At 34.0% G+C, this 72,089-nt stretch overlaps 2 protein-coding genes and 2 long non-coding RNA genes across 4 annotated transcripts; 1 reads left to right on the top strand and 3 right to left on the bottom strand.

The window, feature by feature from the left end:
- Positions 1 to 22,277: 22,277 nt before the first annotated feature.
- Positions 22,278 to 23,708, bottom strand: LOC109119164 (uncharacterized). The gene is made up of 2 exons (XR_002026376.3): positions 23,572 to 23,708; positions 22,278 to 22,898 (listed from the first exon to the last, which is right to left on the bottom strand). It is a non-coding gene; the product is annotated as an uncharacterized lncRNA (long non-coding RNA).
- Positions 23,709 to 25,209: 1,501 nt separating this feature from the next.
- LOC101244353 (probable glycosyltransferase At5g03795) lies at positions 25,210 to 32,107 on the bottom strand. The gene is made up of 3 exons (XM_026028740.2): positions 31,574 to 32,107; positions 26,300 to 26,870; positions 25,210 to 25,797 (listed from the first exon to the last, which is right to left on the bottom strand). The coding sequence occupies exons 1-3, from the start codon at positions 31,875 to 31,877 to the stop codon at positions 25,314 to 25,316; spliced, it is 1,359 nt and encodes a 452-aa protein (XP_025884525.1). The 5' UTR covers positions 31,878 to 32,107; the 3' UTR covers positions 25,210 to 25,313.
- A 6,488-nt stretch (positions 32,108 to 38,595) lies between these two features.
- Positions 38,596 to 39,330, bottom strand: LOC138340612 (uncharacterized). The gene is made up of 3 exons (XR_011213294.1): positions 39,159 to 39,330; positions 39,037 to 39,064; positions 38,596 to 38,927 (listed from the first exon to the last, which is right to left on the bottom strand). It is a non-coding gene; the product is annotated as an uncharacterized lncRNA (long non-coding RNA).
- A 28,372-nt stretch (positions 39,331 to 67,702) lies between these two features.
- Positions 67,703 to 68,511, top strand: LOC104645144 (classical arabinogalactan protein 6-like). The gene has a single exon (XM_010316224.4). It carries the CDS (start codon positions 67,816 to 67,818, stop codon positions 68,278 to 68,280), a length of 465 nt encoding a protein of 154 aa, XP_010314526.1. The 5' UTR covers positions 67,703 to 67,815; the 3' UTR covers positions 68,281 to 68,511.
- Positions 68,512 to 72,089: the final 3,578 nt, after the last annotated feature.

The following is a 72,089-nucleotide window of genomic DNA, read 5'->3' as shown; positions in this document are numbered from 1 at the left end:
CAATCTAGTTCTTGTTATTTTGTTTATCTAAAGACAATGTTCTATTTCTTATCTTTTTAGACTATGTTGTTCTACTTATGAGATATTGTAATAGTGTAAGGTTTATGTCCGGAAGCTTGTACTCTTATGTTAGATTATTGTGTTTGAAATAATGTAGGCTATTTTCAATATATGAGAAGTAAACTTGAATTTCAAATATAAAGAGTTAATTTTACCGTATTTTTTACCTATGAAATTCAATTAAGCATGCTAAGGGCTTGTCTAAGGCCTCTAAGACGACGAAGACGACGAGTAAGACTAGAGTGTGCTCCCTAGTCATGAAAAAATTGGTATTAGATCACGAGGTTTAATAACATTAGGAACGATGTCTCATAAAACCACATCCATGTAGAGTCTTGTTCATAATTGTGAAGCGCGCCATAATTATGAATGAGAAGCTATGTGATGCTTAGGAAATTATGACATTTTTTATATTTATAAGTCGTTTCTCAAGAGTCTTAGCTTTATTTTTCCTTCTTTTATAATCATTTTGTTGTGAATATAGTCTATGACTACTTGAGGGGATGCCATGATATACCGTGGTTTCACGGTATTATTAATACTTTTTCCTTAAATTTAGTGTGTCCAAAAGCCTTTTTGTGCTAATTTTTATATAAGTTTCTTTTTATTCTGCAAGAAATCTGTCCAAAGCTGAATGCGGAGATTTTGAGCGAAAAAATGCAGAAGAGACCACCTACGGAGCTTATGACGTTCCGTCGTGCTTGTGATAGTCCGTAGGTGGCAGTATAGTGTTGCTGCTAAAGGAAGATGGGGAAGTCTGACCAAGTGTGGGGTTACGAAGCTTGTGACGGTCCGTCGTGTCAATGACGGTCCGTCCTGCAGGTTCGTCATTAAGTTCAGAGAAGCAATCCCAGTACCCATATTCCAAGAGTTGAAGTGTTTTGAAACAAAGACCCTCGACGGACCGTTGTGCCTATGACGGTCCGTCATACTTGCCGTCAAGGGTAATGAAGAAGAGCAGCAGAAGAAATTGCATAAGTATGGGATGACGGAGTCCATGACGGTTCGTCGTGACCTTGAAGATCCATTGCGAGATCCGTCGACCTAGCTGTTAAGTTTTTCTTTCAACTTAGGTAGTTATTTTCATTCATTTAGAAATAGAAACCCCCCTTTTATTGTTTTTTACTTTCCAAGTAAGTCATTGACCAAACAACAGTAATAACAGGTTGAAGTTAAGTCTAGACTATTTTTCTCGTGGGAACGATCCCAACCTCACTAGTTAGGTTATTTACTTGACACGACTGCTTTCCTTCTTATTTGAGAAGTATGTTTGAGCGTATCAAATTTTGGCGGCGCTACAAGGGATTATAGCTTTTAGATTAACTTGAACTTATTACTATAGTTTAGTTGATATTTTCTTGATTTTACTTTGTTTTATTGTTTTTGATTTTTTTTAGAACTATCCTCCTTGTATGCCAAATACACGAAGAGGAGAGAACCCTTGTTTCCCTACGATCACGAGTTACAGCGTACACTATGCAATATGAATCGATACTTGGGAATAAATGATGATGATCCGAACCAGAATATCCCAGCTCCGGTTGATGTTCATGGTCAGATGTTACCCGATGCTCTGGGTGAACACCAACAGAGGGGACAAAATCCCGTTCCACAGCCCCAAGCATACTACAGAGGTTATGATAACATAGCAGACTCGGATGGGCCACTTGTCTTGCCTCCTCTACCCACAGGCCACACCTTTGTGGTAACTAGTAGCCTGATGCAAATGCTAACTGTCATAGTTTGTTTTCAGGGCTACCTTCAGAGGATCCACAAGCCCATATAGCTAAGGTAAGGGCCAAGTGTAAAAGTTGTGTAGGGAGGCCTGATTTGGATTTAGATGTAATAGAGCTCAGAGTGTTTCCTCTCTCACTGACGGGAGAAGCTGATATATGGTTCACTGAGCTCCCATACAACTCAATCTTCACTTGGAACCAACTAAGGGATGTTTTCTTAGCACGCTTCTATCCGGTCTCCAAGAAACTAAACCACAAAGACAGAGTGAATAACTTTGTGGCACTACCGGGAGAGTCAGTTAGTAGTTCTTGTGATAGATTCACCTCGTTCTTGAGAAGTATCCCAAATCACTGTATAGATGATGAGTCACTGAAGTAATACTTCTATCGGGGACATGATGATACTAATAAAGCAGTGTTGGACACTATAGCAGGTGGATCTTATGGGGAGTGTCCTTATGCTGAGATTGCTGAAAAATTAGAGAAAATCTCCCAGAATAACAAAGTTTGGAGTACTAGGAAGTCTTATACAGGGAGAAACACCTTCGCACTGTAGTCCACTAACAACCCAGCCACATATGAGATTCGTGAAGAAATGGCTCAGATGAGAACTGAGCTTGGGTTGGTACTAAAACATGTCACTGGGGGTGCAGAAAAGATAAATGCAGTCAACTACTTGGCTAAACCACCACCTCCTACTAATGAATGCTATTATGCGGAGGACACTTATGCAGTAAATGAGCAGATGGGGAGTTTCCGACCAAGCGCCCAATGCTCAAATCAGGATAGTTGGCGCCAAGGTCAAGGGAACCAAGGTCGGAACAATGGTAACTACAATCGTGAGGGTCATTATGCCTGAGATGAAAATTACAACCGCGATAACAACTTTAACAGGGGTAACTATGCTAATAGAAACGACAGGAATGGGCCCTATGTCCCTCCTCAAAATCGTGAAGTTACTCCTAGGGATAGTGGAGATAGTATGGGGCGAGTTGAGGATATGTTGCACAAAATGATGAGGAGTTTCGATGCTAATGATGAGCACATTAAAGAGTTAACTGGTGATTTAGCTAGTATTGGGCAAAAATTTGATACACATGCAATTTCGATTAAACAGATCGAATTGCAAATGTCCCAATTATCTGCGATAGTGAACACACGGAAAAGAATGATGCACACTGTATGGCAATCACTACTCGGGTGGTAAGCAAACCATTGACCCACATATGCCGTCTAGTGAAGAAAATGTGAGAAAGGATAATGATAATGCGGTAAAAGGTAGTGGTGAAGAAGAGGAAAGTAATGGAAAAGATGCAGAAGCACCTATCAGTGTAATTCCCATGCCTAGGCCACCACCACCCTTCCTTCAGAGATTAGTGAAAAAGACAGAGGGTGGTAAATATCGGCGTTTCATAACAATGTTGAAGAAGCTTTCTATAAATGTCCCTTTGGTAGAAGCTCTAGAACAAATGCCCGGTTATGCCAAATTTATGAAAGATCTGGTCACCAAGAAAAGATCGGTCACTTTCGAGGATGATGATAGACTGCAGCATTCTAGTTCTATTGCTACAAGATCCCTCGTACAAAAGAAAGATGATCCTGGTGCGTTCACTTTTGCGAAAGCATTATGTGATCTGGGGGCAAGCATAAATCTCATGCCCCTCTCGATTTACAAGAAGTTGGGTTTGGGGGATCCAAAACCCACTGCGATGCGGCTACTAATGGCTTATCGGACAGTGAAACGGCCTATAGGGATACTTCATGATGTGCTAATAGAAGTGGAGTCATTCATCTTTCAGGCTAATTTTGTTATTCTTGATTGTGAGGTCGCTTTTTAAGTGCCTATTATTCTTGGCAGGTCATTCCTTGCTACAGGTAGAGCCTTAGTTGATATGGAGAAGGGACAGATGACATTTCGGTTGAATAATGAAGAAGCGACCTTCAACATTTGTAGGACCATGAGGCAGAGTGGTGAGATCCAATCGGTATCTGCCATATCCCACAAAGAAAAGATGAAGTAGGAGAATGAACAAAAAATTGCAAAACAAGAGCTTATGGTTGGGGATTTTGTGCTTGTAGACAGTTCTGGGTCGCCTTGCCTTCCGGGCAAGCTCAAGTTCAAATGGACTGGCCCTTACTTGATTACCCAAGTATTTCCTCATGGAGCAGTTGAGTTAAAAGCCAAGGAGGGAGTGCGGTTTAAGATGAATAGAGATAGAATAAAACTCTATTTTAGGCATAAAGCATCGGGGAATGAAGGGATAGAGGCATACCATCTTGATTAAGTCTGAGTAATCAAGTGTCCCCAGTCGTGCCATGACATAAATCAGGGACTTCTTGGGAGGCAACCCAATACTTATAGTCTTTTTAGTAATGGTAGCATTTTTTTACTAATGGTTTTTAAATTTGCAGGCACATTACCATGAAATTTTGTAGAAAATTACTCTGCAACAGTCACTGACGGATACATCGACGGACCATTGCTACTGCGACGGACCATCATATGCCTCCGTCGTACCAGGTACGTCTTTCTGTTATTTTCAAACTAGGGCACACACGATGAAACCAACGACGGGTCGTCACAACTGAGACGGACCGTCGTCATGGAATCGTCGCGTGATTAATGAGTCGTACCCGACCCGACCCGGCTGGATTCCTTTTCAAAATCAGACTGTTTAAAACGCCCCAACCCCTCATTTCACCCCATTCCTTCATTTTACCTCCCATTTCCCTCTCTTTTCAACTTCCACATTCTCTCCCTCGATCATTGTTCCCCCAAAATTATCCAAAGCCCTAGAAGTTATCATCTACTAGTCGGAGTTGCTGTTGTGAGTGTCTTCTTGGTCACTGGGTACTCGCCCATCTTGTTTTTCTCCTATTCTAAGGTATGTGTCTCTAATTTCTACTCATTTATCTTGCATTTTTGTTTATTAATTAGTATTAGCTTAGTTCTTCGTCATATGTTCATTTCTTTTATAAGATTCTATCTAACCTAGGTTAAAATTGTTCGATATTGCCGTGTTTACAACCCTAGACATAGGTGCTTTTGGATTGCTAGTTTCCTAGGTAGTTGGGTTAGACAAATGTAGGTCCAAAACACTACAAGTTTGACCAGGGTTCATCGAGGATGCATAGGGTACCCCAGTTCTATCACTAATATACAGAACGAGACCCTGATGACGGACCGTCGTAGGGTTCGTTCCAAAAGCCCTAGCACCCTGTTCCAACGGACACATGTGACGGATCGTCGTCTTCACGATGGTCTGTCCTGCACAACCGTTCTGGTTGTCAGAGACCCTGTTTCTAAGGGTCTCTCATTTTTTTTCTAAGTGTCCCCCAATGGACATATGTGACGGACCGTCATACCCACGACGGTCCATCCTGCACAACCGTTCTAGTTGTCAGAGACCCTGTTTATAAGGGTCTCTCACTTTTTCTGAGTGTCCTTCAACAGACACATATGACGGACTATCATACCCACGACGGTCCGTCCGGCATGACCGTCATGACGGTCAGAGACCCCCCTCCTACGGGTCTCCATAGTTTTTTCAAGTGTCCTACGATGGACCGTCGTACTTGGACGGTTCGTCCTGTGCATACCTTCATGCTAGTCAGAGACTCTCCTTCAGGGTTCTCCATGTATACGTAGTTTAAGTAAAACACAACCGACCCCATGACGGTCCGTCATAGTCACGACGATCCGTCACCAAGCCCGTCGTGTGTCCGTGTTACCATAGTAATGACATACAATTTTAATTGTTTTTTGGTTTTTCTTGTCGTGTTTTCCACTTCTCATACTAATATTGATCCTACACAGGTACTATCTACTATGGCACCCAAGCAAAACCGAATCTACGCACGCGGGCGATCAAATTCTGTCGCCCCGTCTGCCCGCATGGTCATTGGCTGGGATGATGAGTGTGACCCCGAGTATGTTCCCCCAGGCACTTCCACCCCTTCCTGTGTCGCATGTGCTCCCAGAGCCACACCCAAAAAGGTGGCGTCTGGCGTAGTCACTGCCTCCGAGTTTGATGAGGAGCGCACACTGACCGGCAAACCCTCTGGGTCAGCCACAAATGAATAAGGAGTGCCGAGAGATGGAGGCTGCGAGGAGAGCCTCACTTGCTGAGGAGGAGGGGCACCAGATGAAAGCATCAGAGTTAGCGGTTGGGGCATCAAGCTCCCGCACTGTGGAAATAGCAGGAGGCACTACTGATGGTGCGGTTGTTGTTGAGGACACCACTGAGGGTGCCAAGATTGCAGAGGACGTGGGTTCCGAGGAACCGGACCCACCATCTTGCTGATCGACGGCGCTTTGCGCCACAGGTTTGCTTCACCTACCACTCTAGTATTTAAATTTTTATGCATTGGGGACAATTGCATGTTTTTTTGTTGAGGGTGGGGTAAATGGAAACTGAGTGTTAGGGTGAAGTCTGAGTAGCCCAATTCACTATCCTCTTTTGGGGTTTTCTTGCCTGTGTTCTTTTTCCCCAAAAGACTGATTACTTTTTCTGTTGAACGGGCATGTTTATATCTTTTGTACATAGTTTAATTCTGGAGAATGATGGCTAAAATGATATCCTGATAAACTGGAAAATGATGCATGACTAGGCATAGTAACTGATAATTGTGTGGACCTAAGCATGACATAGAGGTACACCATTGCATTACCCTAAGTCTAAAATTCGAATTAGGTGTCTGATAATCTGGTATAGTGATTAGATGTCAAGTGAGTGTGAGGAAAATTTGAATAGTCCACTATTGATACTGAGCTAGAACTTGCCTGGTTAGACCTGCTAAAAGTGTGTTGTAATAAACAATTAGGAAAGGGTCATAGGCTCTTATTCAATATAGCTCATTTCTAGCCTAAATAAAAGAAACCAAATGAAAGTTATCCTTCTTTGATCCAAATGATCTGAGCTTAAATATGACCTTTCTTTTTCACCCCAACTGATCTTTTCTGGGAACAATGTGGTTGTCCTGGTCCCTCCTTGGACATGTGCACCTCAGCTTATGCCAAAAGCATAAGTTGAGGATGGATAATGCAGTAAACAACCTTCGTTATGGCCCTGACCCAACTTTGGGTATTGTGTACCTTGACTCATGGCAAAGCCATGAGTTGAGGGTGTCTATTATGAAGAATGCTCTGGAAAGTGGGGTTGAAAGAACAAAGAGAGAGAAAGAACAAAAGTAAAGTGACTCAAGAATTAATCGAAAGAAAAGTAAAGAAAAAGAAAAATAAACAAGAAATACAAGCAAGAAAAGAAGAGAGTCACTTACACAAATGAAGAAAGAAGAGAAAATAGCAAGGTGAAAGAATATGAGAAACTGGGCGATATAAAATGATAGAAAGTGGAAGGTTTAGCCGATATGTCAAGGAGGGCAAAAAGTCACTAAAGTATACCTAAATATACCCTACCTGACCCTGAGCCTATGTTACTAGGTAAAAAAAGTCCTATCGTTATCCTAATGGTTGTATAGTGAACTTAAGGCGGTGAAAATAAGGGCAAGCTTATGGCAATAGGTATGAATGAGTGTGACTTTGTTCCGAGAGCGAGTGTTGTAAAGTAATCCTTATACTCAAACTGAAATCATTGTGTGAAAAATGAGGATTTTGTTTTAAAGTGAGGACACTAGTTGCAATACCGGAATTGTTAGCATCTCGGTGAGAAATTGAAGAGGATAGGTGTTAGTGCATGGTGAGTCTGTGTCATGTTCTGATCCCACATAATTCAAGCCTTATAGTGATTGCTAAGGATAAAATATGGATACTATTGTACAAATATTTTGTATTGAGTCATAGTGCGTCGCTTGAGGACAAACAACGAATTTAAGTTGAGGGTATACCGTGGTTTCACGGTATTATTAATACTTTTTCCTTAAGTTTAGTGTGTCCAAAAGCCTTTTTGTGCTAATTTTTATATAAGTTTCTTTTTATTTTGCAGGAAATCTGTCCAAAGCTGAATGCGGAGATTTTGAGCAAAAAAATGCAGAAGAGACCACCTACGGTGCTTATGACGGTCCGTCGTGCTTGTGATGGTCCGTAGGTGGCAGCGTAGTGCAGCTGCTGAAAGAAGATGGGAAAGTCAGACCAAGTGTGGGGTTACGAAGCTTGTGACGGTCCGTCGTTTCTATGACGGTCCGTCCTGCAGGTTCGTCATGAAGTTCAGAGAAGTAATCCCAGTACCCATATTACAAGAGTTGAAGTGTTTTGGAACGAAGACCCTCGAGGGACCGTTGTGCCTATGACGGTCCTTCATAATTGCCGTCGAGGGTAATGAAGAAGAGCAGCAGAAGGAATTGCATAAGTATGGGACGACGGAGTCCATGACGGTCCATCGTGACCATGACGATCCGTCGCGAGGTTCGTTGACCCAGCCACGTTTTGAAAGATTTCCAACAAATAGAGTCCTTGTTTAATTAGGTTTTTATTTTTTATAAATAGTTCGAGAAACCTCATTTTTGAGGTTAGACTCTGGATCATTGTTAGACTCTGGATCATTGTTAGACTCCGTATTGTTAGACACCGTATTAGTAAACATTGTATTGATAGACTTTTGATTATCATTGATTGTTGGTGATTTTTGGTGATTAATCAAGCAAACTCTCGGATTTTCATCTTTCTCATTGAAGTATATACATGAATTCTTATTTAATATATTTGAATATTGTGATTATGACTATGAGTAACTAAACTCCATAACTAGGGTTGTGGGAACCATAGGAAAATAATGAGATAAAACCTAACTAAAATAACAATTCTAGAATTGTGTCTTGCATGTATTAATAATTATTTCGCTTTGAAGTCTTTTTAACGGATGGACAACATTAGAACTCACCTTAATGCTACTTGCCGGACCAAGAAGGTAGATAATAGGAAAAGAATTATCAACATAGATTAAGTATATACTATCTAATAGGCTAGTATTGATTGGTACGAGGTAATAACTTAGTCAAATATCGAATATGATGCTTAATATGAAAAGAATTATCAACATAGACTTAGTATATACTATCTAATAGGCTAGTATTGATTGGTACGAGGTAATAACTTAGTCAAATATCGAATATGATGCTTAATATAAGGTAAAGATAAGGGTTAGGAAAGCAACACACGTAGCCGGACCAAGGTGCGGAGTGAGATTTTCTAGATGCCAGACAAAGGATTTAGAAATACATAACTTATCACTTTGCATTCAAGATACTAGGAAAGAATTGTTATATTTAGAATTATCAAGTTATGAACCTGTGGGGAACACGTAAACCCTAGTTACATTGATTAATTGATTAAAATCCAACATTCACAGCTGTTAAGAGTTTCTCTCAACTTAGGCGGTTATTTTCATTCATTTAGAAATACAAAACCCCCTGTTATTGTTTTTTACTTTCCGACGAAGTCATTGACAAAACAATAGTAATAACAGGTTGAAGTTAAGTCTAGACTATTTTACTCATGGGAACGATCCCAACCTTACTAGTTTGGTTATTTACTTGACACGACCGCTTTACTTCTTATTTGAGAAGTAAGTTTGAGTGTATCATGCCACAAGAAGGGTGGAAGAGATTGCAAATGCGGGAGTTCCACTCCAAGACAATCAAGCTCCTCCTCAAGATTAAGTTCCTCTAGGTGTCCGAGTTTTGGTAAATCCTCCAGTCATTTCCGATGAAGAAATAAGGAAGGCTTCCTTAAACATGACTTACATCACGACTACCCAATCTAAATCTGTAACTACTCAATCACAAGTTATGAAGTCCCAAGTTAATCGAGAAGTTCCACCCCATGTGAATTAAAATGCCAGTACCATGGTGTCACGTTTGAGCGACTTCACTAGAATTAATACTCTTATGTTCTATGGGTCTAATACAAATGAATATCCTCAATACTTTCTTTATTAGGTTTATAAGATTTTGTATGCTATAGGGGTTAGTTCAAATGAGAAGGATAAGATAGCCGCTTACCAACCCAAAGATGTGGCTCGAACTTGGTACACTCAATGGAAGGAAAGTGGGGCTTTGAGAGGGGGTACCATATGTTGGGAAGTATTTAGGAAGACATTTCTTGATTGGTTTTTCCCAAGGGAAAAAAGAGAGGCAAAAGTGGAAGAGTTCATCAACCTTCCTCAAGGGTGTATGTGTCTTCAAGAATACTCTTTGAAATTTATCAAGTTATCCAAGTATGATTCGTCTTTCGTGTCTAATCCTAGAGATGAAATGATCCATTTTGTGATGGGTATGTACGATTATCTTGTGGAAGAGTATCGCGTTGTAATGATTCATGATAATGTAGATTTTTCTCGTTTGATGGTGCATACTCAAAAAGTTGAGGCGAGAAGGCTTAAGAGGAAATATAGGGATACTAAGAGGGCAAGGCCCTATGATGGAGTTACTTCAATGGGTAAGTTTGAAATTCAAGAAAAACCAAAGATCAAGAAGAGATTATCCAACCAAGTTTCTTCTAATTTGCCAAAGGCTAACAAGTATAGATAGTCTAACCCTAAGCCTCAAAGGGGGGAAAGGTGGGGGTTCTCAAATTGAGAGACCAAATTGTGACAAATGTAGCACGAAGCATGCGGGTAAATGTCTAATGTGTATGAATACTTGTTTTGGTTGTAGAAAGAGTGGAAATTGGTGAGAGACAAGCAAGTGGTTCAAATTTGGATGCTCTTAAGAAGAATCTCTTCTATACTCTCAAATCTAGGGGTGATCAAGAGGATTCTCCCGTTGTTTTAACCCAATATGTTGAAAGTATTTTCAATTAATGTTTATACATTTCTAGATCTCGATGACATTTGTCTTTTGTAATTCCTTTAGTGGCTATGAAGTTTAACTTGCTCCCCGATGTCTTAGTTGAACCTTTTACGGTCAGCACCCTGGTGGGTGACTCTGCTTTTACGGAAAAACATTTATGCAAGTTTTCCCAAATTATTGTCCAATATAGTTACATTGGCTGATCTAGTAGAACTTGATATGTTGGACTTGTCATATTAGAGATTGATTCGTTACATGCTTGATTTGCTTCAATTGATTGTAGAACAAGGGTAGTTAAATTCCAATTTCCTAATGAACCTGTTTTAGAATGGAAGGGGGGAAACTCAATCCCTAAAGGTTAAATTATTTCATGTATAAAATCTTGTAAGATATTTCTAAGGGATGTATCTACCATGTTGTGAGGGTAAAAGAACCTTGATTCTGAGGCTCCTCCTTTAGAGTTGGTCCCCGTAGTAAAGGAATTATTGGGAGTCTTCCCCAATGATATCCCAAAATTCCTCCCGAATGAGAAATAGATTACAGCATAGATTTGATTCCAAATACTCAACTAATATCAATTCATACTTATCGGATGGCTCCGGCTTGGTTAAAAGAATTGAAAGATTAACTCAAGGATTTGCTAGACAAGGGTTTTATACAACCAAGCATATCTCTATGGGGTTCTCCAATATTATTTATGAAAAAGAATGATGGGTCTCTCAGTATGTGTATTGACTATGGACAATTGAACAAGGTCACTATAAAGAATAATTATCCTCTCCCTAGAATTGATGATTTGTTTGATCAACTCTAAGGTGTGAGTTATTTTTAAAAAACTAACTTGAGGTAGGGTTATCATCAACTTAGAGTGAGAAGTGTTGATATCAAAAAACATCCCCAAGAAAGATATGGGCATTACGATTTCTTAGTCATGTTTTTGGGTCTAACTAATGCCCGAATGACTATTAGAGACCTTATGAATAATGTGTATCAGAATTATCTTGATTCATTTATAATCTTCTTTATTGATGATATCATGGTATATTCCAAGAGTGAGGATGAACACATGGGTATTTTGAGGGTAGTATTGGAAGTCCTCAAGGAACATCAACTCTTTGCTTAATATTGTAAGTGTGTATTTTTGTTGAGATCGGTTGTTTTTCGTGGTCACGTTGTTTCAAGTGAGGGTATAGAGGTCGGTCCTAAGAATATAGAGGTGGTTAAGAATCGGCCTAGACCTTTAACTCCCACCGAAATTTGATGATTCTTGGGTTAAGACAGGTATTATAGGGTATTTATAGACGGGTTTGCATCCATTGATTCTCCCTTGAAAACCCTAACCCAAAATAAAATTAAGTTTGGGTGGTCAGAAGCTTGTGAGAAAGGCTTCAACAATTTGAAAGAAAAGCTTACCTCCGCTCCAGTGTTGACATTATTGGAGGGTACCAAAGGGTTTGTTGTAAATTATGACGCTTGTCGAGTAGGTTTGGTTGTTTCCTCATGCTACCTTGTAAAGTAATAGCATATACCTGTAACAACCTGTTTAGTTGGTTCGAGCAGTAGAATTATTTTTGATAAAATCTAATTGGGTCGACGGATCACGCGATGGACCGTCATGGTCACGACTGACCGTGATGGACTGCGTCATCCCATACTTGTGTAATTTCTTCTATTGCTCTCCTCAGTACCCTCGACGACAGGTAGGACGAACAGTCATAGGCACGACGGTCCGTCGAGGGTCTTCGTTCCAAAACACTTCAACTCTGAAATCTGGGTACTGGGATCAACTCTCTGAACTTCACGACGGAACTGCAGCACGGACCGTCGTAGATACGACGGACCGTCACAAACCTCATTACTGAATTTAACTCTCTGAACTTTGTGACGGACCTTCATAGATAAGATGGACCATCACAAGTTGCGTAACCCCGACTTGGTCAGACTTCCGCTAAAAGTTTTAAAGGGGTGTTTTTGACTATTCATGATTATTATTATGAAATTAGTGGGGTAAGTTTAATAATTTATTACTTGGGGTTAAAGAAGATAATAGAGAAAAAATAGTGGGTTACTTTTATCATAACGGATTATATGATAATTAGGGTAAAAGAAAAAGAATTTGGGGAGGAAAAATAAAAAGAACAGAGGGGAACAAACGAGCGAGAGAGAGAGAACGAAGAGGACAACAAAGGCATTGGGGAAGTAGCTTGCTTGATCACGATTATTCGGTGGAGGTAGGTTATGGTTTATTTCTATGTGATAGATAAACTCTAAATAGCGATTGATATGTATTGGGTGGTATTTTAAAGTCTTCTATGTGCTTGATTGAGTGTTTGTATGTTTTTGATTGTGTAATTGTGGTAGGATTGAATGATGAGACTGTTGAAATCTTAAATCCTCTCTATTAAGACAACGCCTTGATGTAAGGAAGACTTGATGAAATAAAATAATGAGACAAATGGATCGGAGTGTCACGTTCCGACACGGTAGTAATATTGGATTGATATGTCACGTTCTGACACGGTGGTAATATTGGATCGGAGTGTCACATTCCGACACGGTAGTAATATGGGATCGGAGTGTCACGTTCCGACACGGTATATGGGGTCGGAGTGTCACGTTCTAACACGATAATAATGAACAGAAGTAATCTTGAATTATGTTAATATACTCAAATTTGAAGAACCTATTTCCCAAATGAGTATAGTGTGGAGGCTTGAGTCCTCATAGGTGTGCTTGGGGTTATTGCCAATGGTTCTTGTACTTGTTGATTGTCACCTTTTAAGTATTGTGGTCGATTTTATATTATTATTCAGTATATATTGCTTTCTATTTTGAGTTGGTCGATGATACCTACTCAGTACGTGCTCCTTGTACTGACCCCTACTTGAAATTTTCTTCTTTGTTATTTGTGGAGTGCAGTAGGCGTGCCATCGACTTCGACTCGCCCTCAACTCTAGCCAGTCTCCAGCATATCAGATTTCAGGGTGAGCTATTATTCCTAGCTCGGACTGGATTCTCTCATTCACGTCTTGATGTCCTTGAAGTTCAGACATGGACCATCTTTTTACTTATTTTAGCTTCTTAAATACTCTTAGACTTAGAAATTTGAGAATAGATGTTCTTGATGTGATGACTTCCAAATTTTGGGAATAATAAGTATTAAACTTTAGATGTTATTTAATTGATTTCGTTTATTAATTTTTGGATCTTCCGCATTATTTTTACTATTCACAATTGATATACCGGTAAATGTTGGGGTTTAGATTTGTTGGTTTTCTCACCAAGGAGGATAAGTGTGGGTGCCACTCGCAGCTCGTTTTGAGTCATGACAAACTTGGTATCAGACCGTTAGGTTCGTTGGTCTCATCACACAAGAACGAGTCTAGTAGAGTCTTAAGGAACAGTAGGGGGACGCCCTTACTTTTCTTTGAGAGGCTATAGGACTTTAGGAAAACTCCATTCTTTCTTTCTTTCGTGCTATTACTTGGATCCAATTGGTATCTAGGTGACACAAATTGGTATCTGACATCCTCACTCTATTTCGCAGATAGTAAGAACTAGAGCAACAACTATGCCAATACCAACACCAGCAAGACAAGGTGCATCTGAGCCAACCATTGGGGCTGTAACTCGAGGATGAACAGTGGCAAGAGGCCGTGGTAGAGGTCGCAGGAGGACGCCCACTAGAGGTAGAGGACATACACCTGGTCCAGCTAGTAATAGGGCAGTGACTCCTCCACCGACTGATGAGGTAGTGAGAAAGGGTGAAGAAGGGGAAAACGAGCAGGTTCAAGATGAGGAATTACCACCCCAGCCTAACCCAGAGATGATTAATTAGGTTCTTACTTATCTTAGCGGTTATCTGATCAAGGCCAGACACCTCCAGTGTTTTCTGCACCCGCACCTCAAGTTCCGGGAGTACAACATGCAGCTGTTGTGGCTCCCCGAATGGATGCCTCATTGGAAGTAGGCACGTTTCCTCGATTGACTACAAGGTCTATAATGACAAGTGGTCAGCATGAACTTTTCACTAAATTCTTGAAGTTAAAACCTTCAACCTTCAAGGGTGCTGAATCTGAGGATGCCTATGATTTTCTCTTTGATTGTCATGAGCTGCTACATAAGATGGACATAGTGGAATGATTCTGTGTTAAGTTTGTGACCTATCATTTTCAGGGGAATGCCAAAATGTGGTGGCGTTCGTATGTTGAGTGTCAACCAGCACAGGCACCACTTATGACTTGGGCATAATTCTCTAGCTTATTTATGGAGAAGTATATACCCCGGACTATGAGGGACAAGAGGAGAGATGAGTTCCTAAGCCTAGAGCAAGAAAGGATGTCTGTTTCTTCTTATGAGGCCAAATTTTGTGCACTATCCAGGTATGCCACTCAGCTTTGCTTCAGTCTACAAGAGCGGATTCGCCACTTTGTGAAAGGATTGAGGTCAGATTTGCAGATTCCAGCCTTACAGGTAGCTGCTGCAGCAAAATCCTTTCAGGAAGTGGTTGATTTTGTGATAGAAGTAGAGGGGGTGAAGCCAGACGACTTCACCATGGCGTTGACATCTAAAAAGTTTTGTAAGGGAGGTGAGTTTCGTGGTTCTTACTCCAGAGGGCAGAGTTCAGGAGGTTACCAAGCCCGACCTATTCAGTCTTCACTGCAGGCTGTAGCTGGGGGTCCATCGCAGACCAGTCAAAATTTCTCTGAGTTTGGAGGTTATCCCCAGACTTCGCCATTCTCACAGAGACCTATGCTTGACTCCAGAAATTGTTATGGATGTGGAGAGACTTGACATATTAGGAAATATTGTCCAAAACAGAGTTACAGACCCCCAATAGTTAGAGGTAGAGGTGGTCATGGGAGAGGCCACCATTCTGGAGGACGTGGTGGCCAAGGTAATGGTGGTCACAAAATCAGCCGGGGTGGCGGGCAAGCTGGAGCTACTGCAGCGCAACATGGTAGGGGCAACGGGCAGACAGGTGATAGGGCCCATTGTTATGCTTTCCCCGGGAGGTCTGAAGCAGAGACATCTGATGCTGTTATCACAGGTAATCTTTTGGTCTGGGATTGCATGTCTTCTGTATTATTTGATCCTGTATCCACATTTTCATATGTATCTTCCTCATTTGCTACTGGTCTTGATTTATATTGTGACTTGCTTAACATGTCTATCCGTGTCTCTACTCCTGTGCGTGAGTCTGTGATAGTTGAGAAGGTGTATAGGTCTTGTCTTGTGACTTTTGTGGGGAGCAATACTCATGTAGATTTGATTATTCTAGAGATGGTTGATTTCAATGTAATTCTGGGTATGACTTGGCTTTCCCCAAATTTTCCAATCTTAGATTGTAATGCTAAAACTGTGACATTGGCCAAGCCTGAGACAGATCCGTTAGTGTGGGAGGGTGATTATATTTCCACCCCAGTTCATATTATCTCTTTTCTTCGTGCTAAGAGGATGGTTAGTAAGGGTTGTTTAGCTTTCTTGGCCCATCTCAGGGATGATACTTCCTAGGTACCTTCGATTGAGTCTGTCTCGATAGTCCATGAGTTTCTGGATGTGTTTCCTGTAGACCTTCCGGGTATGCCCGGATAGGGATATTGATTTTTCTATTGATCTGGAGCTGGGTACTAGCCCCATTTCCAATACCCCTTATAGAATGGCTCCAGCTGAGTTAAGGGAGTTAAAGGCCCAACTTCAGGAGTTCTTAGGTATAGGTTTTATTAGACTAAGTGCATCCCCTTGTGGTGCTCCTATTTTATTTGTGAAGAAGAAGGATGGAAGTTTTCGGATGTGCATAGACTACAGGCAACTCAATAAGGTAACTATTAAGAACAAGTATCATATTCCTCGCATTGATGATTTGTTCGATCAGTTACAAGGTGCTTTTACCTTCTCAAAAATATTGATTTGAGATCTGGTTATCATCAATTGAAAATACGGGCAGCAGATGTGCCAAAGACTGCTTTTGGAACCAGGTATGGGCATTATAAATTCTTAGTAATGTCTTTTGGGCTTACGAATGCCCCTGCTGCTTTCATGAGCTTGATGAACGGGATTTTTAAGCCATATCTAGACCTCTTTGTTATAATATTTATTGATGATATACTGATATACTCAAAGAGCAGGAAAGAACATGAGGAGCATTTGAGAATTGTATTGGATTTGTTAAGAAGAAAAGGCTTTATGACAAATTCTTCAAGTGTGAGTTTTGGCTAGATTCAGTGTCCTTCTTGGGGCACGTGGCTTCTAAGGATGGAGTGATGGTGGATCCTTCTAAGATTGAAGCAGTGAAGAGTTGGATAAGACCTATTAATGTTATAGAGGCAAGGAGCTTTGTTGGTTTAGCTAGCTACTACCGTCGATTTGTCAAGGGATTTTCTTCTGTTGCTTCCCAACTGACAAATTTGACTAAGCAGAATGTTCCATTTGTATGGTCCAACGAATGTGAAGAAAGTTTCCAGAACCTCAAGACATTGTTGACTACTGCACCAATTCTTACCTTGCCATTGGAAGGTAAGAATTTCATTGTTTATTGTGCTGCATCTTATTCTGGCTTGGGTGCAGTGCTAATGCAGGAGAGGAATGTAATTGCTTATGCTTCGAGGTAATTAAAAGTGCATGAACGTAACTATCCAACCCATGATTTGGAGTTGGCTGCAGTTGTGTTTGCATTAAAGCAATGGAGACATTATCTATATGGGTTTAAGTGTGAAGTCTATACAGATCATCATAGTTTACAGTATGTCTTTACTCAGAAAGATTTGAATTTGAGGCAGAGGAGGTGGTTGGGGAGTCGTATCCGGACGTTTTGAACCTAAACAGTTCTTCTATATGTTTAACGCCTTTATGCCAAATTTTACTAAATTCTTACACTTAAAACCCCTTGAAAAATACTAAGGCACACTAGCTCAATTTCACTAGTGCCCGGATGTCTTGATCGTTTCTTGACGTTTTGATCCTAGAACTCCCTAATTAGTTTCAATACATTAATTTAGGCTTAGAAACATTGTTTTAAGTCTTAGTTGATCATGTGCGGCTCTAGACTAAGTCATGGAACTTCCAAAGTGTTACATACAAAGTCCTTTGCAAAATGGGAAAGTTGTTTTAGAAGATCGAAGAGGAAGACAAGTCGCTAAAGAGTATAAAACTATTTGCATTTTGTAGTGTTGGAGGTGTCAATGTTGATACCAAAGTTTTGTGTGCCATGGGGGTTTCAAAGGGGATTGAAGTTTGAGCGGGTATGCGAAGATGTATGTATCAAAAGGCTTTTAATTAACATAATAGGACCAAAGTTTCTTGGGAAAGTTGAAATAACCCATCTTTGTTAAGCCCGTCCAACAGCTTCTAGTAACTGATTCAAAGGTTGTCCCTTGGAACTATTACAAAATTGTTGTGGTTACCGAGGAAAGAAGACTGTTGAAGAGGTTGATGAAGCGGGAGGGCTAATAAGCTTCGAAAGATGTGATTCTCTAAAAGAATCAAGAAAAGGGAAGATGACTCAAAATATCCAAGTACCACTGAATGAAGGAGTTAGAGAGGAAGAAGCAAAAGAGCTTCTAAAAAATAATCAGGTTCCAAATTACTCTGTTGTGGAACAATTAAAGAAAACCCTGCACAGATTTCACCGTTGTCTCTACTCTTGCACTCAGAACATTTTCCTATGTTGAATAAGATTTTGAATAAAGCACATGTATCAAAGGAGACCATGGTAAATCAGGAAGAGAAAATTCTCAAGCGCGTCTTTGAGTCAAACATCACCACTTTCACTAATGATGAGTTGCCTACTTAGGGAGATTTACACCACAAAGCTTTTCTTCTTACAGTGAAATGTGAAGGTCACTATGTAAGAAGGGTCATGATATATGGGGTATCAGCGGTAGACATATGTCCTCTTTCTACACTGCAAAGGTTGAAAATTAACCTTGATAGAATTTTCTGCAGCAATGTATTGTTCGAGCTTATGACGTCTGAAGGTGGGATATCATTGGTGAAATCGAGTTAAACATGACAATTAGACAGGTGGAATTTATGATTTTTTTCCAAGTAATGTACATAATTATAATTTTTGATTGGGAAGGCCATGGATCATATGGATTAGGCAGTCCCATCAACTATACATCAAGTTTTTAAGTTTGATGAAAAAAGAATGTGAGCAGTTCAAAATTGTGCATCACAATTCTACTCCATACCGAGCAAAAGCCAACGGATATGTGAAGGATACATACATGGTTCAAAGGACAAGACAATGACATAAGAAAATACCTTTTTCACTTTTGGGTTAACGCACAATAGTGTGCACCTCGATTGGTGTAACTCTTTATTTGCTGGTGTATGAAACTGAGGTTGTGATACTAGCGAAAGTCCAAATTCCATCTTTTCGAATTATTGTCGAGGCAAAATTGAAGAAATTGAATGGGTCAAAATCTGTCTAGAGGAACTCACATTGATAGATGAGAAATGGTAGACAGTCATTTGTTTTGGTTAGTTGCATTAGCGAAGGATGGATCGTGCATACAACAAAAAGGTGCACCCAAGACACTTAGAAGTAGGTCAACTGGTATTAAAGTGCATTCTCCAACACAAAGAAGAAGCCAATAGAACGTTTGCCCCAAATTGGCAAGATCCATATCTTATCAAGGAAGTTTTTTCCAAAGGAGCTTTGCACCTTACGGATTTGGAGGGAAAATGACAAGAATGATTGTTAATGCAGACGCATTTAAAAAATACTACATCTATATGCGTTCTAAGATACTGTGGAAAGTTTATAGTTTGAGAGAAGAAAGGCATATCTTTCCAAAAAAATCCTCTCTTTGTAAATTTGAACTACGTCTCACCTTATTCCAAAAGGATACGTAGGCAACCCTTTGGGGTTCGGTCGTACAAAAAAAAATATTCCAGTATTTATTGAAAATTAGGGAACTTTTTTTAATTTATTTTGATAAAATAGTATCATATTGTAATTTCGTTTATGATTATATTCTAACAACTGATAGTTTGATCAACTCCAAAAATGATAGATTCAATGTGTCTTGCACGGAAAATTGATCATCAGAGACAACATTGTTAAGTAAAGAGGAAAAGGTTTAAAATATATTTGAGCTTTCGCCGAAATTGTTGTTACGATACCAAACTTTGGAAAGGACCTTTTACCCCTTGCACTATTTAATAGTATATTTTAAAGGTATATATGTGCCCACATGGACATCATAAATGTTGAATAATTATAAATTAATGTGTCGCGTGGTCACATATATACCTTTAAAATACACTATCAAATAATGCAGGGGGTAAAAGATCCTCCATAAAGTTGTATCGTTGTAACAATTTCGGCCAAAGTAATAATATTTTCCAGATCCTTTTCCCTTGAGCAAAAAAACTTGTTAGTGAAAACCTTTGTGAGCACCATAAGTAAAAAAAATAGAAATGAGAGAGTCTCATCGGTGAAAACCTTCATAGGCACCATAAGATGACAAAAGGCAAGATCTTATCGGTGAAAACTCTTGTAGGAACCTTAAGATAAAAGGAGAGAACATCATGAAAATGACTAATTGGAAGAAATCTTCAAAGATGACCATTTCTCGACACTTCTACATAAAGGATACATAGATCAGTTTTAAATTGATGATGATTCAGATTTTGAGAACTAGACAACTCAAACGGATCAGGTACCAAGTCCAAAGTGCATGTCATGGTTCACTCAAAATCGACATATGACTCCAGATAAGTTCTCTTTCTAAGTTTTCTTAAAAATGGAATTGTCTTCCTTAAGTTTATAGTCTTTCTTGATCCAATCTTTCACGCCCTTAAGTATGATATTTTTCTAGTCTTTTCGATATAATCTCTTGATAAATTGAGGTAAAAGATTGCAAAGCTTACTGGGATTCCCAAAAAGTAAAGTTGAGTATCTGAGTTGACATGTCATCAAGAAAGGACTAAAAAACCCTCAGATCTTCACTGAAAACTCGTGAAGTAACACGGTATAGTCTCTTTAACTTATGAAAAAAAATATTTAGAAAAATAATTTATTCTTTGGGACATCAGTCATACCATGATATTTGGTAGTACCAAAGATCAAGGCCCCTGAATTGACAAAGAGGAAGCTTAAAATGTTGGTCATAAAGGATTCGGAGTAGAGTCAGAGAAATTGGTTTGGATTATGGTCAAGTCAATGGAAACATCAAGGCACAACAACCACCACTTTAAACTAACAATTTTCTTTTTATTTTGCTCAATACAGGAACAAAAGAAAACGCGGGATTACAAGTCAAGAATGAAATATCACAAAAAGGAAGTTCTCCAACGTCTTTACATGTTTGTTGTTTTATCTCATTCTATTCACATTTTTTCTCTCAATTCGAGAGCTTCAAGCAATACTTACCCATATAATTCCATGCAATACACACACGTACTTTATTCATGTGGAATACACATCATCTTTATTCATGTGAAATACACACCAGTTTGATTCTGTGCAATTCGCACCAATTTGAATTTCGTGCAATACGTACCAGTCTGAATTTCATGCAAATACGCGCTCGTCCTTTAATCACGTGCAAAACGTACTATCCTTTCTTTCATGAGAAAGATGTACAAATCCAAATCCCATGCGATACGCATCGATATTGCATTCATGTGCAATACACACTAGTCTTTCTTTCATGTGCAATGCAAATCAGTCCTTATTCACATGCAATACACATGAGTTCTTTATTCATTTTGATGCCGAATTTATATTGTTTTGTTAGTTTTTTTAAGTCTTATCATGTTGAAGTTTTTTCTTGAATTTTATTGTTTATATTTTGTTTTTATTTTTTATTTTTATTTTCTACCTTATTTGTTGTGTATGATCTTCAAAATAGTTTAGATGTTTGGATTTTGTGTTAGTGGATTGATTTATTTTTTTTGATTTTGGGGTCTTGATCAAACGGATTTACATTTTGGGCCTATTTTAAATTTTTAGATTACTTATTTAGTTATTATTCAATTAATAAATTTTAATGAAAATTTTTTCAAAATGTCAATATTTTGACATTTAATAGGGTTCTTTAGCCACACTTTCAGTATTTATTTAAAATTTCATTATTTTAGTTTGTTATTTATCTGATTTAAATTTTTTTTATTTGTTTGATTTACAAGAATACAACTATTATTTAATAATGGAAACAAGAAAATCAAGGGAGATAAAAAAATTTGTTAAAAAAAGGAACATGTCACTTAAAATTATCATCAGTAATCGTATACCATAGTTTTTATACTTTATTTGTTCACTTTACCATTGAAATTAAAATTGATATTTTACTTTCATAATGAAAATTAAAAATTGAATCCCAGACATGATATTCAACTATATTTTTCTTTCATTTATATTATAAAAATATTACTCAGTGTATCCCAATATATTTTAATCATTGCATATGAAATGTGATTTATGAAAGGATACAAGATTCTGAAAAAATAGCATACATGGTGGAAACAATACAATATGTTGAGGAATAGCACAATATCCTACAAAAGTACAGATTGATTGTGAAATAAATAGGGATAAAGATTCTACAAAAAAATAGAATACATATTTAAAATAATATAATATTCTAAAAATAAAATACAAATTGCTTGTGGAAAAATATAGGATATATCTTTGCTTAGAAAGTACAAATTTATTTGGCATACCTTATGAAATGACTACAAACTAAAAAAGAAATGTAATGTTCTTAATAAAAAATATAAATGTTGAGTAAAAGAAAACAATTTACAAATAAAAATTAATATGAACACAATGCTCGTATGAATACAATTTTTCAACGTTCTTCTCTCACACTCTTCTACTTTGTCCGACATGTTCCTTGTTGTTTTTTCTTCACCAAATCACAATCTAAATTCTTATTCTTAATAAAAATACAAATGTTGAGTAAAAGAAAATAATTAACAAACAAAAACTAATATGAATACAATTCTGATATGAATACAATTCTGATATGAACACAATTTTCTTCTTCTTCTTTGTTCTTCTTCTTTGTTCTTCTTCTTCTTTTTCTACCTCTTTCTCTTCCTCTTCTTCCTCTTCATCTTCATTTTCTTCTTCTTCTTTCTTCTTATTCTTTTTCCTCCTCTTCCTCTTCCTCCTCGTCCTCCTATTCCTCTTCCTCTTGCTCTTCCTCTTCCTCTTCCTCTACTTCTTCATCTTTCTTTCTTCCTCTTCCTCTTCCTCTTCCTCTTCCTCCTTCTGCTCCTCTTCTTCTTCTTCTTCTTCTTCTTCTTCTATGTTTTATTTTTCCTCTTTTCTTCTTCTTCTTCTTCCGATTTTTTTACCAAAATCATATCTAAATAGTTTTCACTTGTACATTAGTAACCCTACAAGCAAAAAAAAATTTAAATTATTAAATATGGATGTATAAAATATCAAAAAAATATATGATGTATGAATGTCAATGTAAATTACCACAATCTATAAAATCTCAAACATGAAAACAAATCACGAATTTGTGAAAAATAAATAGTAGCTACGAAAGTGAGAGAAGCGGAAGATAAAAAAAATGAAAAACAAATGAACAGGATATTAAATGAGAGAATTTATTTTTATTTTTTTTTTGAAAAAATGTGAAAGAATGTTGAAAAACGTATGAATTAGAGGAAATATCGTTGTGAAAGAGAGTGAGACAAGATGTGGGTAAAAATTAGAAAGAGAAAAGTGGGTAGTAATGTTTTTTCGGTTAATAAAAGTGGACCCAATTTGAGAAAAAAAGAAACGTAATAACTTATATTACGATACATTATAGCAGTTTAAATATTGACATTTTTATCAATTATTTTAAAGTTTAAAATTTTTTAATAATTATGTTAGGAATTTTGACTGGTTTGCTTTTCCATAAAAGAAAGAAATGAGTCATCTAAAAGACTTTTTAATTAATCTTATCTTGGAAAAAAAAGAATTATATTGATCATCTTGGGTGGCACATTGAAAAGGCAAAGAGTTCAATGCATGCGATTATACTTAAGATTTAAAGAAGTGATTATTAATATTCACCATTTATTTAAACTCAGTCTTCTTTCATTTCAAAGAGAAGAACAATAATAAAGAAGGAAAAAATAAGAGAAGCAGGAAATCAGAAGAAGAAAAATATCATAAGAATAGAAAGTAGAAAGTCTTCTTAGATAGAAAAAAAAAACATTTCATCTTTGTGTAAGTTTGTGGTTCAACTAATTTGCTTCCGTTATTTGCTTGTTATCACATTTAGTTATTTATTTTTACACTTCACAATTTAATCATAAATTAATGTTTCATGTTCTTTTTATATTTTGATTCAATTGTTTATATTATGTTTATTTTGATTTAGTTAAGTCTATTGTGAATTTTATATGGTTATACTTTATTATTATGTACATATATGTTTATTATTAATGTGGTGTTTAATTTAATTTTACCTCATCGTTGGATTGATAAGTAAGCTCATTCTTTGCTAAAGAAAAAATAGGTTGTTTTTGAAAAAACAAAAGACAAAATTGGTCATTTTTGCAAAAAAAAAAATTAGCAAAAATAATAGGTTGTTTTTGCAAAAACAAAAGACAAAATTGGTCATTTTTGCAAAAAAATATAAATCTGTCATTTTGTAAGTCCTTTAAAAAAATATATAGAATTTTTTTCTCTCTTAAATAAATAAATGAAATGAGTATTGGAACAAAAAAAATAAAATCGACTATATTTGGTTAGTAATTTAACTATTAAAGAAAACTGACTATAACTATAACTATCTTTTAAAATAGAACAATGTGTCATTTTGTGCAAAACTGAAAATTTCACTAAAATGATTTTTTCTGAAATTGTATCAATATGAAAAATTAGCAACTAACTTGATTTTGCTTTTTATCCAAAAAAACATTTTTAGCCAAACATGAATTAATAAATCGCCCGTGCTAAAATCCACAGGACTCGGGGGTGTCTCACACCTTCCCAGGTCAATGAAATTTCTTACCCAATCTTAATTTCGTAGACTAAAATAAAGAGTGATTTCCTTTAAAAATAGAAACTACCAAATCACTTACAACACTTAGAAAAAATTCAGTTTCAAATAGCAATTCTAAAAAAATATTTTACTTTTACTTTATTTTAAAAGACTCGTCACAACCTTAACTATTGTTAAAAAAAATAAAGTCGTGTGACAATATGTATGTTGTCGTTATTTTCCTCCTTTTTGTGTCTTGTTTTCTCAAAAGTTGACAAAAAAGAACTAAATTTCAAATTGTGGACAAGATCCAAATTTGAAAAGAGTGGAAGAGAGAAACAGTGAAGGGGTGAGTGGGAGGTGTAAAAGTATAGGATTATCCTTTTTATCTTTTCTTTACTATCGAATCTAAAATTATTTTAATTATATAAGCTTAAATTCTAAGTAATTTTAAATTATTTTAACGATATATGACTCGAAATGCATTTAAACTATGGAATTTGGTACAATATTGTGTCCTCCATCCATCTTATGAATACAGACAGTTAGACATAAGATTATTTTGAGTTAAAGAATTGACGTTGAAGGTATTTAGGGATCATCAATTCAAATAGTTGAGGGGTCATTTTAGACCCTTTTCTGGATCATAAATAAACTATAGCATGACATCTAGTTTGTGCGTGAACACTAGGTAATTAAGGCATATAATAAAGTTCTCCACATAAGCTAAATGTTCTTTGTTAGGTAAAAATAGAACATATACAAATAACACCAACAATTCATATGAGGAAAAAATGAAATATTGCCCTTGAGAAATAGAATTTGATCAGTAGAAGTGTCGCAAATGGCTTCGTCGAATCCACAACTCATACATAACCATATGAAAAATATCAAAATCTTTGGAAAATGAGTTCCATAGAAAATGCTTTTTGACCTGCATTACATTGTTTTGAAGCTTCACGTAGTGATTGTAGTCTATTGCATGAAGAATTTGCTTTAGTTTTTGAATATCAAGGGATGAAACAATGACGGAGAAATTTTCCCAATTAAGAATGTCAGCGTATGGGAGATCATAATGGTCAGCCAATATGACTGGAACACAACCGTAGTAAAGAGCGTCACCAATTCGTGCAGTGTTAATCTCAAACCCTTTAGCATGAATGCAGTATTTACTGTTCAATAACGCCTCTGAGTATGGTGTTTTCATGCGGCCGCGGTGCACCATGATCTCTGAATCATTATTCCATGTTTTAATCAGGTTTTCACGTAATCTCGAGTTCATTGCTCCCGCGAAAAAAGCCAACTTTTTCCTGAATTGTGTGGCTAGAAATCATGTTATTTAGAGCAAAATGAGGCATTTTAAAGTTAAATTATAAGTACTAAATATAGAAATATATCTTTCTTCTTTTAGAATAACGTAAGTCATATAAAGTGGAACCAATGGAATATCTTATTTGCAAGAGTTTAAATATTCTTATATTTTAAAAAGACTAACTAATTAATTACCTTTCAATATTATGGGGTAAAAAGATATTTACACAAACAATATATAAAATAAAAACTCTTTAATTTTACATGTTTGTGTTTTCCTGGCTACCTAATTAAGAAAGAAAGACTTATACAAATTAAAAATCTCCTTAGTTAGAACATATAATTTATATATGTTATAATATTACTATGGCTGTATATAGCTAACTAAGAACATATCATAATTGAGAGTAAGTTTACTTAATAAAATAAAACATGGAAGGGCATGATTCTTTTTAGAACGTACTAAAAAGGTGATGAGGGACTAAAATATAATGCACGTACCTCCGCGAAGGAGCATTTGTAGGTGATGGTCCTTTTCTAGGCCAAATTTGAGGAATGGAAGCATCTTTATGAGGAACATAACTAGATAGAAAGTAACTTGAAGAGCAAACAACTTGGATAGCATTCAACTTAACATGAATAGCTTTCTCCATTGATGACCTTCCAATAGAATGACAAGCAACATAGAAATGATCAGCCCCTCCTGACTTATTCCAATAAGGATATTTTTCACTAATCTCATCTACATATTCTTTGACAAAATCTTGGATTCCACTAACCCCTACCCTCTTGTCATTTCTCATGTTTGTTATAGAAAATGGAAGATAAAAAAGATCAGCTTCTTTGGGGTCTTTTGTGATGAAATGACTTTTAAAAAGGGATTTCTTGAAATAACTCTCACTTGCATAGTTCCCTAATGGTTCATCATCAACTGCTAATAAAATATTTGCAAAAGGATCATCCTTCTTGTGGGGATACACATATATCTTTAGGCTTCTATTCATTTCCTTGTATTCTTCATTGAATACATCCTTGTCATGAAAAATCTCTTTTTTCATCTCAACCTTTTTTTCTGAAATCCAAAAATAATACGTATTATGGTAATTTATATTGTAGTATATTTATTTATATATATATATATATATATATATATATAACATTTTCCATTTTGGTGTATGTATTAATTAATATGATGATCATACACCTGCTAACTAAATATACTAGTATCAACTGATTGAACAACTTTGAGGGCCTAAAGTTAAAATTTATAAAGAGATCTTAATTATTTTTACATATGAAATTTTATAGTTTTTTATTTCCAAATTCATATATTTTTTGTTGACTAATTTAAATTTTAATAATTACTAAAACAAGAATATGTATAATTATGAAGTAAGCATATGTATCAATACTAACAATTTCTTAATATAAAAATATCATATTATAATTATAAAATATGACTCACAAATTTAATAAATTTATATAATAAAATCAAAATAGCATTACATTGCTTCAATGTATATAATGATTGATAATCGTAATGATTGAAATTTTAAAGAAGAAACATCCAAAGAATTAATTGTGATATTCTCATAAGCAAACTACTCATCATTATTCACAGTATACACAGAAGGTATGAGCAAACAACTCATTAATTATTATTCAAAGAATACAGAAGGTTTGGTTAGACTTCAAAATATTTAATAAAAATAATAGAAGAGAGTAGGGTAAAGGATAATAAAAATGTGGGTTCAATGCTAGTTACTAAGAGGATATGAATGTGCATACAAAATAAGTACCCACATTAAAAAAAATTCACAATAATTACTAAAAACAGAAGAAGCTATTTTATTTTTCAATTATTGTAACATCCTACACTAAATCATAAAAAGTTATTTTACTTTCTCATCAAAAGTTTCTTTTTGATAAATAGTATATAAGTATATATTAAAAAAAATATATATATGCACAAAACGCATCTTTAGAAAATGTAGGACCCAAATTTATTGTTTTAATAACTTTATAATAGAGCCGGCCCTTAGTATACCGTTACACGTCATTATAATTGCTCTATTTTAAAATTTGTCTAGTTTTGGAAAGATCTTTAGCACCACTTTTCTAAACAACGGAGCATAAAAAGAAAAATTCCATTATAACTCTACTTTACAATGGAGTGATAATTATAAGATTGTGTGACCAAAAAAAGTATGAAATAATAATTGGATTAAATATATGATAAAGGCAATTATAACACAAGTTCTCATCTTATACTCGAGACTTCCCTGACACTGAGTAAATACTCAAAATCCCTACAAATGCAGCTTAAATTAATGTATAAAATCCGTTCTTATTTTTGATACTTTGTGAAAGTAAAAATTGTCTTTTAATTTTCAGACATAAAATTTAATTAAAAAAATAACTCTCTTGATCCTTGTAATTTTTAATGTTGATTTAGCTTTACATTATATCAGGGTCAAGTTCATTTTCATTTAAACTATTTGTCCACGCTCTAATTGGATCTAAGTGTAACGTGGGTGTAGAGTAGATAATAGTCTTACATTGATTGTGAAATCGACTGGTGATTTTTTTATATGAACTTGAGTAATTGTCCCCTATAAGCTACCTTTTATTTTATTAAACTCAAGTATCATATTTTTACAATCCCAATTTTACATTACATATTTTAAATTTTGAGATTCAAATAAATCAACTTTTAAACTTATATTTTACATATATGTATTTTGAATCGTCAATTATTATGGCGTGTAATACTTTTTATATATTTTAAAAATATATAAATTTAAATATTTAATGATTGAATTCTTAATCAAAAATAAAATATTCAATTGTTAAAAATAAAACATATCACAAAAGTTGATACAAACGAAATAATATAATAATGTATTAACTTCCAAAAGGTACCTCATGTTGTTAAAAGAATAATTTTCTGAATTGGTGAACTAATATGTTAATGAAGGATGGAGAATATTCTAGGTAGCCGCCCATCCGGTCATACTCAACAGTTGAAAGGAAAAAGTAGATGTATGAAAATGATATACTAATTAAGGATTAAATAAAGGTTCAATTCATTGGTAGTCTTTTAAATGATATTAATTTGTATTTAAATATTTTAAGTAGGCTTTATTCATTATATATCAAGTAAAGATTTGTTATGTTATTTTAACACATTTTTATTAATCAGCTAAAATTATAAAATGCATATAATACACTTGTAAATAACATGGCATGATGACAAATTAAAAGCGTCATGTAGAATTGAAATGTAAAAATACAAAATTATTCAAAAACAACTAATTTTTCAACAAAAATAAACAAATAAAATTATCTATTTTTACCATTCACCCCACCTTTTGCATCCTTAACCCATCTGCCTTCGATCTCTTTTGTCTTCCCTACTCTATAACCATTTTTTTATTCTTCTTTCAACTTTTCTTTTTTTTAAAAAATCATTAGATTATATGTTTTTGTTAATTGATATAGAAAATTATATACAATATTCTTCTAGGTTTTTTGAAAAAAATAGGTGTCTTATTCTAAAAAAATTTATTTTTATAAAACATTTTCAAAATTAGTGTGATAATTTTTATTTCTTTTTCATATTTTGTAAGTTTAATCATGGATTTTCACAGGAAAAAGGTGAAAGAAGTGGTACAGCTAAAAAATGAAGAAGAAAAAAAAATCAAAAAAGAATAAAAAAAACCTCACATGGTCAAAATGAATGCAATACACACAATATAAACTCAACATAAGATATCTAAAATGAACAAATTTTAAGTGAGATATCGAAGTGAAAACTAATGTCAAATTTTACAATAAAAAATAACAGATAAGATGAAGTCCGCCCTACTGGCTGGCTGCTGACCCCCTTCCCCAAACATAAATTTATCATGTTTATACGTTTTCATTCTTCTCTTACCAATTGAAGAAATTAACAATATGTTCTTTCAAATTGTAGAAATTTATCACAATTAAATAATAAAAATAGCATGCAAGTATATTTCACTTTCACTGACGTTTTCAATTTATAGACTTGACTTTCAGATGGTTTATAATCAAGTAGAGCTCATTTTATTACGATTAGTGGCGACAAATGAACGGATTAAATTAAATTTAGGTGAATTAAAAATATATTAACATAAAATGAGAAATAATTCAATTCACTTTTATTTGATATAAATAAAAATAGATTGGATAAGAAATGAATTGGGTAAAATACTAATTTTCCCATATTTTTACGAGTGAATGATACTCTAAATAATTCAAACTGAAGAAAGTATTTTAATCTTTTTTTAGATAAAATATGTTGAAAATGCTTCATTTAGTTTTATTGTATATAAAAGTTAAAAAAAAAAATACAGGGTTGCGAAGGGCGCTGATAGATGGGCTGGCGGGAGGAGTGGGAATTGAGGGCAGGGGTGCTAAATAAAATTTGAAATTGAAAATATTTAGAGGGGGAGGGGAGGGAGGTCGATAGTAGGGATGAAAACATGAAATTTTGAATTTGAAAATATTCTTTAAAAACAAATTTAAAATTATTTTATTAGGGGTGGGGTGCTGGTAGGGGTTGCTTGGGGGGTGAGGGATCGAGGGTAGGGATGAAAATGTTTTCCTTCGTACAAACACATCGTAAAACATACTTAATGCACTTTAAGCAATGTCAATACTAATAGATGATTTGTTTATTTTACACTATTATTTATTATTCAGTAGAAATTAAACAACTGAAAAAAATATAATATTATTAACAAAAGAAATCATAAATTTTGAGTGAATAAAAATATAAAACTTAACTCATTTAGCTAATTCATATTTTATTTATTTTATCCATATTTTATCTATATTTTTATAAATTAAATATTGATTAATTTATCCATCTAAAAAATCGCTCACGCAATGCATTATATATGAACAGATTGGGTGAATTATCAAAACATAAACTCATTTTGTTTGCACTAGTTACAACATAAATAATTCAAATTAAATTAAAATGACCTTTTTTAACTTAAAAGAAACAAAGATTACTTTCGATTTGTTTTAAAACTAGTCAAAGTACAGTTAAATCCTTTTCAAAGTTGTGCCTAAATGGAAGGTAGGGGTGACAAAATCCAACACAAACATGTCCAACCCACCCAATTAGATTTTAGATAAGTTATTAATATGTATATTTTTTTATTCAATATATTTTAGTTCAATCCATTTAACCAATTAAAAATTAATATGTAATATAAATTGATTCATAATAAATTTTATCAAAGTATTTATAAAAAGAGGTTTTCTGTATATTATATATAATCATAATAAAGTAAAAAAAGTTTTTTTAGGCCCTAATCAAACTAGTTTAAAAGAAATAACAAAATAGTTAAACTTAATAAAAATTGAATTGGATTGAATCAAATCTTGATCGGTCAATTAAGCAATTTGGATTGACTTTGAACTTGAGCTTGACCCAATTATTGCTTTAACCATCGTGTTTTCTCCATATATTTTTGGGAGAAGCTACCAGTTTCATCCAAATACTAATAGTGGGTACAAAAGTGAATGAATATGAAAGAAACATAATCTATAAAACGTAATCAAGCTAAGACAAATTAAACAACAAATTTAATACATAAAACTTGAGGTTAGTAATCGAAAATTTATTCTATGAAATGATGAAAAAATTGTGTAATGTTAACAAGCACGCAGCTAATTAGAAATATTAAGGCAAGATAAATAACAACATGAAAATACTGAGTGAATATCAAAGTTTCTGACCTGTTGAAGAAGACAGTTGAAGCTTTGGTTTAGGTAAATGATGAGTATTTGGAAATGGCTCACTGCTAGTATTTTTTGCTAATAAATGATGAGTAGCTTCATCTTGTTTTGGCTTATTATGATGATCAACAACAAAATCTCGTAGTTTTGGTGATGAATCTAAATTGTGAATCCATGTTTGATGAGGATGTAAGAGAATTAATCTTGAAGAAGAAAATATGTAGAATACTATCAAACTTGAAGTTATCAAAGCTATAATATTTGGTTTTATTAACATTGAACCTTTTCGATTCAATCGAGACATTCCCCCTCTCTCTCTCGTTCATGAAGTAGAAGAAGGTTTTATACTTCATATATATTGGGTGTGTTTTGTATCGAGGAAAAAAAATTTCGAAAAATGTCTTTTAATTTTTTCATGTATGGTTGGGTTAAATGTTTTCAAATCAATTCATTTTTCTCAAATTTGAGGAAAATGATATCCTTTCAAAAATTAAGGAAAATATCTTTCAAAATTTTTCTCCAACTTCAAAATACAACTTTTTTTTTTGAAAAAATAAATTTCAAACTTATTTTAAAAAAATACTTTTCAAGTTCAATTTCTTTTTTTATTTTTTTACCCCCCGTCCTCATCCCGACCTCCTGCCAGAACCTACCACCCTCCTCCCCCCTCCCAAAAAAAAAATATTTTAATTCCAAATTTTTATATTTTTACTCCATCTCATCCCTCCTCTCCACCCTCCCCCACCGCGCCAACCCCACTCCTAAACTTAAATGAAAAGGATCTTTCATCCCCCCTCCCCCATCCTACGCCTATTTAAAGTGTATTTTAAAGATATATATGTTCCTATGTGGATATCATAAACATCATTGTAAATAATAATGTGTTCACGTGAACATATATATACATTTAAAATACACTATTAAATAATACAGGGATCAAAGATCCTCCATAAAATTTGGTATCTTAAGATCAATTTCGGCCAAATTTAAAATATTTTTCAGACCATTTTTCCTAAATCAAACACTAATTATGTTTTCTCAAAAAATATTTTTTACTCACAAATTAAATATAAAAAAATAAATAAATAAATTACTTATTTTTCAAGAAACATTTTCTTTCGTACCAAATCTTTCGTACCAAACACACCCTAGTGAAAATTAACAAAATGGAAGACTTATACTCTTAAACCAAAACATATTCATACTTTGATTCTTTTTTGGGTCAATTATATTATTTTTATCTTATAAATTGTAATATGACCCCACAAGTTCGATCGAATAATATTTCTCCTCTCAACACCCTTTCTTTCTTCTATTTTCGTCAATATCTACCATGTTTAATTAATTGGAAATGTCAACTTGATCTTTTCCTTCCTTAATTTTTTATCATTTGCATCTATTATATTATATTTTTGCTTCTTAATATATACCGTTAGGGTACGGTATTGACCTAATCCCATTAAATATATTCAATTATTTATATTAATATAAATTATTAAACATATGTAATACGCCTACTTTAACATGATATTAGAGTAGCGTCCATCTCATCTAATGTTGGAGCCCCAAAAAAATAAAATATTGTCCATGCATCAGATGCTAAGCATTATGAATTTAAACACATGACGTGCATGTATTGACTTCGTATTAACACCTGGTGCGGGTAAGTTTTACTCCACTGAGAGTGAGGCCGGTCGAAAATTGCCAAAAATTGTGTACGCATCAGATGCTAAGCACCAATGGCGTAGCCAGAAATTTCATGAAAGGTGTCCAAAAATTGCATAAATAAAAAAAATAACTTGAAGATGGGTGCACTAAAATTTTGAAACCAAACTTTGTAACATTAACAATTAAATATTTTTAATTAAAACATATTCTAAAAATTTTATAATCAAACCACAAAATTTAATTATCTTGAATTTTCATGTTTATTTAATAGAAAGTGAATTAAAAGAAAAAAGAGTAAGAGAAAAATTCAATTTATAATGAAATCACTTTTATACTTCAAGATTTCACCAACATTTGGTGACTTAACAATAAGATATGAAAAATAAAGAATCAAAAGAGTTTTTTTTTTTTAAAAAAAAAATCTATATATAGCCTTTTTCACTTTTAGTAGTTTTATTGAAAAAATTAGAATTTTCTTATTAAAATTAAATTAAACAATTACTTTTCAATTTCATTTAAAATTTTTGTGAAAATAAAAATGATTAAAATTTAATCTTTACTACACTTTTATTTTATTTTTTGTTATATTTTTAAGATGTAGATCTCTAATTTAAGATTATTCTAATTGATAATATAAGTTTTGAATTGTTGAAAAAATAAGATATTTATTAACAATGACTAGATAGAGCATGGCCGTGCAAAGCACGGCCCAACATTAAAGGATCATTATTTCAAAAAGCTTAGTGCATTATATAAAAGATCTCATTTTCACATTAGTGAATATAAGTGGTATAATATAGTTACAATAAAGAAGTCGATCATATTTTACATATATGTCAGAAAGCAAAAGCATCCCCTTTGTACATTACATGAATCTCTAATGTTTTACTTATCACCATATATAATGAGTAAATATTTTGTTCTAATTTATATGTAATGAATACTCACCAATTAGCCTACGGTGTTGTTATTTGATTCAACTTTCATACATTAATTTTTTAAACAATCTCCATAGGCCTGTGTCACCTCGCCCTCACTTTATATTCTAGTTCATATATTTCAATGCACTTATTCTGTGCAAATTTACAGTCATGGTGTTTCTATGAAAGCATATGGTTAATTCTCATATGATGGTTCATTCGAAACGGACGATATTATGTCCTTCCTAAAGATCAAAAAGAAAATTAAACCGAAATTCACAAATGAAAAAGAGGGCACTAGCAGTGGCGTGAATCGTGGAAAGATCTTTCTTTCAGAACAGGTTTAAGTTGTTGTTTGCTGCACGCGGAGAGCTTATTACTATGATACTAAAAAAGGACTGATGTAACGACCCGCTAGGTCGTTTTGAGAACTAGGACTAGTTTGACTCCTTTTGGAAAATGAAAAGGGTTTTTTTTAAACTATACGAAGACTAAGAGTATTTAGTTGGAAAAAAAAATAGTGAAGAACTAATATAGTAAATAATTAGTGGGCTGAGTCCATAACTCACTTTGTACCTTTATATTTGGCCCATGTATTTAAATAACTTAGAGGGGTTACAGGTATTATATCCTGATTAGAGAAAATCAGAAATAGGAATAAGTTGTCATCCTCGGCGTTGGAGAAGAACTCGCTGCGCAGGTAAAAGGATACCATCCTTGTCTAGTTTTTTTTTTCTTTCAAATTTTCGTTGAATAGGATTACACTTGAATTAGATTGAATTGTATATTAATTGTTATTATATTGGTAATGTGGGTTAAAGTATAGTTGTCAGTAGGGTGTAAGTTTGGATCTGCAATTGTTTTCTTTCTTATTGAGAAAATATAGTAAGTGTGGACAAGATTATAAGCCAATCATTTGGCAATCATGACAATAATGGCAATTGAAATGTATTTTGTTTTGTTAGGCATTAAACAATACTTTGCGAGGGGTTACGTACATACTAGTGCAGTTAGTAATCAGTTGTGTGAGGTCGATCCTTTTAAGTTAATTATTAAATATAGGCTTAAGTTTAATATATGCATATAGATAATTAATTAATAGGTGTATATTATATAATTTAACATTGAATTCAAGGGTATTTGGAGAGGTTAAGGTTAAGTTCTTGGCTTGAAATTTGACGAATTGGCATATAAATTATACCAAGATTTGACGCTTGATTAGAGATATGAATGAGTTTAGGGTCTATGATATATATATAATAATATGGATGTCTACAAACTCGCTTATTTATGAATATTGCATCATTGGTAGATCGTGAACATTACGAAACTTTGCAAAAAGGGAAGGAACTATCTTGAAGATTCGTGACACGAATTTGGCACTTGAGGTATGTTAAGACTTTTAGACTTGTTGAAGGACGTTTTCCTAATTAAAAATTAAAAATGAAAATAGACAAAGGGGTAAGGGGGAAAGATGGTGGTCTCCTATCAATGATGTGACGGGCATTGGTACGAGTACCGGTGTTATAAAAAGGAAAATACTATTATAGAATGTGGATTGAAATTTGAGAATGCCAAAGCATATGGGCATTAGCTCATATATTATTGACTTGAATTCCTTGTGTGATTGTGTTTTATTTATTTCACCTGTATAGTTGAGATAATTGAGGTGGTTATGTATTATATTCGTATTGATTGATTGAGATGCATCATCATTCCCTCTATTGAAACAATATTGTGCACATGCATCGAGATGAGACTGAGTATAAGTTGGGCACGTGGAGATCGTCCGTGCTGGGGATGGTGAGATGTTAAGATTGTAATTTGGGCACGTGGAGACCGTCCGTGCGAAAATTGTTTGATATTATGATAGTGTGTTGAGATCGTCCGCACGAACACGTGGAGATCGTCCGTGTCGGTATATGGACCTCGCGAGTCCCTCATGGGTCATGAACTCTCGATGTATTTCCGAGGAGTATCATGTATATACGGTTGAGTGAGTACTAGGTATTCTGAGACATATCATTACATGGCATCATATTGCATTGCATTTCATCCCATCATTCATTCTTGATGACTATATGTTTCGTTTGGTGTTTGAAAAATATTAAATGTTGATTTCCTTTATTGATGAAACTTAAATAGTGAGTGTAATATATATAAATATATATATACTTGTATAATTTAAGAACTTATTTTCTTATATAAACTCCCGTCACTACTTCTTCGTTGTCGGTCAATGAGACATACTGGGTACACGTGGTTTCGTACTCATACTACGCTTGTTGCACTCTTTGTGGTGCAGATTCGATTCCGAGTATGAGCACATCTCGTGGAGTAAATTGAGTCCGGCTTGAAGTTCTTGGAGTTGTGGTGAGCTGCTTGGCTGTTCCGTGGCCCACACCTCCCTCTATATTTTACTTATTCTGTTATTCAGTATTTAGACAGGATATCCCTTATGTTAGATTTGCCTTTTAGTTTCAGACTTGCATTATATTTTAGAAGCTCTTGTACTCATGACACCATTTCTTGGGTAGTATTTTTTTCAGTTTTCCGCATTCGTACTTATAAGAACTCAGTGTTGGAGATTTGGAAATTGTTGTCTTTTCACTTCTTGTTAGTTAAGTTTGTTAAAAATATGTTGGTTGACTTACGACTCGTGATTTTGGGTCGTGACAACTTGATTGTTCATTATCTTTGGTAGAGATTTTGCATTCTGATCACTTTTTTTTGATAGAGCAGAGGAGAAGAACTAAAATGATGAACGTGAAAGACTTTGAAGACTATCTTCATCTTTCCATTTAGGAAGCAGGTATCAAATTGAACTTGTGTCCTACTGTGATGAAAAGGGTTTGTCGAAGGGATGGCTTGCGCAGATGGCCCTCCAGAAAGGTCACTTTCTTGTCTCCCGCCCCTCATTTCTACATTGCCTTGATCATTGAGGTCACGGACTTTTCACATTGCCTTGGAAATGATTGTAGATTAATAGCATTAAGAGGAAGATATCGAAGCAACAAGAGAGGTTAAACTCTATTCAAGCTGGAGAAAGGAAGAGTGCAAAGGCTGACATTACGAAGCTGGAAAAGGAACTTGCAACCATTTACAATGACCTCACATAGGTTTTCGTACAAGTAACTAGTAATTTTTAATCATTTTTTCTGTACAGATTTAGCTTAGTACATATATTTATAGGTTAAGGCAGATTTAAATGTACAAAATGAGCTATATTGTGTATGTACGAAGTTTAAGAGTTTGAAATATTTTTTCTGTAATAAAGTTTGTTAAAGTTAATACAGCTTTGTTTCCATGTGTTATTTTTGGTTTTACTCATGCCAACATCCTAGTAGTTAAAGGACAAAAGTTTAGCTTGTTTTATTCTCAGAATATACCATGTTGTGGAGCAACTTCCATTCTAGTTCAGCTTGCTGTTTTTCACTTTGTTGCCTTTTTGCTCACAAGAATCCATAGAGCCGGCCTGTTTTATAAATGATGACCCTTCGGATACATCAAACCAGAGAATATTTCACTAAGCAAAATATTGAAGACCATAGTACCTTTCTGACGTTCACACCTAGAAATCTACTTCACTTTGAGATGTCCGTGCTCGAGTTCATTGACAAAGATGGTTCATCAGTGCTTGATATATATGAAGCTATTGCGGCTACTCAAGAAATACTATTGTTCCATCTTCAAGAAAAAGATGGCGAGTGTTGAGAAAGTTGTTGGTGTGAAGAAAGTGAGGCAAAAAGATTCAGATGGATGGGATGTGAGCTTCCACTACCACGGGACATCATGTGCCCCTTATTTGAGAGTGGCCTCTCTACGTTGAGGTCAATTAGACGAGATCCTTTGTTTACACAGAAAGTTGAGGATTTACTCAGCTGAGGAGTCATCGGTGTTGTTCTAAGAGAATAGACTGCAGAGGTGGATGAAACTATAGAACTTATTGAGACAGTTTGTTGAAATCAATTCAACGACGTCCATTTGTCCAATGCCTATTATTGTTGCCAGGTCTCATATGAGCATTCTTAAGGCCAACACCTTGATTTGGTCCCTTCTTTGGGATATCATGCAACTCCATAACCTGTATGGTCCGATGCCTCTTGGCTGAAGGACAATTATAAAAATTCATTCAGATCGTTATCGGGGACCTCGCAGTCATCAATCAATTCATTTCAATGTTTTCATAAGGAAACCAAACACACATTGTATATATCCAGATAAAGTATCCAAAAATTTTAAAGAGGAGCGAGGACCAACCTTTTTCAGCTTCTTCGTACCGCTCCTGGAGCTTTCTTTTAGTCGCCTCGAGTTTGACTTGAACAACATCCTCATCTGAACGTCTAAGCTTCTATAGGACGAAATTACACATTAGATAGGGATCAGAGCTTTACACATGAATCAGAAGATAACTTTCTTTCAGATACTCATATTCTGTTGAGACGCCACAGGCCTCTTTTGAATTGTGCCTTTATCAGATTTCTGCTGGAAGTTCATCTCGTTAACCTTGAGCTTCTGCTCCAAGGCTGGTTTTGTCGGTCTTCCAGGCCCAGATTCACCTCCAGATGGCTTAGTTGGTTTGGCAACTGTTGTTTTTTTCTTGATTACAACTTCCTGTTTCTTTTGTTGTTCACCCTTGTTCTCTTTGGGAGAAGCATTGAAGCAATCAACAGACTACTTCTTCTGGAGAGGAATGTTCTGGTTACCTAGTGATGGCTTTCGGCCATTTCCATGGTTCACATTGAATCCCCCACTGTTTCGAGGATCTGAAATAAATCCTCAATTGGAACAATATACCTTTATTAGAGGGGAATCCATATAAAGAGCCAAATAGCGAAGGGATATTGAAAGAATATGGACACATGTTCTACTCACTTCCATCATCATCCATGCCATCAAAGAACTTCATTGTTCACAAACAACAAAGAGAAAATAAGTCAGTGGCAGCCGACCAAACAAAATAATCAATTTTCTAGAAGAGGGTAAGCTGATCATACTTGTGACAACTCAATTGAAATGGTCTGAGCAGAAAAGAAAGCTATGTCACCTAAAGGCGGGGAAGGAAAACCTTCCTCGTCTTGATCAACTACAGATGCTTTCATAGACTCTGGAGTGCTTTCGTTACCTTTAAGCAAGAAATAACAAATCAATTCAAAATTCAGCTCAGAATTGCAAATGACGACATATGAGAGATTTGTTTTTTTACTGAAGATTGAAACGGAAGCAAAAGGAACTCTTAAGCAATTAACTTGCAAAGGCTGCAGTAGCATTCCACCCATTTGTCTACCAAGACCTTCCAATCCCTGTGATCTATTAAAATGTGATCAGCAATAAGCTACGAAGAATTCTAACTTAAACCAACTCTATAGAAATAGACGATGTACCCAACCAGTAAGTCAGAAAGTTGCATCAACAAGAAGGTATACAAAACAGCAAAACTAGAGCTCAAGTTACAGGGGCAAGGAGCAAGGTCAGTCAAAAGTAATTGCCTCTAATAAGAGCCTTTTCTATCTATCTGACTCTCATATTAGCAACACGGACAATTTGGCGATGACCAAACGAAGCACCCATAATAATCAGTTCTCTAATTCTTTCAGGTCCTTCAGTACACACAACACAGAGAATGAAGATGCACTCTAGCAAGAAAGCTCATAGACGTATCTAATGTAGGACAAAGAGAAAAATCGGAATAAAGGGCGTAAGAAACCATCAACAAGCATACCCGTAATTCAAATCTGGTATAAGTAGTTCCAGATCCTTGAATTTGCTAAGAAGACACACCGATAGTTCAAATTCTGGCATAAGTAGTTGCTGATCTTTAAATTTTCATACTGTAAATTAAAATAATTTCAAAAAGTTAATGCAATGATGTAAAAAGAACTCGAAGTGAAACCCACAACAGTATACGATTAAAATGAAGAAACTCTATCACCGAATAATTCAACATGTTCAGTTTACATAATAAATAGCGAAATAGACCAACAACATGAAGTTGACATAGAATTAAGTTGAATCCTAATGCAAGTACCGAACAACAACAAAAAAGTACTATACTATATAAGCTTATGTTTTATTAGCAGCTAGCATTGAAGCTAAGACTATGTTGCAGTCTATTTGCTTGGCATCTCTACTTCACTCTCCAAAACTCTAAGACTCCATTAACGGCAACTCAAAAATCCAGAATACTACCCTGCTCCATTCGAGCTCAAACAAGTTGTTGTCTTTCTCATCAAAACCAATAAACCTCTCTCACCACTCTTACTTTTATTGGTTATCTTAATTTGAATCTGAACAGTTTTTTGACAATCTAAAATAGAATAGGGGAAGCATAATGACTCAACCGAAAATAAAGAACTACCTTCTGCAAGATTTCTTAAACAGTTATTCCATATAACAACTTCTTGTTGATCAAAAGCTGAAACTCTCTCCCAAAAGTTAAAAAAAAAACAATTAGTTACTGCATGTGAAAACACACACAAAAATTTGAATATGAACAGTTTCGACAATCTAAAATAGAACAGGGTAAGCGTAAGGACCCAACCGAAATTGAAGACACAACTATTAAAACTATTGAAACTTCCAAAACACAAATCCAAAATCTATAACAAACCTAAATGGAAAAATAAGTAAACATTGACACACCCTAATCAAATTTGGGACTTGGACTTTGTCAAAAAGAAAGATGGCACCAAAACAAAAATACAAAATTGAAAATGAAAGAACCTTACCTGGAGAATGTTTAATGCACAGATGGTGGAACATAAATGAAAGAGATACAGATACAGAGAGAATAGAGTAATGTGTACAATTGGTAACGTAGGAGGAAGACATGTAGGGAACTGAGAAGAGAGAACTGATGACACAGGAAGAAGACACGTACTCTTAATAGAGAACTAAAAAGACACAAATACCCTAAAAGCAATGAAGCAAGCATGTTGAAACATGCCTTTTCTAATATAAGAGAAACTTGGTCTCTAATTAAGATTTTTAATAGATGCTATTAATTATTAAAAACATGACTGATTTACTAACTATAATAATTGGAAATTAGTAAGGAGCTTTTTGAAAATGTAAGAACACATGCAGCAACAGGGATTCGACCAGTGCGTGCACGCTTTAATAAAGCTTCACGCTTGCAAAGGTAATGCCGGGCTAAGAAACTTTAGTGTGTTTCAAGTTCGCAAAATATGTTATTTAACTATTTAAAGTATAATTTAACTTATATATACAAATGTAATTTTTAAATAAAGGATGTCCAATTGGAATCCCTGAGTGTAGTATATCGCTGCCCCTCCTAAGAATTGAGCATGAGATAGAATGTTAAAGCAAAAAATCTCACATTGCTGTTTAATGAGATGAATGGATTCCTTAGAAGTATTGGACAATCCTCCTCACTTTAAGCTAACTTTAAGGAGTGTGAATTAGACCTAAGACCTTATTTAACAAAACTTATAAAAATATTAGGATCGACTGCCACGATACAAAATATGAGTTCTCATTTGAAAAATAGAAATAAATAGTAGATAATAAGTTCAACTTTGGACGGTAGAATTCTTTTCTTTTTTTTTCAAGCTTGAATGTTCATAAAAAAATTTCATTTCTACTAGTGATGTAATCAAAGACTAATACTACACAAGATGCGTGTATAATTTTTTTAATCAAATATGTATACGTCCTAAAAGTCCAACTTAATATCTAATAAGCAAAACATAAAACACAATACTTAAACATTTAAGATGTCCAACCATAAAATATAAACCAAATCACAATAAAAGGAAACAATTAAAAAAGGATAAAAATGGTTAAATCCAACTTAATTCTAAAAAAATTCTTAATCCAAATCAAACAAAAAATTAATTCAAATTAGAATTAGTTCGATTTGATTTGACTTTCAATTTGATATGAATAGTGCATACTCTTAATCATGTCAGCTACCATCACTGCTAACTAAATATCTTCCAAAATAGTGTAAGAATTTAAAAGTTAAATGTATTGAAGAAGTTGATTATGATCATGATACTGGTGTGATTGTGAAACACGATCAACACTTGATGGCTCACTTGATTGAGCAAAGCGACTTAAAGATAAACGATGGAAAACAATGAGGGCCGACAAGGCCATTACAGTAAATTGCTGAAAGAAGATAACTAGACTGACGAGTTCACAATAATTGACATAATGAAAAGGCCGACAAGGCCAACTTAACTAGTACAAAACTAGAAAGTTGACAAGGATGTAACTGAAAGTCTACGTATGATAAAAAGTTGAAGAGACTTAATAGATCATATCCACAAGTCTCTTTTGAATACTATAGTTCAGCTGGTTGAGAAAAGTGTCATGACCCAATTCTCCGCCCTAGCCGAAACACGGTATTTGAAACCACAAGTGATCTCAAACTTATCCTTGACATAACATATCTAAGCATATCATATGAATACTGAATCTCAAGTTGTAAACAAAAATTATAATTGAAATATATTTTAGAATTGAATCTATTACAATTGATGAAAGCCTCAAAATTGAATAAAATAATTTTCCGGGACAAACCCTCAACTCCTTGAAAACTAACTCAACTAAAGTGAATAAATTTTAGTGACTCATGACTGAAGTCCTTTAAATGCGAGGATTCACCACAAACTGAAAGTAGAGGAGCTTAGTGGAACGTCATCCCGCAAATTTGAATCAGGCACAAAGTAATGTCAATATAAAGAACTACAAAAAGGAACATGAATCAAAGGAAAACAATAACTAAAGAAATGAGAGTCCAAACTGTGACATATGACATAATATTATAGTAAACAAAAATGTACACATGAGACCATATTTCCTAAAATCATATCTAAAAGGATGCATATATGAAAATATTGTTGTCTGAAAATATTATAATGATAATATCAAAAAGACATAAAATAAATTAAATAAGTTTTTAGATAATAGTGTATCTTAATCGACATATACCATGTGAGCTTATGATGCACCAATTTACAATTTTTGTTGGTGGGGGCTGACATATAACTTGCCAGAATATAGAACATATTTGTCAAGTTTGGATTCGCTAATCTGAGCCTCTTTTGATTAAATGATCAGCTGAAAATAAGATGAAACATAATTCTATGGTGGCACACAGTTTTAGAACTTGGGTTATCTAGAACCCTCGCTCACTCGGTGCTAAATACTATTCTAAAAACAACTATCCATATAGCTCATTGAAATATATATTAAGCTTACCTAGAAACTTATCATGAGACTTGTTCAAAATCTCTTTCTAAAACATATCTTGTGGTGAGACTATGCTCAAATAATCTGTTAGACAGAACTTAAATCTTTCATTCTAAAATCATATATTGAAATATCTTTCTAAAATTTATCTTTGAAATCATAAGAAAGTTTTCTAGAACATAGATAACTTGTGGATTCTCAAAATAACTTTGATTATAACATAAAGGTTCTTAAACCATGATTTGAAATATAAGCTTAAGGACCATAAGAAGAAACATGTCAAGAACTAATAAGGATGACCATGGAAAACTTTGCTAAACATAAGAAGGAAATATAATAGTAAAAATCCATAATCATGAGTAAGCACGTTCAAGAAATCTAGAATTTCGATCATGAAAGTGGAGAAGTGGGTGTATAAATCTAAACCATAGGATTCAATTCATGAAAGTTGATGAATTTTAGACACAATGATGAATGAAATTCCCATTAGAATCCTACAAACCTTTAATTTCTCCAAATACGCACGATCAGAATGATCTTAGAAGAAGAAGAACCATAAACCCCTTCTTGGACCTTGAAGGTGAGTTCTTGAGAAGTTTCTCTTTTAAATCTAAGAATTTTATGAGTACAGGATATTAATTCGTACTCGTATGGATAAAAATATAAATTTCTATGGTGAAATTTTACCTTGGATGGTGGATGAACCTATGAGAAAATCAATTTCTTGAAAAATTTTATTTCCAGGGTATATTTATGAACTATGGAGGTGAACCATAACTTTGGGGTCTTTTATTAGGGTTCTGACGTTCCCTATCGTGCAAAACTTCTTGGGTGTTCAGCATGAGTGTGTCAAGGTAGTATCTTTTGCCTTAACGTGCTAGATCTCAATCGGGGTCCAACCCATGCATCTTAAGATATTGTCTAGTAAAATGGGTATTACTTTGATTAGAAATATCGGGTTGACATATAGTTTAGTGTATTAGAAACAAGGCTCAAATATCTTTGATTTAATAGTTCACGGGTCACTAACTCTTCACATGTTGACAAATATGGTCGTTTTTTAAGTTGACCCTTGTATGAACTCTTGCAAAGAACTTAGTTAGTAGAAAAGTTTCAAACTTAGCCTGGTGTATGAGGTATGACTCTAAAACACATCTGATACATTTACCTCACGTAGTAAAGCACCTTAAAAACATATGTTCAACTTAGAACTCATCTGGTTCAAACCTAAACACATAAAAAGGATGGTTCAAACAATTACTTAGAAGTTGCGGGGCGTTACAACTCATGGAAGAATGAAACTTACCAATCATCAAGCGAGACAACACCCCTATTGCATATGCCTTTTAGTACCTCTATTTGAACCTACAACACAAATGTAGATTCCACAAGCAATGAAATATCAGTACGAATAAAAATGTATTGGTATGTAAGTTAGAAATAGAATTATAAATAGTTACAATAAAAGGATAATAGATGTACCACATGAAATTGAAACTTTAATAGGCTCCTTGGTTGATATGTGACCTCATGGTAATGAATATGCATAGTATAATAAGTATTTTGTTCATTATGGATAAAAACATTGTTAAAGAATTTGGGTACGAAAACTTCTGGGAGTTGAAAATTTTAGGCTAGACTAGTCTTGGACGAAATATGAACAAGGTGAGCCCTAAGGCATTCTTGGAAAGAATAGCGTAAAATTTCTAAACTTGGGTTGGTTTGTATATTATCTAAGACATTAAGGATTCAATGGGGCTTTTCAAAAGTAAATTAGGATAAGTAGAACTCTCAATATCGAACATATCGCGAGGGGGTTAACTTAGAATGATATTGTTGAATGCCTTGAATCGGACTTGTTACAGCAGAAAGAACGGGGGTCTTGTATTGGGCCCTTAATTATCTGTCAATTCTGTATTTTGGGCCCAAGCCTGTTAGGGCGTAGCATAGCACTATATATAGACGCTATGGCAAACCCTATTCTGTATTCTGTTCTTGCCTCTCCAAAATAAAACTGCTCCCCCTCTTCCAGTGGACGCAGCCAATTTATTGGTGAACCACGTAAATCTGTTGTCTTGTTTTTCGCGTTTATATTTTCTCGTATTATCTCGAATTCCGCATAACAGATAAGATTAGAGGTATGTTGTGAAATAAGAACTTCTAGGTAGATTTATTAATTTTTATCCCGTGCAAGCCGCTACAACAGGTGACATGTTGTTATAGTGGGAGGGGGGGGATTTATTCACACTATTGCGGGTGATCTCGTCATGTGCTGCTATTATAGAGGGGTTATCATTGAAAATGCAAAACATACCCCAATATTCGCCCGTTACTGTCCAAGAAGATTATGGGAGGATAAAGAGCGACCTAGGGCATTTTTGTCCAATGTTACCTCAATTTTATCCATAAATGTAAGTAATTCACTTCCCTACCTTATAATTTAATTCTTAGGCCTTAGAATCCTTGATGGGTGACTTTAGGGGATGGTTTAACTTTAGTTAATGGTGGAATAATCCTAATTTGGGTGGAATAATAATGAAACTTTTATAGGGTTAGGATTAATTCATAATTCGGGTATAATTAGGCCATGATGGGTTAATTATATGTTCTATTTGCTATTTGTAGAACAAGAAATACTCAGACTTCATAAAGAGGGAAAGACAGAAATTTAATAGAGCTTCCAAGACTAGATTCTAGGTATGTGATGAATGTTGTTTCCCAAGTTATATTATATATGCATGTTAACTATATCTATAGTGAAATCGGTACAATACATGTCGTAGAAAACATATGGGTTGAATGTAAAATGATGAATTGCGCGACAATCTCATGCAATATGCAATGACAATGTTCTGTTTACTAGTACTTACAAGTGTGAATGTATTTCATTGTGATTGTAATTGTGTTTTTGTGACTATTGGTTTGCTCGAGTACCACTTCTAGTGTAGGATATCTCTTGATTAGGTTGTGTAGAACTCCTAGTGGCTATATTGCTTAACTCGGGCACCCTGACAGGTTTGTGATAATTTTTGGTTCGCTCGGGTACCATGCCTGGTATTGGTTGGCTCAAATACCATGCATAATAACGATACCCACCTTGGCCCTCTGCAATCTAGATTCATTATCAAACTTCTTCGATTTCAAATGATTTAAAATTATTAGTTTTTATAAAATTAAAAATATTTCAAAGTTATTTTATCATTTTTATAATTTTTAAATAATATATGTTTCTATTAATTCTGCATCTAATAACTACCTTTTATAAATATTAAAAAGTCATCTCAATTGTGTGTTTTTAATTGTCTTGCAAGTTAGTTTAGTTTGTATTAATGGTTTATATTTTTAGTTAAATAGTTTATAATTAAGTTAGTTATTTTAATTTATTAAGATTAAGAAACTGTTAATTAATTAATATTAAATCGTCTTATTTAATTACTAGCCGAATTGACTAAACTAAATCAATTTGGAAAAATTTTAAATTCGCGAAAAGGGTCACAAAAATACTCCAACTTTGGTCAAAATCGTTGTTACGATATCAAACTTTATCGAAGATCTTTTACGCCCCTTAACTATTTAATAGTGTATTGTAAGGGTATATATTTGTCAATGTGGACACATTACTATTTATAATGATGCAATATTTATGATATCCACATGAACACATATATACCTTTAAAATACACTATTAAGTAGCACATGGGGTACATGGGGTAAAAGTTTTTTCCAAAGTTCGATATTGTAACATCAATTTTGATTAAAGTTCGAATATATTTTAGAACTTTTTCCCTTTTAAATGAAATTGTCTATAATTGAAATTCATTTGGTCATTTTCTAAATGCAAACTAAACCCATCTTTTAAACCCCATTTCAGTCTAATTTTGGCCCAAAATTTCACCATGTAGCCCATTTTTCTTATTAATCAGCCAATTCGTATTCCCAATCCATCAGAATTCATAAAAACATTACATTCATCCCACTTCCTCTCATAAAAAAACAACAATACAGCTCAACAAACCCATTCCCAATTCCAAAAATACATATGCGTACACAAACCCAAAGGCAAATCCTCATCTTTTTCTTCACAACGTGACCAATAACCCCGACATACCCCAATCCATAGAAGCATCAATCCTTACTTCTACACATGATTGGCACCACATTTCATGGCACATAGATCTTCGAAAAGGCTTAAGTGGATTCCTTCCATCCACCTCACCTTTGTTCATCTGAATTTGTTCAGAAATTCAGGTTTTTTTGTACAAGAACCAACATATTATTTACCAAAAGGAGAACTCATAAACTACCCATTATTGGATGTGGAAGTGGATCACTATTTTTACACCACAAAATTTAAAAAGTCAAAAGAAAAAGGGAAAATGTTGGTTTTTGCACTGAGACATGTTCCACGAGTCCAACCTATCAAACATAGGAAGCCCTACGGGCCATAAGAATCTCTACGGGTTGTAGGAAGTGAATCATAATACTTAGAGTTGAGTTTGGAAAAATTATGTTTTGAAAGATTTCCCTATGAGTAGCCATGACAAGGCATAGAAAGTTTGATGGACCGTATGATCGTTTCGTAAAAAGGTCCAAGACTTAGTAAGATTTTGTACTTGAGCTTGTGTTCTACGAACCGTAGAAATTTTGATGACTTGTAGAAAGGTCTCATGGGAAGTAAGGTGAATTAATTTGGTTCTGCGGTTGAACAAGACAGGACATAGGAATTCCTACGAGCCATAAGTCACAACGTAACGTAGGAATCACCTGACAATTATTTTTTAGGGTATTTGGGTCTTTCACCATGAATCTAAGACCCATAACGTGTCATATTGACCCTTATTTGAAGACTTATAACTATCCTTCTACCCCAAAATCTTCCCCGACTCTCTCTTTCACTCAAAACCTCAAATCCTCTTCAAGGTTTTCTTTAAAAATCCTCTTTTTGGATCAAGGAAGAAGAAACTAAGGTTTCCAAATTAAGACTACTTTTAACTATTTCTATATGGATTTGAATAAAAAGGTATGTATGGCTTCATCAATAGGTTCTGCTCACCCATTGATCCCCAAGGTTTCTCAATTCTCGTAGTTTAATTTCAATTGAATTGATTATGTTTTCATTAAATTCCTTATGAGTTTTATTTGTGGTGATACATGATTTCCAATTGTTTACAAATGAACCGATGGATTGATCATGATTTTTTTAACTATGCACCCTAGAAGATATGATTTATGAAGAAACTATGGAGTTATGCAGTGTTTTCAAAACGTTTTTGGGGTGAGTTCCACAGCGACTTTCGGGGTGAGACATACCAAAAACACTCTATGGCGAGTTTCGGGGCGGGGCGTACCATCAACACCCCGTAGATCCATGAAATGCCTCGCCTCGCGTCATGCCCCCCACCTTTTGAAACACTGAATCTATGATTAAGACTCTTAATAAAGTTATGCATGATTAATAAAAAATAATATGTTATGAATTATGTTTTTCTAAGGTTAGCATTAAAATTGTGAAAGGAATTTGTAAAATATTCGGAATCATGGTTTTGTGAAAGATTTTCTCACACTTGTTTGATTCAAGATCTAATGAGCTACTCTATGATGTTTTATGCTTTAATTAGTATCTTAGTTGTAATGTTCCATGTATGATGATATGCTTATGATATGAATATTCCATTGGAATTTAACTTAGCAACGAGAGACCTTTAAGGTGGAGACTCAAATAGGGTAGTCTCTAGTAGCAAGCTCTAGTTTCAAAGTATGTTTCCCTGTAAGATTTCCTTCAATGGACTAATTAGTGGATCCACATATATCACATTATATGATACAAAGTTCTACCTTGGCATGTAGACTCTCCTATCTCAATGAGGGACATCATATTCCATGTGATAGCTCACATGGCCTATTGTCAGTTAAAACTCTATCCCATAAAATGAACTAAAGTTAATTTAAAGGTTTTATGAAACTTTTCTTATATTTTAAGATTCATTGAACATGTGACAACTTTTACTGAAATGATTTAATGATTTTAGCTTGGTCATGAATATCATATTCTTTATTATGTACTCTTACGATCATATTTTAATATGTTATGCATATCTCTCATACTTCATACATTCCATACACTAATGCATACTTGTGCCTACATTTTTCCACTAACGTACGGTTTGACAATCTTCTTCCTCCCACTCGTGGCTAGTGAATTGCTTAGTAGATTGAAGACATGGTGAGTCCTCATGTTCCGAGGATCATGTCATCTTTATTTCTTTCATATGCCTTTAGTTTTTGGATGTTGGACGTGGTGTATGGGATATATCCTGACCACTTCTTGAGATGTTTAAAATGGCTTGTCGAGACTATGATCAGACTTCCACTTTGTGGAAAAAATCTCTTATTGATTTTGAAATTTTTAGCTTTATTTCTCATATTTTTATTATATTATGTTGCATGCATGTCAAGTGTCTTATGTAGGGATTCTCGGGGTTTTATATGCCATATGAAGTTCAGGTGGTACTTTGGATTGTAAAAAACTTGGCATTCAGAGCATAAGATTTTAGAAAATATCCTATAATATCTGAAAATTTGCATTGGGTAGTGTCTTATAAATGAATGTAAAGCACGCCATATCTATGAACAAGAGCTTTCAAAGTGTTTAGGAAACTATACTTCTTTCATTACTCGAAATCTGTTCCATACAGTATATCTTTATAAAGATCCTTCTCCTAAGTCTTGTTTTAATGCTTTTAAGGATATAACACCTCGAATATCTTGCGTGAGTAGGAATGCAGGCAAAAATGTGGAGCCAAAGGTTTCTGAAGTTTCGTATAATCCTTTGGCCGAGCAGGTGACTCATGTCAAATTTTGAGCTGCTTTGCAAGTGTTGTCTCAATCTATGATGTCCCAAGTTAATATTGAGGCCATTTATCCCATGAACTAAAATATGGGTACGTCAGCGAAATGCATAAGAGACTTCACTAGGATGAATCTCCGAAATTCCATGGTTCAAAGGTTGATGAGGATCATCAAGAGTTCATTGATGATATTTACAAGATTTGGAAATTATGGGATTATATTTTCCATTTTGGAAAAGAAGGAGTTGGCCACTTATCAACTCAAGTGTGTTTCTCAAGTTTTGTTCAACCAATAGAATGAAGAGAGGGAGGTTGATGTGAGTCCTCTTGATTGGGAGAAATTTAAAAGAGTTTTGCTTGATCATTTGTTTCTTCCTAAAATGAGAGAAGTAGAAGTACTTGAGTTCATTAATATGTTAGATTTTGAAGTTATTATATTGAGTGTGAAACATACTCTTTGATTTTGGTCCTAAAATCCTTTATAGTCCCTTTAATTTGTCTATTCCCTTCGTTGTTCTATTGTGGCTAAGAAAGTTTATAGAAAGTGTCCTATTTCTATTTTTCACAGAATCACTCATGTTGATCTTGATATGTTAGATTTTGAAGTTGTTCTTGGGATATATTGACTTCATGCTTATTATGCTTTCATAGATTCTAGGAGTTGATTGGTCATATTCAAAGTTCAGAATGAACCTATTATGTCATAAGAATGAGGAAATTATATTTTTTAGGGTAAATTTTTATTTTTCATTAAGGCTAGAAATATGATTTCTATGGGTTCCATTTATCATCTTGTTCGGGTTAGGGATATAGATTCCAAAATCCCATTCTTGAGTCAATCCCAATTGTAAATGAGTTTCTAGATGTATTCTTGATGATCTTCTTGATTCCTCCCGAATGGAGAATAGACTTTGGTATTGACCTCCTCTTAGATTCATATCCTATTTTTATTAATCCTTATCACATTTCCCTTGAAGAACCAAATGACTTGAATTAAAGGATTTTATTAGACTGAGTATCTCACCATGGGGTGCTACGATGTTATTTATATAGAATAAATATGGTTCTCTTTGAATGTGCATCAACTATCGATAATTAAATATGGTTTCTATAGAGTATAAATGTAATATTCCAAAAAATGTACTTGTCTAGTGAAAGGTCTATCAGGTTTTAAGAATATGTATTGAGATACATAGGCATCCCAATTCCCAATATTAAGTAATATTGGACATGTTAGATAATATTGGCATATGGGTGTTAGCGAATTTCTATGTATTAACAAGTAACTTAAGATAACCTTTGATGTTCAAATACTCCAATCCAAGATTGTTTAGGAATTGTACCTGCAATGAAGACCCTAAGCTAATAAATTTTTCATTTCTTAGATCCCACACATTAGGTACGAGACATCTAAGTGTCAAGCCTAGGTACTATAGCACATGATCATTTAAAATGATCATGTAGATTCAGCAGTGCCCAAGGACATAGTGGGGGTCCTTGGACGATAAATGCGCAACAACACATGTGAAATCACATGTGCAAGAGACCAAGCGACCAAGCCCCAACCGAATTCGGTTAGGGCGGTAAGGGGGCAGGCGCGCGTACGGGTAAAACCATGTGGGGCCTAGCTTTCTAACCAACTCTAGGCTCTAACTAACTTACATAACTAACTAACTAACCTAGGATTAACTAAAATAAACTAACTAGTGTACCTAAAATCCTAAAATCTAACTGGGTGACACTAGCTGGGTAACTAACTAAAGAAACATCCTAGTACCTAACTAGGATGGTCCAAAGAGGTTGGTTATGGTCCTAGTGACTTAGGGGTACTTTAGTAATTACCCTAGGTTACTTACTTAATTAAATTATCCATTTAATTAATTAATTAAAGTTTCATTGTCAAGCTAGACACGTTAGCAAATTTTCAGATTTAACTAAGTCAAATGCTCTCCTATTTTTAGTCAATTTATGAGGGGCATTTTGGTAATTAGATAACTGATTATTTAATTATAGTCTAGTTTGAATTAGTCAATATTCATTTCCTAAGACTTAGACTCACGTTTAACTAGGTAAGAAACCTCACGACTCAAAAATAGTAGCAAACGTAAGAAAAACAGTGAACAATTTTCCTCAGGCGATTTCAAGGCAGTTCTTCAAGATTTTTCGTGCAAAGTACGGGGTGATATTCGTAGATTCAATGCTACAGTAAGGTATGAGTTTTCTATCTTGGATTCCTTTCCCCAAGAGGCTTTTCAAACATTTTTGAATTCAAGAAAATTGAAACTAGGGTTATTCCCAATGAATCGAATGTTCATCTCCTTAGTTCTCCCTATTTCCGATTCTAGTAGTATGTATAATACAAATCTTTAGCATGTTGTTGGTATGTGGTGCTAACTGATCATTATGTGGAGGTTTGTATGATTTAATAATGTTGAATGAGACCTATAGGTTAGATCTGTATGATTATAGTATCATTTACATGAGATAAGAATGTTGTAATGCTCAATTGTGTTTGGGGAAATGAAATTGTTAAAAGTTGGCTTGCTTAAAATGATGATATTACTATAGTATACACATGAAGTTAATTGTCTTGGCTAAATGATATTCTCATGACTAGTGTTTAGTGAAAGTTTTGTTTATGCCAATAAATTGGCTTACAATATTATTTCCAAAATATGTAATTGGCAAATCCATACCAATCTTATATGGCCAATGTAAATTATGATGTTCTTGTAAGGCCAAATACATGTTAAAGAATGACTTGACAAGTCGTAACTCAATCAACTCATAACCTAGGGTATGCCAATGATTGGGACAAGTCCCAACATACCCTATATAAATGAACTTGTGAACATAGTAGCACATTGAATAAGTCCTTACAACTTTCATAAAGAATGGTACAAGACTACCAAATAACAATGAACAAGATAAAGTGAGTAATGAAATAATTAAAAGCTTATGAGTTATGAAATTGACCTACAATGAGGTGTTAAAGGAACTAAGACAAGTCTCACTTGCACCTAAACAATTTTATCAAAGATACTCACATAAGAGGGTGTTAGAAATCGTGAGACAAGTCTCATTCACACCATAATGATAATGTAAGATTCAAGTTAACATTCATCAAGTAAAGAAAAGGATGACAAGTCATCCATTGATCTAAGCATACCTCATACTAGAAGCAATCTTCCATAATGTACGAGTCAACCCTAAAATTTGTTAAGTATGATAAATTGAGCAAAGCACTGAATAAACTAGCAATGAGCTTGTGCAAACACATGTAATCCTCATGAGATGAGACTACCACCAAGGTGGATAAGGGTCTCCAAAATATCCTAGTCTTTGAACTATTTTGCCAGCATAGGTTACTAGCTAGTGGATCCACCTAAGAAAGCTAGGAAGTATTCGGTTTCACTTTGGCCGGTGAATCACCTCTTTTTAGTGTGGGAAAGACACTGGATTTCATGTTTGCTCACATGATTTATGTTGGTTAAATGCTAGTATTCAGTTTCACTTTAGCCGGTGAATCACCTCTTTTCAGTGTGGGAAAGACACTGAATTTCATGTTAGCTCACATGATCTATGTCAGTTTAATGTTAAAAAGTAAGTAAGTAAGAAAGAAAAGTATGTTCAAAGTGAACATGAGATCATAGAAGAAGATATGTAAGTTCAAAGTGAAATAAGTAAGCAAAAGCATAAGTAAATCAAATCATCAGTGTTTGATAAGGATGAAGCTTTAACAGATATTGCCTTATACCAATTAAGGGAGAAAAACATAATGGTTAATCAATGCCCCATGATCTTTTTATCATGCAAATGATCAAATATGGGCATATCCAATAATCATTATGATATGCAAATGATCAAATAATGGTCATAACCAATAATCTTTATATTATGCAAACAACCAAATAATGGGCATAGCTAATAAAGATTGGCTTATAACGACTCATGCAAATTTAACAAGAATGGAAAGAATAACTTGTGAGTAGGGTAGTCAAATCATTTCCTTAGTCTTTTGAATTACTACATGATTCATTGTAGGATTGGGACTACAATGAATCATTGAACTTATAAGTAAAATATAGGATCAAAAGATATCATTGAACTAGACAACAAAAAGAAGAAAAGACTGAAAAATAATCTAAGTGTGGGAAAAGGAGCTCTCGTCTTAAGGGGGAGCAAAATATAAATTTTTGCTCGAGTTGTTCTAAAATTATGTTCATGATTCCAAGGTCTTATGTTCATATAGAAAATAAGTTATGTGCTTTAAATGCGTGAAAATATGTCATATTCAAAGCATGATTCATAAATAACGAATTAGTAAGGTAAAGTGAATTCACTTCCAAAAACGACATGTTGCTATAGGAAGAGCTTTCCTTGATCATGTATAGTCTTTATGTGTTTATCTGAATATACCCATACTTAGTAAAAATGTGTACTAACCCATACACTATTACTATTTTATAGGCGCAGGTCCTTGAAGAAGATTGATGATTCACTTGAAGATGTTTGGATTAGTACCTCTAGACGTTGGTAGGTCCTCTTGAGTTCGAGGATGCCTATTCTTTATATTGTAGCTTTAGTAGATTATACATAGCTAGTGGATGTTGTCCCTAGCGTTTCCTTTCAAATATATGTTCAAGCTTTTATATTAAGGTCAGTTTGGCAACTATTATTATTATGAATTCTTCATTTCAATTGTTCAATCTATTAATAGATGATTGTTTAGTTTGAGCTATTAATATATCACTCTTATGAAGAAATTATATGAAGTCTAAGTACACTTCATTAAGTTAAATTTTTTTAAATTTTCCGCTAAATTTAACTGTATAATTGTGATGAAAGCTAAGAAGAGGCTTGTCTGCGACCTCTAAAAGATTAACAACGCCGGTCTTATCTATTGTCTAGAACCCGGGTGTGACAATAAATATCATATTCCAAGGATAGATGATTTATTTGATAAACTTCAAGGAGCGATTTACTACTCCGAGATTGACCTTTGGTGGGGTTAACATCAATTGAAGGTGAAAAAGAACGACATTTTGAATATGACTTTTTGAACTCGGTATGGTCATTATAAGTTTTTTGTGATATATTTTGTTAAACAAATACCTTGACATCATTTATTGATTTGATAAATAGGGTTATCAACCAATGTCTTAATATGTTGTGATTGTATTTATTGATAATATTTTGATTTACTCTCAGAGTGTGGAAGATCATTTTGAGCATTGTATTTTAAATTCTCAAGGATCGAGAATTCGTATGCTAATTTTAGCAAGTGCGAGTTTTGATTGAGTTTCATAGTCTTCCTTGGTCATAATATCTCTAGTGAAGATATTCAAGTCGATCATAAGAAAATTAAGGCGGTTAAGAATTGTCCTAGACCCCTGTCTACTTTGGATATACACATTTTATTGTGTTAAGCCAGAAACTATAGAAGGGTTGTGGAAGAATTCTCCTTTTTTGCTTCACATTGATGGCATTGACTAGCAAAAATCAAAATCCTCTTGTCAAAATATTTTGAGAAGAGTGTCCAAGAGTTGAAGGATAGACTCACTTCGACCCCTGTATTGACATACAAGAAGGATTAGATGGTTTAGTAGTATATGTGATACTTCACAAATTAGTCTTGGTTGTGTTTTGATGAAACATGGAAAATCCATTGCTTATGCTTCAAGTCAATTGAAGGTGCATGAAAAGAATTATCCAACTCATGATTTGGAATTACTGATTGTGGTAATTTCTCTAAATATTTTGAGGAACCACTTAGATGATTTTCATGTAGATGTGTTTACTAATCACAAGAGTTTGAAATATGTGTTCACTCAAAAGGATTTTCATCTTTGCCAAAGGAGGTGACTTGAGTTATTGAAGTAATATGACATAAGTGTCCTATATATCATCAAGAAAAGTGAATGTTATGTCGGCTTCTCTTAGTCAACTTTGAATGGGAAGTGTTTATCATGTTCAGGACGATAAAAAAGTTAGTCGGTGATGTTCATAGGTTGGATTGATTGGATGTTCGCCTGGGTGATTCTTATGAAAGTGGTGTAGTTGTTCAAAATGGTTCAGAATTGTCTTGTGTATTGGATGTGAAGGATAAGAAATATCTTGATCCGAGATTAGAGCATGTATGGTGATAATTTAGGAGTAAGCGATTCATTATACTAAGTTTCTCACTTTGGCTAGGACCTTCCTATTTATTAAGAATACATATGGTTCTTTGCGTATTTACATAGACTACATGTAGTCAAATAGAGTGACAATAAAGAATAAGTGATTTTTTCCTGGTATAGATGTCATATTTGATTAGCATTACAGTGCCACATTATTTTCTATGACTTACTTAAGGTCTTGTTAACATTCAATTGTGAATTAGGGGTAAGGACATCCCTAATAAAACTTTTGGGATTCAATTATAACCATTATAAGTTTCTAGTAATAATAATTTTGGTTAACCAATTCCCTATGGTGTTCATGGAGTTAAAGTAGTGTGTTTTCATAACTTATATAGTTTACTTCATCATTGTGTTCAATGATGTCATTTTTGTCAACTCGAGGTGTAGGGAGGAGCATGAGTAGCATTGATGATTGTGCTTCATGCTTTAACATATCAATGGCTTTTCGCGAAGTTTTTTAAAGTGCAAATTCTATCTTGAGTCTATATCACTCTCGGAGAATATAGTGAATAATAATGGGATTATGGTAGGCCCAACAAAGATTGAGGTTGTTTAGGATTAGTCTCGTCCCACCATAGTTACAAATATTCAAAGTTTTTTTTTGGCTTGGAAAGATACTACTGAAGGATCATCGAGGGATTCTCTTCTATATTAGCTCTACTAACTTGGCTACTAGGTTGGATGTTCCTTTAATTTGGTCCGATGAGTGCTCAAAGATCTTTTTGAAGCTCAAAGATTTGCTAACCACAACTTCTATTCTGACTCTTTCAATTTAGAGAAAGGGTTTACGGTGTATTATGACACATAAAAAATCTATTTTAGGTTGTGTTGTGATGCAACAATGAAGTGATATTCAATATATGTCGAGGTAGCTTATGGTGCATCAATGCAACTACCCCACTTATGATTTGGGGTTGGCGGCTGTAGATATTTTACTTACAATTTTGAGGCACTACATTTATGGATTTCATAGTTAGATCTTCATTGATTATTAAAGCAATCAATCTATTTTAAGCCATAAAAATCTTAACTTGAGACAACATAGGTGGATTGAGATTCTAAAGGACCACAAACTCTCAATTCTAAACCATTCGGGTAAAGCAAATATGGTGGTAGATACATTTATCTAGAAGGCGGTGACTATGGGGAGTCTAGTCTTCTGTTTAGTTTTAGAGAAATCTTTGGATTTAGATATTCATATTTTAGTCAAAAAGTTAGTTCGACTTGATATATTTGATTCCAGTTGGAGAAGATTCATGGTCGAAAGTTTGAGGATGAGGTTTGGTGGCTATTTGTGATCAAGTTTTGAATGAGATTATTATGAGGTGACCTTAGATGACTCTGAGGGTGTTTTGAGATTTGGTGATCATATTTGTGTTCCTAGAGTTGGAGATTCGATTAAGGTGATACTTCAACAATCTCAAAACTTGAGATATTGTATTCACCTTGTCATAACTATTACGCATAGAGATTTGAAGCAAAAGTACTAGTGGAATAATATGAAGTTGGGTATAAAAGACTACGCAGCTTATTTCATGTGTTTTTATCATGTAAAGGGAAAGCACTTCCGACTTCGTGGTGAGCTTCAGAGATTAAGCACTCATGTGCTGAAGTGGGAGAGGATCACTATGGACTTTGTTGTTGCATCACTGTAGATCTCTTGAGGTTTCGAAAGCATTTGGGTTATGTGGATTGGTTGACCAAGTCTGCTTATTTCTTGCCCATTTAATCTTCGTATAGTGTCGGGTGGTTTTCATATATCTATCTAAGGGAGGTGGGTTTTCTTAATTAGATATCAATGTCTTTTATCTCCGATAGAGGTTCTCAACTCATTTCTAGCTTGTGCATGGCATTCCAGGATAAGTTGGGTACTCGATATGACCTTAGCATAACATTTCGCATGCATACTAGTTGGTAACATTCTAATAATCAGTACTATTTGAAAATTTAGATTGTCCTATTCGAGGCATAGTATTGTAAGCATTGCCAATCTCTAGTTGGTTGGTTTGAGGCTACAAAGCTTAAGCCTCGTGGTACGGACTTGCTTCAAGAAGCTTTGGCTTGAGTTCGTGTAACTCTGGCTGTAGACACGTAATTTTTTATCGAATTTAAGTTTTATATTTTTTTTAGAGCTTAAATATTATTATAAATATTTTAATTTTTATCTTATTTTATTAAGTTTATTTTTAAAAGACTTGAAAACAATAAAAATAGAATCACTTTTTAAGGTAAGTTTTATTTTTAATTGATTAAAAAAAAGAAAATGTCCAAAAATATATGTTTTCTTTTAATGTATATTTAATAAGTAAAATAGTGTTTCTTAATTATATTTTTAATTAGATGTTTAACTGTTCTTTAATTTATAATAATTTAATTAGTTAGTTAGTAATTATATTTATATATAACTGCACACTACCCCACTTCTTCACACCTTAATCCCCCACTTCCTCAACTTAATCCTACACACTATATATAAAATATAACACACCCACAACAGAAAAAAAGAGGATCAGAAACAAAGGAAAAAAGAAAAAAGAACGTACAGAAAAGAGGAATCAAGAAAAAGAAGGCAACACAGACACGTAGAAAAAAAATTGTTCTCATCTTATTTTTTTCTATTCACAAACAAAGGTTGAGTTTTGAGGTTCACTTTCGTGATTTTAAATTTGTGGTTCCTTATTAGGATTATATCCTGTTTGTGAATTAAATTTTCGCAAAAGATGCCATTTACTCTATTGTATATTTTGATTTTTTATGATTATATAATACTCCAATCCAATGTTATGAAGTTTGCTAGAATTTTATGTGTGTTTCAATTTTGACACAATAATATTGAAATATTTCTTATTCTATTATATATTATTTTTCATCTTCTACCATATGATGTTATCAATTAAGTGTGTCGAAAATTTATCAAATACCTGAGAAAAATTTATTATAATAGTTTGTTTAGTCGACTTCATCTAAAATTAAAAATGTTCATCCTAGAAGAATTAAGAATGAAGAGTTACACAATTTTTATTTTTACTATCTTTATCATAACTTGTAAATATACTTAACATGTAAATGCATCAATATTAGATTTGAATATGAAAATATACTAACTTTTTTATTTGATTAAGATTTTAAACTTTTATTACTTTAGTAGTGTTCATAAACATAAATAGTAAAAAAATAATTTAATAATTACTTATATTTTTGAGTTTTCTCTATAGGTAAATATTTGGATATATGGTCCGCCAAAAATATTTATTTCAATTGGGAATGTGGTTATACATCTTTTTTGAGACATTAAAAAATAAACTCAAGGATGCGGTGACGCACCTTATCTAAAAAATATAATTGCATTTCAATAAATTAAAAAATAACACTTATACATAAAGTTATAAATGTGATGCAAAGAAGACAGCTATGTCTCTAAACATCAAGACCAAGAATGTGGTTACGCATCTAGGTTGACACCGAATAAAAGTTTAACAAATAAAATAAATATGAACAAATTATGACCTATGATAATATATCCAAAAGAATAGTATTAACAAAAATTAAGTCAAGTATGAGTCAATAAAAGCAATTATATTAAAATCATGGGACTCGAGGGATGTCTAACACCTTCCCTCGATCAAAAGAATTTTTCCTTACCCTAAATATTGGTTTGCAGACGAAACAAAGAGTCATTTCCTTTGATTAGTGATTAAATATAAAGGTAACTAGGAACACCATAATTCAATTCCAAGTGGCGACTCTGAAAAAACAATAATAATCCCTTAATCAACAACGTTACTTCAATTGGAAAAACCCTTCCTCCCCCGCGCGAAAAAGGGTTGTGACACCGACCAGACTACTTGAAGCTTAGAGCAGGCAGAACAACTACACTAAACATTAATGCCATTCTTTGAGTTTTGTTGTTAGTGATCTTGTTTTCCTCCAAGTGTCTCCCTTGAAGGGCGTGATGAAATTCGGGAGGTGGGACAAACTTGGCCTCAAGTATATTGAGCCTTTTGAGATACTTTGAGTAGTTGGAGATGTTGTTATTATTTTGCCTTGACACATTCCTTTTCATCTTTCATCTAGTTTTTGTCGATGCTTTACTGATATATTCTTGACGAGTCTATGTTTCGGTATGACCCAATCCAGCTGGATAATTGTTTTGCTTTTATGGAAAAACCAGGTTCTATATTGGCTAGGGGTGTCAGGTAATTGCACTCATGAGATATTATTATGGTTAAGGTTTAGTAGAGACATCATTCAATCAAGGAATCTGCCTAAGAAAACGAGTAGCACACATGCCCGAAAGTTCAGGTATTTTTTTTACCTTTTACTTTTGAGGAAGAAAGTCATTTTAGTAGTGGATGTTGTCATGACCTTCTAGGTCATTTTCTCTGGACTTCTCGGTGTTTAATTAGATCTTTCCTGTGGCGGACCATGACATTTGTTACATACTAAGACTGATAGTTCGGTCACTAAGCCCTTCATTTGGTTTAATGCAAGTTTTCATTTTTTAGTTAATTTGATGTTTGAATAGATGAATTTGGTTAAACATTTAGGTAAACAACATAATATTTAATTTTAATGATTATGTTTTCTTTGAAACATCGATTTTAGTCTAGATAGGTTTCTTGGTTTGGGTAGTGAGGCTTCTAAACTCATATATCAACCTTGTGACTTATGACAAACATTAAAAAAAATAGCATTATGATGTTTTGTGACATGTTTAAGCTCATATTATGTTCATTTTTGGGACCTGTAGTTCCTTGATCTAGTTGGTACCTAATAACAGAGTGAATTTTGTAATTCCTTGTGTGGGTTCCACAATATCATTTTCTTCGATTGTAGACTTGAAATTTATAATTGCATTATGGGTGTCAACATAATTTTATTGGTGTCATGATTACTACTTCAATAGTTTGTCCTCATTCACAACGGATCAAAAAGGAAAACAACAGTTTAGAAGGTGTAAATCTCATGTGTTTGATTTTGAGGTATGTCTCACGACTCTTAGACATTGCTTTTTGTTCGTACTATCATGATAGTTTTAAGGATTTGGGTTGGTATTTATCATCTATAGCCTTATTTTCATTGAATAAGAATTATTGGGTTGATCATGAATAGTTTGATGTTATATTTTCTTTAGTGAGTTGTGAATTAGCTAGAATGTTTTAATATCAATTTATTGAGCCTCAGTCTAGATTAGTGAGTATCTGCCTTAGATTTGGTTTTGTGGTCAAAGGAATGAATTAGATTAGTTTCGACCCTATGTGCTAGGTTGTGACCTTCGGGTAGCCTTATTGGTATGACTAGTTGGCTGACTGTGGTGTGATGAGTAATGAGACCTAATGTATGACCCTATTCCTTTATATAAAATTTGTTGATTTGAGGTAATATTATAAAAGGGTCTATTTAGTGTTGTCATTATTTCGATTTAAGATTTCGAGGGATGTCAGGTTTGTGTGTAGTCTTTTTGAGTGATCTCCTAGGATTGACTTGGCTACTAAGGCTTTCCGATGTAACATTCTAGGAAAGACTATCTATTCCGACATGATATTTCAGAGCATGCTATGTTTTCGTAAGGCTTTTAAATGTCAGATTTTGGGAAGAACTAGTCATTCCGATGTAAGTTTTAGGTTATGCTATTTCGATAAGCTTTATGATGTAAGGTTCTAAGAAGGACGAAAAATTTCAATGTAAGATTTTTTGGAGTGTGGTAAGTGTAAAGAAGGCCTTTTGATGTAAGATTATGGCAATGAAAAGTCATTCTAACGTAAGATTTTGAGGTGTGATAGGTTTCGGTAAGGCTTTTTGATGTATGATTGTTGGGAGGACTAGTTATTCTTACGTAAGATTCTGGGAGATGCTAGGTTACATGGTATTATATCTACATATGATTTTGGAAGGTACATATGTGTTCTATTAGGTTGTACCTTGTTGTGTAGCTCTTTTGTGCACCTCTTAGGCTTATGGGGGTTCAACAAAATTATGAATTGTTTTATTCTTACTTTTATATCTTTATTTGTGCCTTCTGGTCTCATGGGGTTAAAGTCAGGTTTAGATGACTTGTTGTTTCCATCGTCTGTTTTAGTAGCCTTAACATGATTCATGATTACTGTTGCCTTTACTTTTGGTTTATTACTCCATTCCGATCCAATCCTCAGTAATCGACAAAGAACTAGTCCTCCAATAACACATTGGAGCCGCAAAAATAGGAGGAGAGAGGACTAAAGATCATTAAACGTGCAAAATCACCTAAATGAAGACTCATGCCATCAAACTCAAGTCTACAACTATAGTCTACAAGAATCTAGTTCTTCCAAAACAACGCCATAGACGAAACAAGGCTACACGGATCGCAAGCCTTAACCAACACTAGTCTATTCTAGACTAAGTTCGAACATGCTCAATATAACAATTAAAAATGAAATTAATACACAATAACATGCAAAAACACACATAAACCTGAACTAGCATGGTACTAAACCCAAAATAATGTCGATCAATCTTAAAACATGGTATCTAGGAAGAGACATAGAAAGGACTAGGTACCCACCCCCAACTCACTCTAATCAACATGTATTTACGCAATTCAACTTAATCTATTTGAAAAAGAAGTCGTAGCCTACCGTAGGCCGACCACAATCACAAAGATGGATATTTTCCTTTTGAAACAACTTTCGAACTATTCCAAGCTATCAAAAATAAGATCACAACATCTGTACGATCGTTTAGAAGCCAAAGCAAATAAATGGAGACAAGCCTATTCTAGAGTCAAATGGAGATTGTAGATCCCATGCCAGAATTTTTGGAATTGACTCTATCACAAGGTCCTAATTAATGCCAAACTTGTGTTCCAAAGAGGGGAACGATTTTGGGCTCGGAAGAGCCACACACTAAAAAAAGAAAACAATAATTTAGCTCTAAGAATAAGAACTAGGCAATAAGTTGCAACAATAACTCACCTAAAATAGAGGTTTCCTGACACTATCTAATCACTCCTCGACATAGCCTTCACAATTTCGGACGTGCGTGACTTTAAATCACCAGATTTCAAGCTAAAAGAGTTAGAAATCACACTTTGAAGATTGCAATGAGAGCAACTTTTTTGACTTGTCATATTTAAATATTAGTATAAGTTCTTCTTCGCGAACGTGGAGGGTCCATTTTGAATATGAACCAGTAAACACGGCGATGACCTCGTGATCGTGGCCAAAGGGGAACTGGACCATATGAATGTGCAGGGACCCCACAAACATGACCCCCACGTACGTGACTAAGGGCTCGTAAATGTGGACACCAGGTTGTCAAGCCTTCGCAAGCGTGGCATAGGGTCAACCATTGTTAATGCATTCTAGCCTGCACCAGCTAATGCATATAAACTTGTTTTTGGCTAGTTCAAATTCTGATGGCGTATTCTGAATTAGTTTGAAACTTCATGCACGGAAATGAGATATGCAACACCTACCAAATTTGACATTCCATACTCAACATATTAGTTGAAATTACCATACGATGTCAACTCAACAAAAAGTTGCGTCCACCCTGAACTTCGTTTTAAGCCAAAATCCATAAGATGACTCAACATTAATTAACTCAGAAGCCTCGAGATTCAAATGAAGGATCGTTCCAGAACATACTTAATATACTGGAGCTAACAACGCTGATGAAATTCTCATCCGAGCTTATTTATGTAGAATGTTGACTAATGTCAAACTTAGGCCTTAACTTGAAAGTTAAAATGCCTAATCACACAGAATCACATTGAAAGCTTCACGAGTCATTCCTGCTTTGGTACAAGCCTAAAATAACCCACTCAAAGATGATAGAATCTTCAAAATTGAATTCTAAGATCATCTTCTTAAAATTTTGTTAAAACAATGACCGTCCAAGGTCAAAAAGGTTGTAAAACTATAACTCGCATAAAAACCAAACAGACAATCAGGTGACCGGACTCTGAGTCCTAGGTTGTAAATGACTTGAAGTCGATATTTGAACGCTCTAGACAATTGAAAGAAGGTATAAATGCATAAATAACCTAGAGGGTCATTACAATGTTGTAAGGATCCTCTTGGTCATTTGTTTGTTTTTATGTGTTTTTACTGTTTTCCCCTTCCCGTAACTATGATTTTGGCGAACACATAATAAGCCAATATATAAAAATTTTCTTGTCTTCTTTATTATTCTAGAAAAATTCAGCAAACAATTTATGAAGGTCATGAATCACACTGGAACTAAGTACTGATACCAAATACATTCACCTAATTTGAAGAATATGATCTGTCAACATATCCTTCCCTTCAAAAAGATATAAAATGCTACAATGATATTCCATTTCGTATTTGAAAGTACAGATCTTTATTTTCAAGATTCCATGCATTTAGTTCTTTTATTAAAATTTACCATGCTTTCAAATTATTGAATTCTTTTATATATAAATAATGAAATTTGTTTAATGCAAAACTTGATTTAATTTCAAATAGTTTGAGAAGGAATCTATTCATTGTACAACTATTTTTCATGAAAATTGTAGAAATGTTGTTAATTGAATTTTATGATTTAGAACTGATTATAATTATTTTTTGGAAACTCGAGATGTTTGAAAAAGATTAGTAGACATTGATCAATCATGATACCTTGAACTACTTGTATTAGGGTAAGAGTTATAAGTTTACCATTGGATCGAGCAATAACATAAAACTCTATTAAGGCTTAAAAAGTTATCATAATTGAGCAGTTAGTTCAAGCACTAGAATGAAAGCTCTATTAAGAATTAAGTGTACTAGAATGGTAAGAATATTTATGTGTGGAGAGTACATGTGATGATTAAAAAATTGACAATTAGACAATGATCATCCTTGATTACATAAGAAAAAGAGGAATAAGAATGTTAGAATCCCATGAAACTCCCTATATAGAAAGAAAAGAATATTGCTTATAATTATTTTCAAAAGGAGCATCATTTCTTTTTATATTAATTGTTTCCAGATAATTATTCTAATTTTAAATATATTTCATATTTCTTTTTAGGCGGAATGATCAGAGAGACTCTGTATTTGGCTCTATTTGTGAGTTGAACCGTTCTATTCATCATTTTGCCAAATGAACCCTTAAACTCATTCAAACACAATATTTTAAACCCTTAAACTCATTTTGCCAAATATGTGTAATACACTCATTTTATCCCTAAAATACACGTCATTTTTTAATAATACGTCATTTTTTAAATTATTTTTTAAATGACACATCATAAATTACATTTTAAAATTAAATAATATTAAAAAATAAAAAGTGCAATTTTCTCTCTCTTTCTCCCCCTTCCTACTTCATCTTCTTCATTCTTACCCACCCTCTACACCTCACCTACAAAAAAAAAATTCATCTTTATTCAATGTTCACACTTGAAAGTTTTCTCAACTATAAAATATAACAAATTTTAATTAGCTCTTGCACATACATGCTTTAGGTTCTATTTATTTTTGATATGATTGAAGAAAATCAAGAAAACTTCAAGTTGGGAAAAATTTATTTTTGATTTGATTGAAGAAAATCAAGAAAACTTCAAGTTTAGGATTTTCTTTTATATTTTTTAATTTTTTTTATCATTATTATTTTGTCTTATAATTTTAATAATTTTAAAATAAAAAAAATCCTGTTCACTTGCTTTAAAACGCGTCTGGTCATATATTTATCCAACTCAACTATTTTAATGCCACATAAGCTCGATCAATGATTAGAAAATTTTAAGAAATAGAGTTTCATCAAATTTAATGGTTCATTTGACAAAGTAATAAATATGAGGATTTAACTAACAAACATAGTCAAGTATAAGGATATGTAGGTCATTCTGTCTAGCCTAGCCTTCTACACCATCTGGTCATTCGTTTATAGGAAACTTTCACATATAGCAAATACAAAATTTAAATTTATATGTTATTGCAAAGTTTGCATAATTACACTCCATAACATATATATATATATATATATATATATATATATATATATATATATGTATGTATGTATGTATGTATGTATGTATGTATGTATGTATGTATAATTTACTATACATATACAACTGAAAGCTATGCCTATTTCGCTATACATATATACAAAAAAGTAATTATATAATTCGTTGGTCCCTCTTCAGATTTGTATAATTTTGCTGGAAGACCATTTATATAAATTGATTTTAGCCTCTCAATCCAATTGTATGTGTTTGTATATCTGTATAAATTTTGAATTTGTATACAATTGAATCGAATTGTATAAAATGATAAAGAGAGAAATTATATACAATTCAAATTTGTATAAACAGGAAAGAGAGAAAGACAAAAGAGACTTGGGCAGAAAAATATTTGTATTGTTATAATTATAAGTGTAAAGGACAAAAATATATGTATTTACATGTGTATATACAATTTTCTCTCGCTTTGTACAAACATAAACACAATTTCTACAATACTATTGTATAAAGTGAGAGAGACGAGCGACATGAAGCGAGAGAGAGGGAAAGTGATAAGCAAGAAATATGAGGGAGAGAGGCGACTGACAAACAGTTTGCTATGAAACACAAATAAATCAAACGATAGCTATTATATTTATTTTACATTATTAGTTTGTCATTCTATACAATTATCTCTTCGTTTATATGTTCTAACAGATATTACACTTGTTGGACTTGAAATATGACCCAAAGATAGGTTTATATTTAATTCAGATTCAATCAATTTATACAAATAAATATTAGTAGACCTATAATTAATAGTCAATTAAAAATTCACAAATTGAAACATTTAAACATTAATATATATCATCTCGGTACTGATCGATCAAGTCAATCAATGGTGCATACATCCTCTACTTTTTGGGAATTAAGAAAAATTTTATAACCAAACACGGTTGTAAAATATGTAAATTATCAATTTTAAATTAACGTGTAGATTTTACTAAAGTTTGATCTAAATTTTCTAATAAGTATGTTATAGATGAATTGATTGTACATATATTTTCAGACCATCAGTTTATGTATTTTTTATTAAAAAGAAGTTGTCGATAAATTATTAGTGGTATTGTTTTACAGGTATTGTCTTGATGTCAAATATTATGATTAATTAGACATTATTTTTATAGAGTAACTCATTAGTCATGGCTCTCCTTAATGATCTCTCGTAATATATATTTATTCATGGTAAACTACTTTAGTTTTTCCTTTTCTTTCTCGTGATGCAACATTGTCCTTTCATCCCCCGTGTTTTTTTGTTGTTTAAACACTATAAAAGCTACCTTTCTCACAATTGTATATTCCATAAGTTGTGCAGTATTTCTCTAATCATTGAAGAGAAAATACTGCAATTCTCAAGAGAATAATCAACCTATATATCTTTGATAGTAAAATAAAACAATAAATAAATAAAATGGCACGTCAAGTAATTGTTGTTGCTCTTCTCTTTGTTGCCTTTGTTGGTTTGGTTTCCGGTGCCACATCACCAAGCAGCTCACCATCTTCATCACCATCTTCATCGCCACATTCATCTCCATCATTATCCCCATCATCATCATCATCATCATCTCCATCATCAGCCCCCGCAGCTTCACCTAAAAGTAAGAGCAATGGAAGTGCACCAACTCACTCACCCAAATCATCACCATCACCATCACCATCACCTAAGGGAAGCTCACCGTCATCATCTCCTACCTCAGATTCGTCAAGCTCAGCTGAAGAAGAGGAAGTCTCATCACCTCCTCCTCCTCCAACAGACTCTACCACCACAAGTGACTCAGCTCCCACATCAGCTGAGGCACCCACTGCTAGCACTGCCACTACATTGAAGGTTTCATCCATCATTCTTGTTTCAGCTGTTGCTGGATTCTTCTTCTAATTTTATTATTTAAACATTTGAGTCATGACTCTTTTGTAATAGATTTTGACAAAACTAATCAACTGTGTGCCTCATTTTTACTTCATTTATTATTTAACCTTGTCTCATTACTACTACTTATGATGAACAAAGACTCATAAGTACGTCTATCTTTCCCTTTTTTGTAACTCTAAATAATAGAGCATTCTTTTTGGCAATATGTGTAAGTTTAAAGTCAAAAGCTTCCCTTCATTCACTGTTCTATTTAAATTATGCAATTTTTCTTCATCATAATTATTGGGTAAACTAAATTAGATTAATTTAATTTTTTAAATATAAAATCTAATTAGATATCTTAAATTATATTTAAAATAGTATACGTTCAAACCATTCTCATACAAATTCAATAAAAAACATGTACTTGGATACAACCCCAATAAAAAGAACAAGAGCAGGTATGGGAAAGGTAAAAAATGCAAGTGGACTTAACGATAACTAGACCTAGACATGTGTGGATTGGTATAGATGATGGTGACCTTAATATAGGGAAATGGCAAATATTGGAATATGAAAACATCCCCCATACTGTGAGTACTGCAGGCACCAAGAGGAATGGAAAGTTCGAATGAGAAAGGATGACTACAGAAATAGAAAAGAGAAAGAAAATGAAAAGAAGGATAAAAGCAAGGATAATCAAAACAAGAAAGAGAAATAAAATAAGCATGACAATGCAAACAATGCTACAGAAAAAAAACAACAAAACAGTAGGGAGATGAACAAACAAAATAAACCTGAATAATAGAAGGAAGAAGAATGGCAAACACAAAGAAAAAAGAACCAAAGACAGCAAGAAGTGAGACCCCAGAAAATAACATGGAGACCTACCTCACCACAAAATCAGACAGCCAAGGAAGCTCCCCAAACCACCGCACAAGCAACTTGTAAACCTCCTATATTACATCACAATGCTTTCACTAACTTGAACATACAGGAAATTCAAGATATAACAAGAGAGGAACCTACCAACACAGGGCATCCAACAACACAGGAAACACATAACAGGTATGAGCATGAAAATGATAAAGAAAAGCAAAAAATGCAACAAGGAGGAGATGTCGATAGCAAAATATCAGGTATCATAGCTATGAAACCTTACTCAAATAATTGGTCTAAAACTGCTACTAAGATGGTTGAAGTTGAAGGAGGGATGGATGGGGGTTGTCAGTAGAGCTTCACTAATCTGCAGAAAGGGGAAACAAGAGGAGGGAATTTGCCTCAAACAGTTTACGTGGAAACCTCCTTGCTCAAAGGAGTAAAACCACGACCTATTGTAAAGGATTTTTAACTGACAAATCATTCTTAAGCAAAAATCCCCCGACACTAAAATCCAAAATCCCAGAGAGAATCTGAGAACGCCAATTCCCTAAATAGGTGAACCCAATTACAACCAATGTGAGAAGAAGTTATTAATCTCATGACCAAGTGATAACTTTATTACTTGAAGAGCCTAAGCAAATACAACACTACCCTCTAAGCTATTACCCCTACATAACTTAGACTTTGCTAAGCGGATACCACACCGCCCAATAAACCACCTAACTCTAGATGATTTAGAATTTAACTAAGCAGATACAACACTGCCCACTAAGCTATCACCTCTTGATAACTTAGGCTTTGCTTAGCGGAATTTGATGAAGAAGATATAACGTTTCCCACTAAGCTATCATCCCTAGATAACTTAGACTTTGCAAAGCGGATACCACACCTCCCAGTAAACATCCTAACTCTAGATGATTTAAATTTGACTAAACAAACACCACTTCCCACTAAATTAGTTAATGCAACTGATTTATACTTTTACAAACCAGAATAAAACAATCTGAATCCTTTATAGATTAGGAACAAATTTACAATATGAGTACATAAGTATAACTCCTAACACACACTCTTACACATGCAGCTCAATCAGGTCGTTGTTGTGCTTGCTGGAGAATACTTCACCAAGATGGTTTTTACTTGTATACTCGATAATTTTCAAGATGCAAAAACCTATAAAATGATAGACACAAAATTCAAACTCAACAAAGATACTTCAACACTTAATCAGATCCTTTTGTTGAGTACGAGTATTGCACTTCCTTATAGATGGCTTTTTCTTTTTAAGCTTGTGAGTTTTTTTCCCCAAAATCTTGTATTTGTATCTTAGAGAAGAGACTATATAACCATGGACACAAACCTTTGGGACGAAGCTTTTGGCTGAGAGTCTGCTGTCATAAAAAGTTGTACACCAACCACATAAGAGTTGGAAACTTTTTGATAACTGTCTTTCGTCCCTTTCTTGTACGCAGATTTTTCGGGACCAGGTCTTTTGATGCGTTCTTTGATTCTAGAGTTTTTGACAAAGACTTGTTGACCTTTTCTCTTCTTGAATGAATTTGACTTAATATGTCATTTGTCAGGTTGAAAGTATTAACCATGAAGAGTTATTAACTGTAGGACAAACAAGCTCTTTCATTTTGATTTGTTCAGTATGCTGGCGCCTCACCTTCCACTTGTAGGACAAATTTACAGATGTACACATTATGTATCGGATGGAGAGTACACCTACCACATGACATGAAAACATTACAGTTGTACCCTAGGATGAGAGCACTATACTAGGGACCAGGTCCCTATATTTTTGAGGATCATCAAAATACTTGAAATATAACATTTTTCTCTTTTTGATGAATACAAATAAATATTCCTCACGCTGAATCTATTCATTCACTTCCTATTTAATTAGTCCCAATACTAGTGGACCCTTTCCTAGATCTGGTGTCTAGTTAGATTCTGCATTTCTGAGGATCATCAGAACACCTAGAATATAACATTTTCCCCCATTTTGATGATGAAACACAAATGTTCCTCACATTGATTTATTCATTAACTTGCATTGTCGTCAGTCCCAATAACAAGAATTTGGTCCCATGTTAGATCCATAAGTTTGTTAAATCATAAAAACATAACATTAGCTTCAAAATAGATATTTTACTTTTTTTGATTATAACAGACTTATTCACGTTCCCCCTTTCACCAGTTTCCCTATCAACAAGACTTTTTAGGTATCTAAATTGATTCCAAGTTTGTTAAATCGTAAAAACTTCTCATCACCAACAAAATATCATTTTCCTTTTTTTTTTGATGATGACAAACTTGTTCAACATTCTTCCCCTTATTAGCAATATGACCATGTCATTATCAAGTAAAATTGATTCCCTCTATGTTCAGATCTCATACCTTATCAATGATCCCCTTTTTGACATCATAAAAAGATTAAAGTAGTAAAACAAGTTGCCAGAACTGTAGTTCAAGCTAATTCATAGCCACTTGGGCAACAATTAGCATGAGTAAAAATGCGTAGATTATTGAGACAAGTCAGTAGAAACAAAATCTTTTTCATTCAAAAATAAAAGATCATCAATCAAAGCATTGCACATAATACTAAGAATGAGAACCAAGGAAATACGCACTGAGTATCAATAGAAAAGAGGAATAAAGACTGACATGGGAATTTAGTGAGAAGGGGAAAAGGGGGATGACTTAGAAACAAGGGATGGAAAGAATTGAATTAGTAGATCATATCCCTTAGCATGATTGTTTAGAAGTTCCTTCTTAAAGTTCAACATGCTTTGCTGCCATTTATTTTGGAACTTGGTCTCTTTGATTTTTCCTCCAGAAGCTAAGCCTTCAAACGAAGTATTTTAGTATCCATGCTAGTAGGAGCAAGTGTCATAACTTTTATATCAAGTCCGAGTTTCTCATGACATCAGATTAGTAAGATTTAAATT

Source organism: Solanum lycopersicum, chromosome 12, assembly GCF_036512215.1.
Source record: "Solanum lycopersicum chromosome 12, SLM_r2.1".
Taxonomy (NCBI): Eukaryota; Viridiplantae; Streptophyta; class Magnoliopsida; order Solanales; family Solanaceae; genus Solanum; species Solanum lycopersicum.
Note: the sequence above shows the minus strand (reverse complement) of the source record. Positions and strands in the feature narration are given on the sequence as shown.

Coding starts and splice junctions, on each gene's coding strand:
- LOC104645144 (XM_010316224.4), top strand. CDS start 67,816: ATGGCACGTCAAGTAATTGTTGTTGCTCTTCTCTTTGTTGCCTTTGTT.
- LOC101244353 (XM_026028740.2), bottom strand. CDS start 31,877: ATGTCTCGATTGAATCGAAAAGGTTCAATGTTAATAAAACCAAATATT. Junction 26,871..31,573: donor TCAACTGTCTTCTTCAACAG/GTCAGAAACTTT, acceptor TTTGGATTTCAG/AAAAAAAGGTTGAGATGAAA. Junction 25,798..26,299: donor ACAAATGCTCCTTCGCGGAG/GTACGTGCATTA, acceptor CACACAATTCAG/GAAAAAGTTGGCTTTTTTCG.